Genomic DNA, 71806 nt, shown 5'->3' with positions numbered 1-71806 from the left:
ACCAAGTCTATTTCATACATCCTAGTTACCAAGTCAGTGTCAGGCTATTCGTTTTTTTTACAAGTATATGTTATAAACATATATTCTTCTTCTTTTTCAGTCATCGTAGCAATTCTTACTAGTTTAGTTTGGGATTAGGGGGCCTTTGTAGTTGTATTATCTGTTTGCTTAACTAGTCTCTTGAGTAGTTCCAAGTCTATCAACTATATTTTGGACATGTTTCTCAATAGTTTAACTTGTTTATTCTGGGTTTGCAAGTTTTCTACTGTATTTCTGACTTACTAGTTACCAAGTCTTATCAATATCCTGCATGGTTTCTAGTTTTCATGATCTTCTTCATAAACCAAGTGATTCCTAGTTAACAAGTATGTCTGGTCTGCCAGGTCAGTTCAGGTTTAACAAGTCTATACGTGAAGTATCCTCAAATATACCTGACCTCAGTCTTGACTCGAGCTGTTTGATCTTCTACTTTAACCAAGTGTTTTGCTAGTTACCAAGTCTGTTGTTAGGTTTCTGTCAAGACCAAGTCTATTTCATACATCCTAGTTACCAAGTCAGTTTCAGACCATCAGGAGTTCTATTTTTATGGACGTGTTATTCTATGTTAGACATACTAGTTTGTTCGGTCTATTTATGACTTGTTGGTTTACCAAGTTGGTCGAGTATAACCTGGACATTATACAATGATCAAAGTACTTTTTCTACTCTTATCTATTGTGGAGCAACTACCAGACGTAGTTGACAAGCTTTCTAGTGACCAGGTCTCATTGATCTCCTGCAGGGTTATTAGTTTGTCACGGTCCACATTGTTAACCAATTGATTTCTAGTTAACAATAATGACCAGCCTGACAAGTCACTTTCAGACTCGTATGTGTGACATAAACTCAAATACACGAGTCAATGATTGAACTCCAGTAGGTTAGACTAACAAGCATTAACTAGGTGGTAAGAGTCCACATGTTAGTTCCCGGTTTATCAAGTCGACGTCAGACAGTTTATCAACTCTACTTTGGACTCTCTCGTGGACCAGGTCAACATCGCACTTCTCAAGTTGATTTTGGACTCATGACTTTGGTCTCGTGCCATCAACTAAGTCCACTGATGACATCACATGGTGTCAGCGGGACCTCGGGTCACCCCTGACTTCACTCTGGTCCTCCGGGACCAAACCTTGATCAAGAGCAGGATCGTCCCTCAAAACAAGGACCATCTCACCTCCTCCTCCCTCCTGCCAGACCCCCAGGGGCCACTCTGCAGCGGTCCAGACCACCACCAACCCAACGGCGCCGTGCTCTCACACAACATTCCCAGCAGCAGAGCGAGGGGGCGGGCGGGGGGGGCAGAGCTGGCGGAGGACCAGTTCTGTTCTGGTTCGAGGCTCGACCCGGTCCAAACATCTTGTAAGCATAACAGTGATCCTGGACCTCCGCCATGTTTGTGTGTTGGTGCATTCCTGCAGAGCTGGACTCCACTCGGAGGGGGGGTCGCGGAGGGAGGGGGTCGAGGAGCGGTCCAGTGTTGGGAAGAATCTCAGTGGACTTGTTCTTCAGAACCACAATCCTCCTCTGCTCTCTTGTTTGTCTAACGTCTGCTGCCAGCACTTGAAACAATAGCAAAGTTCTGCAAATCCTCCCTGGATTTAAACAAGAACATCAATCATACACTCACACAAACACACACACATGCACACAAACACACACATGCACTCATACACACATGCACATGCACTCATACACACATGCACACAAACACACACACATGCACACAAACACACACACATGCACTCATACACACATGCACATGCACTCATACACACATGCACACAAACACACACACATGCACACAAACACACACACACATGCACACAAACACACACATGTACTCACACAAACACACAGACATGCACACAAACACACACACATGCACACAAACACACACAAGTACTCACACACAAACACACACGCACACAAACACACACATGTACTCACACAAACACACAGACATGCACACAAACACACACACATGCACACACACATGCACACATGCACACAAACACACACATCTACTCACACACAGACACACACACACAAACACACACATGTACTCACACAAACACACACGCATGCACACAAACACACACACATGCACACAAACACACACATATACACACAAACACACACACATGCACACAAACACACACACATGCACACAAACACACACACATGTACTCACACACAGACACACACACACAAAATCCCACACACATACGCTCACACAAACTTACATACCCCCCCTTACACACAGAATCACTCAAAATCACACACACGCACACATAAACACACAGATACACAAACACACACACATTCAGACGGATGACAGTAATGATTTGTCTATATTTGTGTGTATGTGTGTATGTATATCTGTGCGTGTGCGGGTCAGAGGTCAGAAAACTTGGACTCCGCCCTCCCACCTCAGCCCACCTCAACCCGTCGGTTCTGTATCAGGTCCGAGCAAACAGAGACAGGCCCGTCCCACAGAGACTCCTCCTGCTTCTCGGCAGAACCAGGACTGTGGACTCAGTGGGGGAGGTGGTCCAGATGACCCCCCCGACTACACTCCTGTAGTCCACTGGATGAACTCTGCTCAGGCAACATCTACACACACACACTTATACACACACACACACACACACACACATATACACACACATACTCACACACACACACACTCACACACACACACACATACACACACACCCACACACACACACACACACATACACCCCCACACACACGCACACACACACATATACACACACACACATAAACACACACATATACAGACACACATCTATGCACACACATATATACACACACACACATCTATGCACACACATATATACACACACATCTATACACACACACATAAACACACACATATACACACACACATCTATACACACACATCTATACACACACACACATAAACACACACATATACACACACACATATCTGCACACACATATATACACACACACACATATATGCACACACATATATACAAACACACGCCCATACAGACACACATACACGACTCATCAGTGAGTGAAAATGATAGAAGACTGTGACTGGTACACAAAGACACACACAAACATATATTCACACAATTATCCACTCCATGATGGAAGCATGATCAGAAACGTCACACAAGCAAACGCACAATGTCACATGTCCAAACAATGACTCTTTCCAACGTATACACTGTTACACACTCTGTGGACACACAAAGACAAACAACAACACACCTACAATCTCGATACCACACCAGTTCTCTACATGTGGACACACGAACACAATGTCATCTATTAAAATGTAATATATACAAATTGACGCACACAATTCAAGTCAAAATACTAACTGTGTCTGGACATACACTTAAAAACACACAATTGTGTAAATACTGAGCTACACACATGCAACAACACACACTCACAAACCTCCTCAAAAAGGCTAATGCATGCACCGCACCAACACACACAGACACACACGCTTACTCCTTGTGTGTGTCTTGACACTCGTGGAACACAAACGCACACTCGTCGTCAAGGCAACCGTTTCATCAGACTCCTCTCTTCTGATGTCATCATCGGACACAGACCCCCAGGACTCCTCGGACCGGCTCTGAACCTGCAGGTCCAGAGTGTGTCCGCGGGGGGCGCCGAGAGGATCCGGAGACACACACACCACCGTGCAGCGGCATAAACAGGAAGTGACATGACAAACACTTTGATTTCCTGTCAGGAGCACAACTCTTGACTCGTCACTTGATCAGCGTCGGGTTGGATCCGGTCTACGTTAAGGGGGTCGACTACAGTCACGAGGACTCGTTGTCGTCTGCTGAGGTGCAGAAAGAGCTGAGCCAGAAGACTGGAAGCTCAGTCATCCCGGAGAGACTCAGAGAGATCAAAGGTATCAATGAAATGGGGGGAGGCCTCGGGACAATCCTCCGAGAGAACTCTTGAAACTCACGGGGTTCCTCTAGGCTCAGGTGTAGGTCCAATTATTTTCTAGAGTTTTATGGAGACTCTGCAGAGAATCTCTTGTGAACTTTTGTTAGTACTTACTCACTACACACAGGACACACAATCATCTGAAGACGCACAAAGGTATATGTTTGATGTTACACACACATAAAACAGTGAGACACAAACAGCAATTTTGAACAAGAAAAAAAAAGTCAAGGTCATGAAACAATAACAAAACAAAATACTTGAAAACACTCTTGAAATATTCAATTAATTATCAGTTAAAGGAACTTTAAGGATGTTTGTTTCCTGTCTTTATATATATTTATTTTCCAATAAATACACACAAACAAAACACAGACACACAAAGAAATTGTGCACAAAAAATTAATTTTGTTAGTCAAGGACCTGAAATAATCAACAATTTAAACTTTATTTAAAGTCAGAAACTGTTTATGAAAAGTTACCAGTTGTCGAGAAAAAGCTTAATTGATAATAAATCAATTAAAATTAACACGATTCTTGTCGTACGAATAAAATAAAGTATTAAAATTAAGCTACATTTAGCTTTTATACTAAAAAGAATCTGCACGTTTTATAAACTATGTTTTAGATTATAAATATAGATTTGTTTGCATCTTTAAATACTCACACAAATAACAAAATTCATAAAAAACAAAAACCCTATGTTTATATTTACAGACTTTAAATTTTAAAATTGAAAAATTAAAATAAAAGTAATAGTTTCTTCGAGATCTTTGAGCTCATGAATGCATCATAAATACAGATTCATTTAGAAATTAAAAGAAATAAATATTATAGTATAGAATAAAGGATTTTAATATAAATAACCTGAACTAAATAATAATTTTGCAAACACTTGACTGAGCTGAAGATTATTATCAACTTGTAAATATATAAAAGTTTAAATATTTCTCTTCAAAGAACATTTTTTAATACGTGTTGAGTCCGTGCGAGCGCCCCCTACATGTGGAGTCAGAAACAGCAGCCGGTGTTAAAAGATGCTCTTTTATTAGAATAGTTTAGGTGTTGTTGACAAACAGCTTATTTACAGTCAGAGAAGGTTTTTAAAAACACGTCAAAAACTTGTTTCTCTGAAGCGAGAGTCCGCGCGGGAACAGAAGGCACTGACCACTGCAGAGACGAGGTGGCCCCGCCCACCGAGACCACGCCCACACTCTCAGGTAATTATGACCATCATCATCATCATCATCATCATCTTCATCATCGTCGCTGTCAGTCTAAGAAAGTGTATTTTTCATGTGTTTCCTCATCGACTCTTGTGGAGTCGCGGGTTCGACGCTGTGCACACACACACACACACACACACACACACACACACGAGCACGAGTTTAAAGTCCAGCAGCAAAGATCGCTGTGATGCGCATGCGTCCTCGGGTAGCTGCACTGATAAAGTCATGTTTGGACCTTCGACCTTTTTTTCTCTCTCTCCTCAGTCTGACCCATGTGACCCCCCAGGAGCCCGTCCAGAGGGTCGGGAGGTTCCGATGAGCCCACAAACTTTTTAAATAATTCTGGAAAATCAAATTGTGCACAAAGTTCTGGTTCTGGTTCGAGTCTCTCAGCTGGGCTTGAAGGAGCCGTCCGGCAGCTGCCTGAAGATCCCGCGCAGGGTGTCCAGCTCCCGGGTCAGGTGGTCCACCCTCCTGCGCAGCCGCTCGTTGTCCGTGGAGAGCTGGACCACCTTGTGCTGGGTCTCCATGTTCCGGAGCTTCGCCTTGTCGCGACTCTTCCGAACCGCCACGTTGTTGCGCTCGCGCCGCAGCCGGTACTCCACGCTGCTCTTGTCCACCTGCTTCTTGGACTTCCCCGCGCGCGGGTCCAGGGCTTTGAGTCCGGACTGCGCGTGCAGGTGCTGCGGGTGCACGTGGTGGTGCTGGTGGTGGTGGTGGTGCGGGCTCGGGACCGGGGTGGGCGGAGGCGTGGGGTGACCCGGCTGGAGGTGCATGGTGGTCTGCGCGCAGTGCGCGATCTGGTACTGGAGGTGCGGCTGGTGCTGGTACTGGTTCTGGTAGCTGGGCTGCGGGGTCGCGTCGTCGTCCTCGCGCGGCTCCTGCTTGATGGCCACGGGACGGATCCGGGGCGCGTGGTGGTCGTAGAGCGGGTCCACTTTGGACTCCACGTAGTTGTTGTAGATCTGCGGAACCGGGCCACAGGACTCGAACTCGCCGCCCTTCAGCTTGTCCTGGCGGGGTCCGTGGTGGAACAGGTCCGCCAGGAAGTCGTCGTTGAAGGCCGAGGGGTCGATGTAGGCGCTCAGGTCGATGGAGGTCTCGTTGTCCCCGATGTCCCCCCCGAGGTCCGGCGGGTCTCTGTAGGGCAGCTGCTGGGTCAGGACCCCCGGCGCGGACCGCGGGGGCGCCTCGTACAGGTTCGACATCTCCATGGAGAACCTAAACCCGGGCATGCATGCTGGCGACGAGCTCCGGGAATCCAGTTTGCGTGGAAGGTTCGGTTCTGGTCTGGATCGCTCGAGGGGTCTGATCCAAGTCCCGAGCCACTGAAGTCCTGGAGAGCTGCTGTCAAAGTTTTATAGAGGGAGGAGGGAGGGGCGGCGTGTGCGGGTGTGTTTGCACACACACACGCGAACACACACGCACGCACGCACGCGAGATCAGTGGATCAGAACCATCAGAACCAGATGGACTGTAAAGCACACTGGGCGCGCCCTGACAACAGGGTTCAGGTGGTCAAGAAATAAAAGTTTAAAATGTTTCATTTCAATGTTCGATTATTGTGTGGCGCGCATGCGGGGGTCGACAGCGCCCCCTGTCGGTCAGACACGAGTCCGCTCACGAGATAAGAATGTTTTCTGTGTCGTGACAGATTATTTTTTCACCTTATCTTTAATAGTATTGATAAACATCACCAAGTATTAGAGTCAGGTTTTTCTGTATAATTGTAAAATAACAAGTATTTATAAATATCTTTAAGTTATTTAACTAAACAATATTTTAATTCGTGTCACTTATAACACTTGTGTACGTGTACTAATGTTCATCGTGGTTTATAGATTTATATATATATATATATATATATATATATATAACCTGGACATATCTATAGGCGACCACAGCTGGAATGAGTCGCTCAGGTTTTTGACCGGGTTTAACTTATTTTGTCGATTATTGTGTTTTATTGTTTTTTAATAAGAAGCATACAATTATATTAATAAAATCATAGATAATACACTTTTCTATCATGTACAGCATGACATGGCAAAAGTTTAATATCATACACAACAATATCACACATGACAGCGTTGTAACACAACAATACACAACATGTGACCTCAGAGAAGTCCTGTCTCGGCCCCCCAACAAATGTAGGGGTCTCAAGAAGAACCCGTCTCATTTGTGGGTTAAAAGAAAGGTAGAAATGAGTCTAAACACAAATCTATAGTTGAATTCTTCAAGTGCACGTTTGGTTTATTCATACCTGTGTAAAACTCATCAAAAGTCACTTTAAGTGACCTGTAGGTTGTTTGTTTGTTGAAGTGATTGATACAAATGCTGTTTATTTTTAAGATAAGATAAGGGACATAGATTAAAACTTGAACTTAAAACTCAAATTTAATTTAATTTGTTATTATAAGAAACTTTGCAGTTCGAATGAGACTTCATAGGAAGAAAGAAAGATACAAGTGAAGCAAAAGTAAAAGTGTTATAACTGTAAAGTAACTGTGTCAATAGAAAGGAATTTGATGGGAGTTGTTTGTTGAAGGAGAACAAGGAGTTAATTAGGATGTGGAAAGAAATTTTCAAAATAAGACTTCCTGTTAGAGGCAGTGTGGTAAATACACACTTCGTTCTGGTTATGGCTTCCAGGAGATTTGTCCCCTGGTGTGATGGACACCTCTGGTCCAGAGAAGACACCTCTGGTCCAGAGAAGACACCTCTGGTCCAGAGAAGACACCTCTGGTCCAGAGAAGACACCTCTGGTCCAGAGAAGACACCTCTGGTCCAGAGCTGTCTTCTCTGGACATGACATGAACGTGAACAGCAAGAGTACGACATTTAACGCACAAACATCCTGAATCAACACAATTCTCAGCATCGAGGAATCAGCATTGACACTTATTTTGACAATATTTTACAGTTACTTTCTAGTGGAGACGACATAAAATCTACTTTTGTGTATATTTTGTTGGTGTTTCTGTAACTTTGTAGATGATTGTTGACATGATCTGTCGAGTGAAAGAGTCTCAACATGTGATTCTTGTTATTTTAAACAAAAAAAAACGATAGTTTCAAATTCTTCTCACTCGAAGTCGATGATACGCAGACGAGAAAAACGACTGTTTTCGTCCATAAGATTCGACTTTGAGCGTGTGCGTGTTTCAATAGCATGTTTTCTATTGTTGGTCACGCGTGGATGACGTCATCAGTGGATAACACACAATGGCTCGGCTGCAGGGGGTCAAACACAGGTGAGGTCGTGTTTCTAATCCGCCTCTTCGGAGTAAATCTGACCTTTTTATGATTCAAACATGCAGCAGTGGAGAAGAAACTTTTATTTTGTGTCTAAACCAGAAGGATGGGTCTCGCCTGCAGTTCATACTAAACTCTGCAGCCAGAATTCTGAGCCGCTCTAGTAGAAGAACTCACATTTCTCCTTCAAACTCTTCACTGGCTGCCAGTTTCTTTCAGGATCATTTTAAAATTCTGGTTCTTACTTTCAGATCTATTCATGGTCAGACCTTCCATCAGTGATCTGATCCAGACTTACACCCCAGCTCGGGCTCTGAGGTCTGTGGATCAGAATCTACTGATGGCTCCTGAACTTCAGGACCAGAGGAGAGAAATCCTTCCAGACTGTTGCTCCTAAGCTTTGGAACCATCTCTGTGTTTGATGATCTACTGACTCCTTCAAGAAACATCTGTGTTTGATGATCTACTGACTCCTTCAAGAAACATCTGTGTTTGATGATCTACTGACTCCTTCAAGAAACATCTGTGTTTGATGATCTACTGACTCCTTCAAGAAACATCTGTGTTTGATGATCTACTGACTCCTTCAAGAAACATCTGTGTTTGATGATCTACTGACTCCTTCAAGAAACATCTGTGTTTGATGATCTACTGACTCCTTCAAGAAACATCTGTGTTTGATGATCTACTGACTCCTTCAAGAAACATCTGTGTTTGATGATCTACTGACTCCTTCAAGAAACATCTGTGTTTGATGATCTACTGACTCCTTCAAGAAACATCTGTTTTTGATGATCTACTGTCTCCTTCAAGAAACATCTGTGTTTGATGATCTACTGACTCCTTCAAGAAACATGTGTGTTTGATGATCTACTGACTCCTTCAAGAAACATCCGTGTTTGATGATCTACTGTCTCCTTCAAGAAACATCCGTGTTTGATGATCTACTGACTCCTTCAAGAAACATCCGTGTTTGATGATCTACTGACTCCTTCAAGAAACATCTGTGTTTGATGATCTACTGACTCCTTCAAGAAACATCTGTGTTTGATGATCTACTGACTCCTTCAAGAAACATCTGTGTTTGATGATCTACTGACTCCTTCAAGAAACATCTGTGTTTGATGATCTACTGTCTCCTTCAAGAAACATCTGTGTTTGATGATCTACTGTCTCCTTCAAGAAACATCTGTGTTTGATGATCTACTGACTCCTTCAAGAAACATCTGTTTTTGATGATCTACTGTCTCCTTCAAGAAACATCCGTGTTTGATGATCTACTGACTCCTTCAAGAAACATCTGTTTTTGATGATCTACTGTCTCCTTCAAGAAACATCTGTGTTTGATGATCTACTGACTCCTTCAAGAAACATCTGTGTTTGATGATCTACTGACTCCTTCAAGAAACATCCGTGTTTGATGATCTACTGTCTCCTTCAAGAAACATCCGTGTTTGATGATCTACTGACTCCTTCAAGAAACATCTGTGTTTGATGATCTACTGACTCCTTCAAGAAACATGTGTGTTTGATGATCTACTGTCTCCTTCAAGAAACATCTGTGTTTGATGATCTACTGACTCCTTCAAGAAACATCTGTGTTTGATGATCTACTGACTCCTTCAAGAAACATCTGTGTTTGATGATCTACTGACTCCTTCAAGAAACATCTGTGTTTGATGATCTACTGACTCCTTCAAGAAACATCTGTGTTTGATGATCTACTGACTCCTTCAAGAAACATCTGTGTTTGATGATCTACTGACTCCTTCAAGAAACATGTGTGTTTGATGATCTACTGACTCCTTCAAGAAACATCTCTGTGTTTGATGATCTACTGACTCCTTCAAGAAACATCTGTGTTTGATGATCTACTGACTCCTTCAAGAAACATCTGTGTTTGATGATCTACTGACTCCTTCAAGAAACATCCTTAGACATTTTTATTTGAGCTTTTTCCTGATTTTTCTGAGACTCCTGTGTTAGTCTTATGTGTTTTGATATTTTAAAGTATATATTTTAACTGTGTGTTGTTTTTTATTGTTAAAGTTATTTGTGATCCTGGTCTAGAAAGATCTTTACAAATAACCTTCACTTACATACTTATGATCAGTTCTGCTGAGATGGTATTTAATTTGTGTTAATGTATTTATAAGCATAGTTTATGGTATTGTCTCTTATTTTATTTTATTTAATTGTTTTATTTTTATTTATTCAGTACACAAAACATTCCTGTGTTGTGTTCACAACACTTCAATTCTATCGTTTAATCAGAAACAAAACGTCTAACAAACCAAAAATGGCAAAAAAGTACTTTGTTAGATAAAATCGATTATCAAAAGTAAATATATATGAAGGGATGTTGATAAATTTAAGTTAAATTAATTAAAATTAAACCTTTCTCTACATTTTTCCCCAAAAAATAAGAACTTGCTTTGATTGATAATAATTTAATTTGTCAGAAAAATTGATTTGTTTTTAAGAAAATAAATATTGCAACACAAATTAATATTATCGCATAATATATATTTATATATACAATATATATATATATTTTTTACAATAAATTAGGTTAGGTTAGGTAGAACTTTATTGATCCCTCAGAAGGTCTCCTTCGGGAAATTGTTTTTTTTCCAATTAGCCACAGCAATACAGCAATTATTCATAAAAATAAAAATAAGAAGAAGAACAAAGAGAAATAAAGAGAAAGAACAAGACGATACAATCTAAGTCTAAAGATAAAGAACATAGATCAAAGACAAAGGAAACAAAGATTAACATAGAATAGAATGTCAAGATACTTTTTATTTTTATTTATTTATTATTATTTATTTTAGAACTTATTTCACAATACTGAGATTTTATTTGTGTGTAAAACGTAAATTAAGTTCGTTCTACTAGTTTGACGTGTATCGATCCAATCATAGGAAATACTGAGAAGCGAAACCGACGAGTGATATTTTCTGACGTTCCTCTGTCGTCATCTCTGCTCGGTTGTAAAACGGGTTCGGCGATGACGTCACATGTTTGGACTCGGTTTCTTCTTGTTTGTTACATAAATTAAAGCTGCTCATCGATTGGTCCGTCTTCACGTCAATCACCTGGAGTATTGCATCACTCTTCCGCGCTGTGGGTTGTGATTGGACGACGGCTGGCCACGAGGCCTCATCGTCGCTTGTCATTGGCTGGCGAGGAACATCCCCACACACGGCCGAAGAGATTTCGCAATCGTTTTCGTTCCACGTTCAAACAACAAAAGCCGAACCGAACCGAGCACTTCTTGGCCGAACCTCACCTCCCGGGTTGACACTTGAGGTAAGAACAACGATTTTAACCGGGATTTAAAGTGGTCTGACGTCCGAGGGGTTATTTTAGAGCGAGTTAGCACAGAAGCTAACTAGCCATGTAGCTACCTGAACTCACCAGTCACCTAAACGTCCAGAACTCTCGAACCCAGTTGGGTTCTACCGGTGGTTTGGTTCCGAGTGATCGTCTCGCTCTTGTGAGCCTAACGGTGAATAAAGTTTGTCTATATTCAAGGTTTTTATTTATTCGGTTCCGTTTGACAGCCGTTTCTGAGAAGAACCTTCTTGTCGGTCCGACTGGTCCGGTTCTCCGGTCGGTCGAGGTTCGGTTCTTGACCCCGCGTGGCTCCGGAGTTTCCCCAAAACACAAAAGGCGACGGTGATGATGCAAGAGCAGGCAACACCGAGCTCCCACCCGGAACCTTTTCCGCCGCCACAGCTGACGGCTGCCTGGCAACGCCTCGACCAATCAGAGCCTAGCTGCGTCGCATGAATCTCAAACAAACTGTTTACCCGCGTTTTTAGTAAACAAGTCGCAGGTGTGACGTCAGAGCAGTCCTCTGATGACGTCCATGTGACGGTGATCCCGCCGCCACGGGAACATTATCTCAGGCAAAAAAAAAGACAAACATATCTCTTAAGAGTTGTTTAACGTTCGTTAAATCTAAAATTAATTATTTTTTAAAGTTTGATATTCGCTACATACTGAAGGAACTCTCGCGTAAACACGTTAGAACTTCTATGTACACAAATAATATCGCGATATCAGAATCAGAAACTTTTTATTGCCAGAGTTTACAACACAATATAGGTTTTTTTTTCCCGTGATGGCAGTGCAGAATAAAATAATTAAATAAGATAACACACAGAATATGCAAAAGAAAAACAATATTTATAAACATCTATTTATAGATGTATATAAATAAATGTATATGTTTATTGTTCGTTTTCTTTTACAAAGTCCTTAAATTGTCAGTTTTTGGAGCATGTGTTAGGAGAACCATAGAAAGTAGAATTATTTAAAAACGTAATTAATTAAATGACCATATAGGAACTTAAGGTTCAACTAAAGATCAACTGACATGTAGTGAATGTTCTTCACGATGCAGTAACTTCTCATCATGACCATGTTTCTGGACGAACGAGAGGTTACGAGAGTCCATTATGACATAATGATGGCTTCACTCCTCCTCCATCCAGCTGTGATCACGCCCCGCGTTGTTTATACAACGAGTCCCTTGGAGTTGGAGACTTCTGGGTTTTGATGACATAATCGGAAATGTGTTTAAATCATGGCGTTATACTGTACCTACAAAACCAGTAAAAATGAGTCTAATAATACAAGAAAAATAATTGTGTATACGTAGAAAATATTCCATTAAGAAACGTATCGTTACATGAAAAGTCATGGACTAGTTTTGACGTGTAAAAGCACAGGAAACGGGATGTAGTTGAAGAACGACTGGTGGGTTTGGCTCCTGGTTTGACTTGAGACGGCTCTGTTAGACGTCCAGGAGTAGAAGGAGTACCCAGAGAAGTTCCAGGCACATTCAGTATCAATGTTAGTACAGATGTTATAATGTTTTATTGTCAATTTGGACTATATGGAAAATGAGTTTATGATAATTTCCCGTTAAAACTAATGAAAAGATGATAATAAGAAGTCAATTTCAATAAACTTTTGATAAAATAAATAATATTTTACGTTTCTCTTGTTTTTACACGGTACAATTACACTTTGATTTGTCAATTTTCATTTTTATCGTTTTGTTTCCGGGTCATATTGACCCCTAACGCCAGTATATAATGAACAATGGAAACGTAATATAAATATAAATCTACTCTCTGTCATAGATGCTCAACTGTGTTTTAATCATTTCTATAATCTTTAATATTAATATATTTATATAAATATAATGGATAATGTGGGTTTACTCCTGGCACTCTGGTTTCCTCCCACAGTCCAAAAACATACAGAGGTCGATTGAGAACTTGGGGAAATTGTCGTGTGTGTGTGTGTGTGGCGACAGAGTGGCGTCCTGTCCAGGGTTTCCCCTGCCTCTCGCCCTGTGATACTGGGACAGACTCCAGTCTCCCCGCGAGGGATAAAGCGGTAGAAAATGAGTGTTTCAAAGGACGACTGTTAGGAAGCGTTGTGTTACAGTCGAGCGGTGGTTAATGTCAATATATTTAACACGTGTGTGTGTGTGTGTGTGTCTTCAGGGCGGAACACACTCGTACAAAGGATTCTTCGTGCGAGGACACCGAGCCAACCCTCGCCGCTGCAGGCTTCCACTCCAGATGAGCGGGCCGTCGCAGGCGCACCTCACAACACACAGCCACGCGGGCGTGAGCGTCATCCAGAGCCAGGCAGGCGCGGCCACGCCCTCCTCCTCCCCGCCGCAGGCGCCCCAGCTCGTGCCCGCCCACCGCCACCACCACCCCGAGGCAGCAGGAGGCGGCGGCGAGGCCGCGCCCCCCGACACCATGAAGAAGCAGCAGGCGGACAAGGACAGCGACGAGTACCGGCAGCGGCGCGAGCGCAACAACCTGGCGGTGAAGAAGAGCCGGCAGCGCAGCAAGCAGAAGGCCATGGACACGCAGCAGCGCGTCAACGAGCTGAAGGAGGAGAACGAGCGTCTGGAGGCCAAGATCAAGCTGCTGAGCAAGGAGCTGAGCGTCCTGAAGGACCTCTTCCTGGAGCACGCCCACAACCTCGCCGACAACGTGCAGCCGCCGCCCGCCGCGCCGCCGGGATCCAGCCCCGGCGCCAACGGCGCGTCGGTCAACGGGCAGTGAGGACGCCGTGGTCCTCCTTCTCCTCCTTCATCCCTTCTTTATCTCCAGCTCACTGCCACGACCTTGTAAAGACACTCCAGGAGTGACCTCTGATGCTACTGACTGTCAAACTATCGAAGCTGCTTTCGTCGGCGCCGCCAGCGACCGGTCCTGGTCGAGATGTAAATTGTTTTTTAAGATTTTTATAAGAAATGACTCTGAAGAGATGGGCGTCGTCGAGCCTCGTGGTCTCCTGAAGTGGTCTGGACGTCGACACGAGTGTCTTCACGAGTGTCTTCACGAGTGTCTTCACGAGTGTCTTCAGCTGTCGAGGCTCAAACATCTACGTTTGGACTCGACATCCCAAGACTCGACAAACGTCAGAGAAACGTCTCCAGAAAAACGACCCGTTACAGCCGTGAAATATTTAAGAGTCATCGGTGACCCCGGCTGACCCCGGCCGACCGTACGCCTCGCGTGGTTGCATGTTTTCGAGTGCATGTGAGGAGCTTGTTGCCATGGAAACGTTTGTGTCCGGTGCTGAGCGACTGTTTCCTGGTCTGTGTTTTTCTATCGGTTGCGATTAAATTCGTGTTTGAAAAAAAAAAAAAAAGAAGTTAATCTTTGATTTCTTTACTGTAGACCATGTTATTTAACCCTTGTGTTATCTCGGGGTCAAGGTGACCCGGAGGCCCAAGAACAAATGTGTTTGAGGTATCCCTTGTGTTATCTCAGGGTCAAGGTGACCCGGAGGCCCAAGAACAAATGTGTTTGAGGTATCCCTTGTGTTATCTCAGGGTCAAGGTGACTCGGAGGCCCAAGTACAAATGTGTTTGAGGTATCCCTTGTGTTATCTCAGGGTCAAGGTGACCCGGAGGCCCAAGAACAAATTTGTTTGAGGTATCCCTTTTGTTATCACAGGGTCAAGGTGACCCAGAGGCTTGAAAACGTCTCAGGGTCAAGGTGACCCAGAGGCTTGAAAACGTCTCAGGGTCAAGGTGACCCGGAGGCCCAAAAGTAAAAATGTGTTTGAGGTATCCCTTGTGTTATCTCAGGGTCAAGGTGACCCAGAGGCTTGAAAACGTCTCAGGGTCAAGGTGACCCGGAGGCCCAAAAGTAAAAATGTGTTTGAGGTATCCCTTGTGTTATCACAGGGTCAAGGTGACCCAGAGGCTTGAAAACGGTGAACGACCTCCCTGGCTTCCAAAATTGCAAATCTAGTGGCGAAGGCAGTTCACCTTGACCCAGAGATGACTTAAGGGATACCACAAACACATTTGTTTCTGGGCCTTCGGGTCACTTTGAGATAATACGAGGGTTGAGTCCTAAAGTGGAGGAAGTATGTCGGTGTCATCAGACTCTGATGGTTGAACTTTTCAAATGTTTAAACCTGACATTGAAACTTGATAGATTCTCTGGATCGTCACACGATCGGCTGAACGTTCGATCCAGTGGCTCGGTGTTCGTTTAGTTTTGTCTGGTGTTGTTTTTGTATTGAATTTACAAGAGTCAAAATATTTAATTTAAAAATATATATTTTTAAATTATTGGGAGTAGATCCAACTCTATGTAAATGATTTAATTTAAAATAATATATACTTTCAGTTTAGTAATGATTGAAAACGAAAGGGTTCTGGTGGCTTCACCTCCTCCATGAGATCTGTGAGGAAACACGTCTTCAGGTGAACATTAAAGCGTCTTCATCACGATCCTCCTCCGAAGGTCCTCTGAACCTCCTCACCTCCTCCGGGCCTCCTTGGACGGACCTTCTCTCCGGCGTGTCTCTTTCCCACGATGCTCTCCTCGGGTCCAGATGGATCCATGTAAACTCTGGGATATTAAAGTGAGTGATGATGTCGTGGTTCCGTCCAAATCTCCTCCTATGAGAATCTGGCAGCGAGCGCTCCAGAACATCTGGGGATCATGATGAACACCATGTTCGCTCGGCGGGTCTACAGTTTGAAACAGCTGAGCGATGATGTCATCACGTCCAGGTCCAGACTCCGGGGGGGCTGACCTTTGACCCGTCGACTCCGGTTCCCCTCTTCTGGGCCTGGTCTCCGTGGCAACCGTGGCGCTCTGCCTCGCTCGGCGAGCGGACGCTAATGCGATCCGATGCAGCGAGAGAGGAAGGTGCTTTGATACCTGTCACCATGAATCCTGCTTTATACCGACATGTGGGTCTCATTTGTGAGGGGGGTTTCCACTGGGGGGGGGGGGGGGTCTGACCAATCACAGGCTCCGATACTGTGAGAGGGACGTCCAGAACGAATGGTAACGAAACCGGCGCTGTTTCCACTTTATTTTTTAGTTAAAGTTAAAGAAAAACACTTGTTTTAAGACGTTAAAATTATGTTTTTAATTTAATAATATGATATTTTAAACCTGGCGTCACATTTGATGAATAGAAATCTTTATTTCTTGTTTTTTTAATGATTGAATTCATTCATTTCTGTTGTTTAAATGTTGAAAAATAACTTTATTTAAGGTATTTTAATATATTCTATGTTTTCCACACACACATGCATAAATGACACACACACACAAACACACACTTAGAAATGACACACACATTTGTATAAATGACACACATGCACACACATTTGTATAAATGACACACACACACACCTTTATAAATGACACACACATGTATAAATGACACACATGCACACACATGTGTATAAATGACCCACACACACCCATGAATAAATGACACACACACACACTTGTAAATGACACACCCACACACACCCACAAGTGTATAAATAACACACACAAACATGCACACACATACATGTGTATAAATGACTCACACGCACAAACAAACACACATGTGTTTAAATGATACACACACAAGTGTATAAATAACACACACACACACGTGTATAATTGACATGCACACACAAGTGTATAAATGACACACACAAACACATACACACAGGTGTATAAATGATACTTTTTTAAAATGACTATCGTAGTCTTTTGAATTCAATGTAATAATGTTGGTATAATAGAGTCACCAGACTAAACCAATAGAGCACCGAGCTACTGGACCAAAGGAATTTATTTTGAAAATATTCAGTTTTTTAACTTTGTTAATTTATATTCAATTATTTGGAAAAAATAATTGAAGCTTTTCAATATAAAAATGATTGAATTCAATTGAAAAAATAATTCAATGCTTGTTCAAAAGTTCAAAATAAAAGACCTTTCGTCGTTTAATAGTTTTTTCACAATAAGAAACATCTGGTTGAATAATATGGTTTGTAATGGACCTCCAGGGCCGCATCAAATCTGCTCTGGGGGCGGGGGGCCCCTCGTGGATCATTAACCGAGTCAACAGTCGCGGCTTCTATTCTGGGCCCGAGTGTCAATATTAGACCGTGATGGCGTCGAACCGAGAGCTTCCTGCTGTATCTGCTGCACTGATAGGACCTCGATAAACCAGTGTGACCTGTAGGTCGTCAGAGCGTCGGCCAATCACGCGCAAGACTGACGCCACGTCACCTGCGCCGGAGTGAAAGTTAAGATGGAGTCGTTAGAACCGTTGTAGAGGCCCGGGGGCCAAACATGGCCCTTTGACTGCATTTATGAGGTCCAGAGAAAAGCAACACAATTTGTTTATTTATTATTGAGTATTTTTGTATTATTGCTTGAACATTTACACACACAAACATGAACATCTACACACACAAACATGAACATTTACACACACAAACGTGAACATTTACACACACAAACGTGAACATTTACACACACAAACGTGAACATTTACACACACAAACATGAACATTTACACACACAAACGTGAACATTTACACACACAAACGTGAACATTTACACACACAAACGTGAACATTTACACACACAAACGTGAACATTTACACACACAAACGTGAACATTGCAAACACAAACGTGAAGACGTTTATGGACGCAAACATGCTCGTAAACACACACCCAACCACAAACCACACAAACACCAAAACATAAACACAACACAGAGTGAAATGGACATGCACGCACTCACACATGCACACATATCAACACTCTCACACACTCGTATAAATTACACACACTTGTGTAAATGACACACACACAAACATACGTATAAATGACACACACATACACATACGTATAAATGACACACACACACACTTGTATAAATGACACACACACACACACATACGTGTAAATGACACACACACACACACTTATGTATAAATGACACACACAAACACACTTGTATAAATGACACCCACACACACATACATATAAATGACACACACACACACACTTATGTATAAATGACACACACACACTTGTATAAATGACACACACACACACATACGTATAAATGACACACACACACACTTGTATAAATGACACACACACACTTACGTATAAATGACACACACACACACTTGTATAAATGACACACACACACACATACGTATAAATGACACACACACACACATACGTATAAATGACACACACACACATACGTGTAAATGACACACACACACACTTGTATAAATGACACACACACACACATACGTATAAATGACACACACACACTTGTATAAATGACACACAAACACACTTGTATAAATGACACACGTGCAGACACATGTATATTAATTACACACACACACACACACAGACATATAAATGACACACGCACACACAGATATCTATAAATGACACACACACACACGTATAAATGACAAACACACACGTATAAATGACACACACACAGATATATATAAATGACACACACACATATAAATGACACACACACACACTTGTATAAATGACAAACACACACACTTATAAATGACACACACAGACGTTTAAATGACACACATGCACACACATGTGTATAAATGACACAAACACACTTGTATAAATGACAAACATACACACTTATAAATGACACACACCCACTTGTATAAATGACAAACACACACACTTATAAATGACACACACACACAGATGTATAAATGACACACATGCACACACATGTGTATAAATGACACACACACAAATGTATAAATGACACACACACAAATGTATAAATGACACACACACAAATGTATAAATGACACACATGCACACACAAATGTATAAATGACACACACACAAATGTATAAATGACACACACACACACACACACACGTATATAAATGACAAACTCAGGGACTCTCAATGATTTGGGTGAAAAGTCACAGACAAACTGTCAGGTGACCTTTGACCTTCTTGTCAGGCTGTTTATAGATTATTGATCAGGTGAGAGTTCGTTTCATTCATTTGTTCAGATGTTATATCTTTATATCATTTATTGTATTGTGTTTCTATGTGTGTCAATGTTTCAAACATCATTTCATTTAATTTGTGTATTTTCTCTGCGCTATTATCTCTGGCTTTCTTCACCTGCAGGTGCGCGTGCGTGTGCGAGCGTGCGTGTACTTCATCAACTTCACAAGAGAAGCCGCTAAAAGGTGCGTTCACGGTCCAGCAGCGTTTACGAATGCAACACAACAGATGCTGTCAATCAAAATAACGCACACACACACTTCATCTTCAGGTGTGTGTGTGTAGATCACAGCTACACACACTTCATCTTCAGGTGTGTGTGTGTAGATCACAGCTACACGCACACACACACTTCATCTTCAGGTGTGTGTGTGTAGATCACAGCTACACGCACACACACACTTCATCTTCAGGTGTGTGTGTGTAGATCACAGCTACACGCACACAAACCACACACACTTCATCTTCAGGTGTGTGTGTGTGTGTAGATCACAGCTACACACACGTGCGTCACTGAAGAACGCGGAAAGTCGCATCTTTGAGCACGCGTGCGTGTCTCGATGTCAATCAAATGTTCATAGTGTTCATGTAAAGTTCATGACAGTCCATCCTCACCGTGTGTGTGTGTGTGCGTGCGTGCGTGCGTGTGTTTCACATTGTTGCGTCACTCTTTGACTCGTCTTACGCAATCCAGCTGCAAACTGATGACACATGATGGAGCAGCAGCGCCATCTGCTGGTGGAACAACACATTACACGATATGAAAAAGTGTAATAGACGTCTGTGCGCGTGTGTGTGTTATTGCGTGTGTTTGTGTCTTGATTTGTTTGTAAGTGCTTGTTTCCATTAAATTAAATTTACTTTATTTGGATTAATTATTATGTGTATTTTATTTAAACGAAGTATTTTAGTAAATTCATCTATTTGTCGTATTATTTCATTTTTATAAAGTTCAAATTAAAAAAATACCAGAATTAATTCCTGTCTTGCGTTTACAACGCTGGCAAAACAAGTGTTTTTTTTCTGTGTGTGTGTTTTATGCGTGGATGTGTGTGTGTCTCCGTGTGTATTTGCGTCTCGGCGTACGTGTGCGCGTGTGTTTGTGCGTATGTTTCTGTGTGTTCATGTGTTTGTGTGTTCATGTGTCTGTGTGTTCATGTGTTTGTGTGTATGTGTCTGTGTGTATGTGTCTGTGTGTTCATGTGTTTGTGTGTTCATGTGTCTGTGTGTTCATGTGTTTGTGTGTATGTGTCTGTGTGTATGCGTCTGTGTGTTCATGTGTTTGTGTGTATGTGTCTGTGTGTTCATGTGTTTGTGTGTATGTGTCTGTGTGTTCATGTGTCTGTGTGTATGTGTCTGTGTGTTCATGTGTTTGTGTGTATGTGTCTGTGTGTTCATGTGTTTGTGTGTATGTGTCTGTGTGTTCATGTGTTTGTGTGTTCATGTGTCTGTGTGTTCATGTGTTTGTGTGTATGCGTCTGTGTGTTCATGTGTTTGTGTGTATGTGTCTGTGTGTTCATGTGTTTGTGTGTATGTGTCTGTGTGTTCATGTGTTTGTGTGTTCATGTGTCTGTGTGTTCATGTGTTTGTGTGTATGCGTCTGTGTGTTCATGTGTTTGTGTGTTCATGTGTCTGTGTGTTCATGTGTTTGTGTGTATGCGTCTGTGTGTTCATGTGTTTGTGTGTATGTGTCTGTGTGTTCGTGTGTTTGTGTGTATGTGTCTGTGTGTTCATGTGTTTGTGTGTATGTGTCTGTGTGTTCATGTGTTTGTGTGTTCATGTGTCTGTGTGTTCATGTGTTTGTGTGTATGCGTCTGTGTGTTCATGTGTTTGTGTGTTCATGTGTCTGTGTGTTCATGTGTTTGTGTGTATGCGTCTCTGTGTTCATGTGTTTGTGTGTATGTGTCTGTGTGTTCATGTGTTTGTGTGTATGTGTCTGTGTGTTCATGTGTTTGTGTGTATGTGTCTGTGTGTTCATGTGTTTGTGTGTATGCGTCTGTGTGTTCATGTGTTTGTGTGTATGCGTCTGTGTGTTCATGTGTTTGTGTGTATGCGTCTGTGTGTTCATGTGTTTGTGTGTATGTGTCTGTGTGTTCATGTGTTTGTGTGTATGCGTCTGTGTGTTCATGTGTTTGTGTGTATGCGTCTGTGTGTTCATGTGTTTGTGTGTATGCGTCTGTGTGTTCATGTGTTTGTGTGTATGCGTCTGTGTGTTCATGTGTTTGTGTGTATGCGTCTGTGTGTTCATGTGTTTGTGTGTATGCGTCTGTGTGTTCATGTGTTTGTGTGTATGTGTCTGTGTGTTCATGTGTTTGTGTGTATGTGTCTGTGTGTTCATGTGTTTGTGTGTATGCGTCTGTGTGTTCATGTGTTTGTGTGTATGCGTCTGTGTGTTCATGTGTTTGTGTGTATGTGTCTGTGTGTTCATGTGTTTGTGTGTATGCGTCTGTGTGTTCATGTGTTTGTGTGTATGCGTCTGTGTGTTCATGTGTTTGTGTGTATGTGTCTGTGTGTTTATGTGTTTGTGTGTATGTTTCTCCGTGTGCGTGTGTGCACGTGTGTTTTTGCGTGTGTGTCTCGTGTAAGTGTGTTCATGTTGCGTGTGTTTGTTTCTCCGTGTATGTGTGTGCATGTGTTTGTGCGTGTGTTTGTGCGTGTGTATGTGCAGGTGCCTGCATATGTGTGCGTGTGAATACACTGTAAAGTGTCTTGAGATACTGTAACATTGTTATGACACTTTCAATACAATTGAATTGAATACAATGCGTTGGGCATATAAGGTAAGGTAAGGTAAGGTAAGGTAAGGTAAGGTAGAACTTTATTGATGAAATTGTTTGAATTGTTTTTTCCAATAGCCACAGAAAATACAGAAATTTTTCATACAAATAAATCAAAATAAAATAAAAACAAGAACATTTAAAAACAACACAGAAAAAATGATGTGTGTATGCGTGTGTGTGTGGGTCAGTGCGTGTGGATTTGTGTGTGTGTGTGTGCGCGTTTGCGTGTCAGTGCGTGTGGATTTGTGTGTGTGTGTGTCAGTGCGTGTGGATTTGTGTGTGTGCACGTGTGTGGGTCAGTGTGTGTGGATTTGTGTGTGCCTGTGTTTGCGTTTGTGCGTCAGTGTGTGTGTGGGGGGGGTGTTTGTGTGTGTGTGTGTGTGTGTGGGGGGGTGTGTTTGTGTGTGAGTCCCTGCAGGTAAAAAAAACACCTTTCATTCTGGTCACTGAAGTTATACTGAAAGATGTGTGTGTATAAATATGAGTGTGTGTATGAATATGAGTGTGTGCATGAATATGAGTGTGTGTATAAATATGAGTGTGTGTATGAATATGAGTGTGTGCATGAATATGAGTGTGTGTATAAATATGAGTGTGTGTATGAATATGAGTGTGTGCATGAATATGAGTGTGTGTATAAATATGAGTGTGTGTATGAATATGAGTGTGTGTATGAATATGAGTGTGTGCATGAATATGAGTGTGTGTATAAATATGAGTGTGTGTATGAATATGAGTGTGTGTATGAATATGAGTGTGTGTATAAATATGAGTGTGTGCATGAATATGAGTGTGTGTATAAATATGAGTGTGTGCATGAATATGAGTGTGTGTATGAATATGAGTGTGTGCATGAATATGAGTGTGTGCATGAATATGAGTGTGTGTATAAATATGAGTGTGTGTATGAATATGAGTGTGTGCATGAATATGAGTGTGTGTATAAATATGAGTGTGTGTATGAATATGAGTGTGTGTATGAATATGAGTGTGTGCATGAATATGAGTGTGTGTATAAATATGAGTGTGTGTATGAATATGAGTGTGTGCATGAATATGAGTGTGTGTATAAATATGAGTGTGTGTATGAATATGAGTGTGTGCATGAATATGAGTGTGTGTATAAATATGAGTGTGTGTATGAATATGAGTGTGTGTATGAATATGAGTGTGTGCATGAATATGAGTGTGTGTATAAATATGAGTGTGTGTATGAATATGAGTGTGTGTATGAATATGAGTGTGTGTATAAATATGAGTGTGTGCATGAATATGAGTGTGTGTATAAATATGAGTGTGTGCATGAATATGAGTGTGTGTATGAATATGAGTGTGTGCATGAATATGAGTGTGTGCATGAATATGAGTGTGTGTATAAATATGAGTGTGTGTATGAATATGAGTGTGTGCATGAATATGAGTGTGTGTATAAATATGAGTGTGTGTATGAATATGAGTGTGTGCATGAATATGAGTGTGTGTATAAATATGAGTGTGTGTATGAATATGAGTGTGTGCATGAATATGAGTGTGTGTATGAATATGAGTGTGTGCATGAATATGAGTGTGTGTATGAATATGAGTGTGTGCATGAATATGAGTGTGTGTATAAATATGAGTGTGTGTATGAATATGAGTGTGTGCATGAATATGAGTGTGTGCATGAATATGAGTGTGTGTATGAATATGAGTGTGTGTATGAATATGAGTGTGTGCATGAATATGAGTGTGTGTATAAATATGAGTGTGTGTATGAATATGAGTGTGTGTATGAATATGAGTGTGTGCATGAATATGAGTGTTTGTATGAATATGAGTGTGTGTATGAATATGAGTGTGTGCATGAATATGAGTGTGTGTATGAATATGAGTGTGTGCATGAATATGAGTGTTTGTATGAATATGAGTGTGTGTATGAATATGAGTGTGTGCATGAATATGAGTGTGTGTATGAATATGAGTGTGTGCATGAATATGAGTGTGTGCATGAATATGAGTGTGTGTATGAATATGAGTGTGTGTATGAATATGAGTGTGTGTATAAACGGATAAGTGGATGTGTGTGATGTGTGTGCATGAATATGAGTGTGTGTATAAATATGAGTGTGTGTATGAATATGAGTGTGTGTATAAACGGATAAGTGGATGTGTGTGATGTGTGTGTATGAATATGAGTGTGTGTATGAATATGAGTGTGTGCATGAATATGAGTGTGTGTATGAATATGAGTGTGTGTATGAATATGAGTGTGTGTATGAATATGAGTGTGTGTATGAATATGAGTGTGTGTATAAACGGATAAGTGTGTGTGTGTGATGTGTGTGCAGGAGTCAATGGAAAGATGATTCAAAATAACCTTTTGTTGATGGAAAAGCAATAAAAAACAGTTCACGGTCAAGACGCAAACACACGCGCACACACAATCACACGCGCGCACTCACACACGCGCGCACTCACACACGCACACACCCACACTTACAATCAAACACCCGCGCGCAAACACCCGCACGCACGCACACACCCCACACACAAACACCCCCCCCCCACACACACACACACGCACACTCACACACACACACACGCACGCACACACCCCACACACAAACACCCCCCCCCCCACACACACACACGCACACTCACACACACACACACGCACACTCACACACACACACGCACGCACACACACACACAGACACAGACACACACACACACACACTCACACACTTTCTTAACTATTAATTAACTGAGTCATTATCGAGAGAATCTTATTTTCCAGAATTTTCCAGAACAAACTGATGACACAACACTAGCGGACAATCCGAGCGGCCACTGGAGGGCGCTGCAGCATCACAATAGTCGTCAGCGCGCTGGTTTAAGATAACAACAAATAAATTTAAGTTTAAAACCTTATTTAGTAACGATGATACACATGACTACAACAGTCACGTGTAAAAAAAATGTTACTGAATTATATCGAAACGCTTTCTCAGTGACGTCAGACTCCGCCCGTCTCATAGCTGGCATTACATGACGTCAGCAAAGGTGCGTTCCTTCCACAGGTTCAGTTCAGGTAAATTAGCGGTGAAGCCGAATGAAAGACAGAAGCGAGTCAGTGACACAGGATAGACCGAGGATTTCAAAATAAAGGTTAGTGACAACATCTTAAAAACGAATGATATTAATTATAATAAAGTAATAATGGTTATTAAACGTGATACTAGGAAAGCAGCGTATTTTTTTCTTTAATTATGAACAGAGGCAAATATGTTTGATACAATATATTTAATAGTAAGTAAAGTAAAGTAAAAAAAAATTACGAAATCGTTAAACAATAACGGACATTAACACACTGATATTTTAACTTGAGAGAAATTATAATACAAAATCAATTTATTGAATGATAATTCTCTCAAAAAATATATATTTTGTTTTATATCGTTGTATTTAAAGAGTTTTGATAACTTTTAAGTTCATTGAAATACAATAAAGTCTTTTATTTTGTAAACCTCGGGCGGAACTTGACCTCAGTATCTTGAGGAAACTTCACGGGTTCGGTCCAGTCTGTGTGAGAGCGTCCAGTTTAAAACACCTCCGGTACCGACACCGGGACTCTCCGCCGCTCCAGAGCCGCAGTCCGGCGGCTGTCACTCAGCCATGACCACCGTCGCCGTCCGGGTCCAGTTCCTGGAGGACTCGGACCCGTTCATCTGTACCAACTTCCCGGAACCGCGCAGACCTCCGACCGTGGACCTGGACGAGAACCTGCCGCTGAACGAGCAGCTCCCCGGGATCCACCAGCTGCTGGACGCGCCTTTGAAGGTGAGTCAGGTCCAGACACTTTCCCTCCAGAAATATTCCAGAAAGTTCTTGTCACTCAAGTCATCCGACGGGACGAACCGGGTCGGTCAGAACTCCCTTCAGAATCGAGCTGCTTTAAGGAGTCCGCGCTCCTCACGCCTGCTGGATCTTCCCCAAAACCACCCAGACTTGTTCTCCTTCTGCCCTGAACCGAGGCAGAGACGTGACCCAGTTTACACCGAACCCACCGCAGGCTCCATCTCTGGTTCCGAGCGCCTCGTTCTTGTCTTTCCAGTGACGTGGAAGGATTTTCTTCCCACTCGAGTGTTTTCTCCAGGCGAGTCTGGCGCCTGCGGTTCTTCTTTTTTTCCATTGGCGACTCGTGGAAAACTTTCTCGAGCGAAGCCGCTGAAGACAAACTTGTCATTAAATGTTTTGTCCGCAGACAAGATGGCCTCCTGCTAACATAACTCTATTGTGTCATCAGTATTTTTAGAATGTCATTCTTGCACTGATGGACGATGACGTCACTCGTCTCCATGTGTCCTTTGGCAGTCTTGAAAATATTTATTTTTGACCAATCAGGCGGACGCACAGTTGCTGGGATTTAATCTCAGGGGTCAAAGGTCACCTGGACAGATAACGACAACCTGACCCTCGAGCAACTGTAAACACCTTCACTGTTGACGGTCTTCAGGGGCCAGTCATGGATCCTCTAGTTAGAATTATACTTTCATTTTCTAATTACTTCTTCTTATTTCTTTTCTTTTTCGTTATTTATTATTTTATTTAATACATGATTAAATATTGTCATGTTTATGTTAACTTAGTAAAACCATATATTTCATCTAAAATGTACAGGGAGTATTTAATAATAATAATTTAAATGTTGTTTTTTTTCCCTTTGTAATTGTATTTCTATATCTTTATTTCGTCTCATTTCTTTTCTATGTTATTATTATTTTTACATTTTTTTAATACATGATTGTCATGTTTTATGCTCAATTATTAAAACCACGAGTTATATATTTAATCTAAATGTACTGGTAGTATTTAATAATAACGAAAATAATTTAAATGTTTTTTTTTTGTTTTTTTTTCTTTGTAATTTTATTTCTATATCTTTATTTCGTCTCATTTCTTTTCTATGTTATTATTATTATTTTTTAAATTTTTTTTAATGCATGATTGTCATGTTTTATGCTCAATTATTAAAACCACATGTATAACATTTAATATTAAATGTACTGGTAGTATTTAATAATACATTAAATGTTGTTTTTCCTTTGGAATTTTATTCATAATTTTATTTCGTTATTTAATGTTATTATTTTCATTATTATTATGTTAAAAAATATTTTATATAATTATTTAATTTGTATTTATTTAAAAGGCACCAGTTTAAAAATATATATATATATATTTTTTAATGAATTTTTGTTTTATATACAGTATAGAATAATTATAGAATCATATACTGTAATATATAATTATGATACATTTTCCTTCATTAAAAAATATACATTTTCTTCACTTCTCATGAAGTTTTCTCCCTGCAAATAATACTATTAAATTGTAATACTATTGTGAGTCAGTTCTTTGACCTAAAGGTTCTGAATACATTTGAATGTTTTTTTATTTTCCCGTTCATGTGAAAAAATGACAAACACTAACGTAGATGTGTCGACACTTGTTTAGTTAGAGTTGTGTAAGAGCAAGTTGTGACTCGTACATTTGAATCTCATCTTAAAAAACACTTTTTCATTTTTGTCATCAAATCTTCTGTTGTCATGGTTACACGTGAGCCCGCAGGTAACAATGAAAACCACACACATTTTAAAAAGGGACAAACGATGACGATGATTGGCTCCTGACGTCCAATGAGACGTAAGAGACGATAAAGAGCCTGTTAAAGTTTTACGTGTAAAGTTTTTACTTGTAAAGGTTTTACTTGTAAAGGTTTTAATGGACGTTAACTGAGTCTCTTGTGTCAGCTGGACGACTGTGGGCTGCAGGTAACACCTGGTGGGAACTACCTGGACCTGGACTCGTCTCTGTTGGAGCAGAAGGATGACCTTGAGGTTTTCTACCAGGACATCAAGTAAGATGGTGACCAGAGCTCGTCTGCAGCAGCTCACGACAACGTCTTCATGTGTGCGTTTGTGTTTGTTTGTGCAGTCGGGGCAGGAAGCCGATCTTGATCCTGAGGACGCAGCTGTCAGTGAGGGTTCACTCCATCCTGGGTAACATTCCTTCCTTTCTATGATGTCCACTGTTGTGTGTTTTATGTGTGTGCTTTTTGTTGTGTCTGGTTTGTTTGTATTGTGTTTTTTTGTTTGTATTGTCAGTTTTGATTGTGTGTGTTTTTGATTTGTGTTGTGTCTAGTTTGTTTGTGTTTTTTTGTTTGTATTGTGTCTGTTTTGATTCTGTGTGGTTTTTGTTTGTGTTGTGTCTGTTTTGATTGTGTGTGGTTTTTGTTGTGTCTGGTTTGTTTGTGTTGTGTCTGTTTTGTTTGTGTGTTTTTTGTTTGTGTTGTGTCTGTTTTTTAGGTGTGTGGTTTTTGTTTGTGTTGTCTGGTTTGTGTTCTGTTATTTTATTTTGTATTGTGTCTGTTTTGTTTGTGTGGTTTTTGTTTATGTTATGTCTGTTTTGTTTGTTTTTTGTTTTTTAATTTTATGTTTGTCTTTTTTGGATGTTAGTGTTTGTTGGTGTGTTTTTATTTGTCTGTATTTTGTTTGTTTGTTTTAGTGTTTGTTTGCATTTTGTTCGTCTGTTTTGGATGTTTGCACCTGTTTTTTGTTTGTGTGTGTGTGTTTTCTTTTTTTGCACAGTGTGGGTATTTTTTTTATTACTTGTTTGTTTTTGTTTATTTTTTTGCTTGTGTTGCTATTGTTGTTTGTATACGTTTATGTGTCTTCTTTGATGTTTGTGTTTTTTATTTGTGTGCATGCACTTAAAGAGCTTAAATCAAATCTACTACATCATTGGTTCTGTCCAGTGTGTCCCACACCTTGGGTGGCCCAGTTATTTATTGTGGTCAATGTTTCAAATAAACATTTAAAATCATGAACATCATCTTAAGCCGTCAATAATTCAGTTGGAAACCTCCAGAAATGGATGCGTTTGTAGGACTCATCTGGGTCTGTGGGACTCGAGTATTAAAAAAGTATGTTCTCAGAGCATCAGCTTGTTAGCTCGTTAGCTCGGTAGCATCTTTTTTATTAGACTTTCGTTCATCGCGGTCACATCAGGCTCCACATGACTGCAAACACACAACCCTGCAGCAACAACACAATCCACGAGTCATTTATTAAATCAACAAGTCGTTGTTTAGTCTCCGGGCTCGTCTCAAGATCAGAAGGTTGTTGTGTAGTTAGAGTTGAAACTGGGACACAGTGTTGTGTAGAAGGTGTTAGATTGTGATCGGAGCAGGTCCATGGTCCTGGTGTGTGTTCCTGTGTGCGCTTTTGTATGATTTGTGTTACGTTTATTTATTAAAACTCTGATGTGTGTTTGATTGTTATACTATGTGTGAATGACCATTTGTGTTAAATGTATGTGTTTAGATCATGTTTGTTTACTTTTTTAACCGTTTTTGTTTGTCAGTTAATGCTAAATTTTGAGTGTGTGTTTGTTCACTTGCATTTGTGTGTATTTGTGTCGAATTCCATTCCATTTTATTTCGTTTATTTACTTCCATCACAATTTGTGCGGGTTAATTTTTCTCTAACTTTTTTGTGTTCACATGAACATGGTGTGTGCGTTCATTCGTGTGAATAATCATCAGATTTGTGTGTGTTCTTGTTGGCATGTGTGTTCATTTAAGCCAATGTGTGTTGGTTTGCACGTCTGATTGTTGTATTTGTGCGTTTACATCAGGAGACAAAAACACACTCTGGCTAAGGAACATCCATAAATGTTTATGGAAATACAAGAGTTTCTGAGACGCTTGACTTGTCACATGATGCAGATGTTCCTCAAATATGAGTCACTCGTGTTGCAACTGATCCAACACACACACAGACACAGACACAACACACGCACACGCACACGCACACGCACAAGCACACAGACTCAAACACAAAACACACACAGACACAAACACACACAGACTCAAACATAAACACACACACAGACTCAAACACAAAAGGACACACACACACACGTAGACACAAACACACACACACACACACGTAGACACAAACACACACACACGCAAACACACACACACAGACTCAAACATAAACACACACACAGACACACATGCAGACACAAACCCAAAAATACATACAGATCCAAACACACACAGGCAGACATGAACACAAAAACACACATTAACACAAAAAACACATGCAGACACGAACACAAAAAAACAGACACAATCACACACGCAGACACAAACACACATGCAGACACGAACACAAAAACACACACGCACACGATGACACACATGCACATACAGTAACAAAAACAAAAACACAAACAAATGCACACACAAACGCACACAGATTAACATGCACACACACACACACACACACACACACACACACACACACACACACACACTTGTATAGTCATGACATAAATTTTAGTTAACAGTTGTCATCTAATCATTAAACTCCGCCCACTTTCACAAGGCCACGCCCCCAGATAAGACCATGATCCCAGAAACTTGAACCCAAACATCATTGAATGAATCGTTCCTTTGTTGTTCAGTCATCCCTCCAGTTGTCATGGTAACGTGCCGAGTGACACGTGGATCGTGTGACAGGAAGTGAAGCCAAGAAAGACGAAACAAACGTTCTAGGAGGAAAAAAAGAAGTGTAACACCGACCCCCCCCCCTCATGCCCGACCCACCCTTCCTGCTCCAAAGGGGTTTTTCCCATCATGCCTTCTGTCTGTTCTGGTCGTGACTTGTTGGGATCAGAACCTCCTGCTCAACTGTTTTCTTTGGAAGTTTGTGAATCATGACTTATTTATCACTAACAGGAAATGGCTTGTTATTCCGCTCACTTCCTGTGTGTGTGTGTGTGTGTGTGTGTGTGTGTGTTTACACTTGAGTGGCAGAGTTCTTGATGGTCCATCAGTGGCGCCCCCTGCTGGCTGCTGTGCACGTGCAAGATTCTGGGTTGACATGTGAAATATCTTGTGTTTCTATTTGGGTCGGGTCACGTGACCTTGCGGTCCTGAAACTGTTGATATCAAAGTACTGTTAGTGTTATGGTCACATGTAGCTAATTATAGTTTGTGTTTTTAAACTTCAGCTGTTCAATTATAAATATAACGTGTTTAATGTCTTGATACAGCTTCAGCCAATCATGCGACGCACAGATGATCACATGACGATGTAGAAGCACATCATTGGACGTTTATGAAACTGTTTTATTTACTTTGAAAAGTATTCATTTAAAACATTTTTTAATCATGAAGAGTATATTTGACACACGTACACAAAACAAACGCACACGCAAACATCACCAAAGACCCACAGGAGAAAAACACCCCAAAACAAACAAAAACCTACATGCAAAAATAACCAAAAACACATACAAACAAACGAGTTAAAAGCTAAAAAACACTACACAATCAAAGAAAACTCACAAACAGACAAAAACAACACATGTAACTAAACAAAGATAACGCACACAAATAAACACACAAAAACAAAAAACACACAAACATACAAAAAGGCATATAGAACAAAATATACAAATGCATGCAAAACAAACACACATGCAAACATCCAAAAAGACACACAGAAAAAAAACACACACCTAAAACAAACAAAAAACCCACATGCAAAATAACCAAAATGACAGAAAAGCAGAAAAAAAACCTACACATTCAAAGAAGACCCACAAAGAAACAAAAACAACTTATGTAAATAAACAAAAACAACACATACACAAACAACCAAAAAGTCACAAACAAACAACAAAACACTGACAAAAACACACATACAAACATAAAAAAAACTCACTTACAAAAAAACAACACAGAAAAAAAGTGAATGCATACAAACAAACAAAAACACACAGAAAAACGTGTTCAATGCTTAAAACAACAACATTTCAATAAAACAAACACAAGTTCCAACATGTTAAATGTTAAATTGAATATTACGATGATAAACTTCCATAGAGGTTTAGTTACACTTGTTAGTGTCTTTACTTGTTATTGTGTCGTCTTAGTTTTCTCTTAACAATTGTGTTTTCTTCACCCTGAGCTGCCATCTGAGTGTTTTTGTGTGTCTTTTGTGCGACAGAACGCTTGTACAACTCCAAAGGTCCGGAGCTGCGACGCTCGCTCTTCTCCCTCAAGCAGCTCTTCGAGGTATTTGTCAGAAGATGGTTGAGATTCCTGTCCTGACGCTCTGATCTGCCTCAGGACGACAAGGACCTGGTCCCGGAGTTTGTGGCCTCGGGAGGTTTGACGTGTTTCATTCAGGTCGGGGCCGAGGCGGATCACAACTACCAGAACTACATCCTGAGAGGTGCGACTCTGACGCCGCCGGACGATGATGATGATGATGATGATGATGATGATCGATTGCTCATGTCTGTCTCAGCTCTCAGTCAGATCATGCTGTTCGTGGACGGCATGCACGGAGTCATCGGTCACCCCGAGACGCTGCAGTGGCTCTACGTGCTGACAGGAAGTCTGGTACACAACGATCGCTGATAGAATCACACAAATATGTTGTGTGTTTATGGTAAACATTGTGTTTCAGTCTCGTCTGGTGGTGAAAACATCTCTGAAGCTTCTGATCGTTTTCGTGGAATATTCCGAGTTGAACGGACCTTTACTGATCCATGCTGTCAATCAAGTGGACACAAACAGAGGTACACACAAGTACACATGATAATATTCCTTTTGTTCACAATACTGCATATTAAGATATATTGTGTGAAGCTGCAGGAACATCAAAACTGTTTGTTCACTCTTTTACAAATGTGATTTATTTGACCACCTTACTAATGGTGACATAAAACATTGAACTCCCATGATGCCTTTCTACACACTGCTGTGGTTTTTGTTTGTGTGTGGTTTTTGTTTGTGTGTAGTTTTTGTTTGGGTTGTCTGTTTTGTTTGTTTGTAGTTTTTGTTTGGGTTGTCTGTTTTGTTTGTGTGTAGTTTTTGTTTGGGTTGTCTGTTTTGTTTGTGTGTAGTTTTTGTTTGGGTTGTCTGTTTTGTTTGTGTGTGTTTTTTGTTTGTGTTTGTTGTTTGTGTCATTTTATGTTTGTCTTTTTTTGGATGTTAGTGTATATTTTTTATGAATGTTTTTTCTTTGCTGGTGTGTTTTTTTTTTCTCACGTGATTTTGGTTGTTTTTGTGTGTGTTTTTTGCAAGTGCACATTTGTATTGTGTATTTTTCATGCTTTTGCACTTTTTGTTATGCCTTTAGAATATGTGTTAAAAAAATAACCAAAAAAACACACACAAAATACACACAAGCAAACGAGTACAAAGCAAAAAAAAACACTACACAATCAAAGAAAACCCACAAACAACAAAACAAAAACAACACATTTAACTAAACAAATATAACACACACGCAAAAAACAACACTTACACAAACATCCTAAAAGACACAAACAAACAAAACACTGACACAAACACAAAAATCTCACACAAACATACAAAAACTCGCTTACAAAAGACAACACATACACAAATAGACACACAGAAAAAAATACAATACAAAAATATGATAGACTGATTGTAATGTGTTTTTCTATCTAATAAAATTATAAAATTAATTAAAAAATAAGAAAAGTAAAAAAATTAAATGGTCTCTACTTCGTGGATTTTGTTTATTGCGGTAGGTTTTCATACACAACCAGTAATAAACGAGGGACGCCTTTGAAGGTCAACAGTAACCACACAAAGTACACACTTGTACACACACTGTGGTGTCTTCCAGGAATGGGTCCTTGGAGTCACGTGATGGAGATCCTGGAGGAGAAGAACGGTTCGGACTCCGAGCTGCTGATGTTCACCATGACCTTGATCAACAAGGTGACCTTGAACCGCCGCTCGGTCACGCCCGCCTCCGAGTGTTTGTCCACAACAAGTGTGTGTGTGTGTGTGTGTGTGTGTGTGTGTGTGTCAGATTCTGGCTGCGCTCCCGGACCAGGACACCTTCTACGACGTGACGGACAGTCTGGAGCAGCTGGGGATGGAGGAGATCGTCCACAAGCACCTGAAGAGCGAGGGAACCTCGGTGGACCTGAGGGCCCAGTTCCTCAGCTACGAGGTAACCATGGCAACAACAACAACATCATCCTCATCCTCACTGTGGTCCACGACCGTCTCCGTGTCCAGAACTCTCTGAGGCAGGAGGACGGCGACCTGGACGACTCGACGCTCGTGAGGAAGGAGCGCAGAAAAGCGGCGACGGGCGAAAAGGAAAACCGAAGGAGTCGCCGCCCGTCCTCCGCTAACTCCTCCCCCTGCCCTTCGCCGACTCCGCCCAGCCTTCTCTCCCCGGCCAGTCTGAGGGTGTCCCCCAGTCCACGGGTGACGCCCCCGTTGGCGTCCGATCCCAGCAGCCCCTCCGACAGTCCGTCCAGGTCCCAGACCAGTTCTCCTCTCACCTTGTTTACTAATGGATCCGGGTCCGACCCGGGGACCCCAGAGCCCGAGTCAAAGACACACACCATCCCGTGAGTTTGTCCTGATGACGTCACAGCTCTTTTCTTTTCTAAAGTCTTCTGGTGTCTTCCTTCTTCTGGGTCCTGGTGTCTCTCTTGTCGTCTCTGGGTGCTGCGCTTCATCTTGGCCACTAGGGGTCTCTCTTTCCTCACTCACCACATGTCTGGCCTCAGTCTGAGCAGAAAGTCCAGAACTTTCTCCAAAACCCGCTCAGTGGGTGAGGACCAGGAGCCGGTCTGCAGGTCTGACTTGTTACTGTCGCCCAAGACTTCTGTCGCCCGAGACTGACGTGTCTGTGTGTCTGCAGGTCTTCACCTGTGGAGGAACTTCCTGTGAGCGAGAGTCAGATCAGCGAGTCGAGTAACGACTGCAAGTAGGTCCAGTTTCAACGACACATGAGATGTGATACGGATACAGTGTTACAAAAGATATATAGTGATAGTGTAGTAACAAGTATATATGTGTAGTATTGTCCAGTACTTGACTCTGGTGTTGTGATAGTGTAGTAACAAGTATATATGTGTAGTATTGTCCAGTACTTGACTCTGGTGTTGTGATAGTGTAGTAACGAGTAGATATATGTGTAGTATTGTCCAGTACTTGACTCTGGTGTTGTGATAGTGTAGTAACAAGTATATATGTGTAGTATTGTCCAGTACTTGACTCTGGTGTTGTGATAGTGTAGTAACGAGTAGATATATGTGTAGTATTGTCCAGTACTTGACTCTGGTGTTGTGATAGTGTAGTAACAAGTAGATATATGTGTAGTATTGTCCAGTACTTGACTCTGGTGTTGTGATAGTGTAGTAACAAGTATATATGTGTAGTATTGTCCAGTACTTGACTCTGGTGTTGTGATAGTGTAGTAACAAGTATATGTGTGTAGTATTGTCCAGTACTTGACTCTGGTGTTGTAGTATTTACAGACCACATGACTCTTGACAAAGTCGTAACTGCTTTCATTTGTTATGTCCAAACCTCAGTGCTGGAGTCATTGTATCCGCTCGTCCTCAGTAATCATCCTTCGTTTAGCAGTGGAGGACATAATGACTGTTGCCATCTAGAGGCCAGAAGTTTAATCACAACACAAAAATGAACAAATGCTGTGAATATTTACATGTTTATTGTAAATAATAAAACTTGTTTATTCATTGAATTCATTTGAGTATAAAGAAATATATATATATATATATAGTACTGTGGAAAAACATATTACGATATTTAACTTCACCAATATTCTCTGACGTCCATAGTCACACAAGCGTCTCACACTTGACATGTCGATGTTAAGATACCATGTTTTAATAAGCGTGTGTTTGTGTTTGTACTCCAGAACGACCGACCCGGATAGTTCGGATCAGGTCAACGGGGTCCAGCGAAACAAAACCAGGAACAGTTTCAAGTAAGCAGAACCTCTCAACACACTTTAAGTACACATGTGACCGAGACAAGCATCCAACAACAACATCAACAACAACATCAACAACAACATCAACAACAACATCAACAACAACATCAACAACAACATCAACAACAATACCGCACAAACATCGACTTTGATTAGACGACAATGGACTCCATGGATGGATCCACTTGCAAGTGAACTGATGACTGTGATGGTATCGTTTCAATCTCGTACGGACTCATCAAAGGTCAATGATAAGTGAGAATCAAAGGAAAACGTACCTTCACTTCGATACTGGTACCTGAACAATACCTTTTTCTAGAAGGACTTCACAAGATCTACTTCAACTGAATTAAATAATAATTGCATATAGTATATAGTACATGATACTACGGAGCCTTATGTTGTGGCTTCATAGCTTAACAAAGTCGTACTAACAACACAGATTATTGAGCCTTGTGTACCGCGTGAAATCGGTTCAAGGTCAGTGAGTAATACCAGGATGTAGACATAAGACAGTGGGTTTGGTTTTTGAGAAAATTAAAAGTTTTAAAATAAGGTTTTTTCGGTCCGGTAGAAACAGTATACAGTAAATGGCTAACCCTAACCTAGTGGCCAAACTAAGAACTACACTTGTGATGTGGTCAGTCACCAGCAGCATTACCAAGTCTTGATCACATGACTTACTTCAAGACGAAGCGTGTATTGAAACTTCTACTGCCAAAGCATTTTGGTCGACGCCACAAAAGAACCGGAGTCCATGGACGACCATAGAAGGTTAGATGGTCGATGATGTATTGACACCGATCAAAACTGCAACGATGGACTTATTATTGATGGACACCGATAGTACCCGAGCTAGTTAGCAATGATGGACACGATCATTCTTGATGATGGAATTCTTCTAGAATAAGGTCATGGATTGAACGACATCATCCACTGGTTCACAGTCAATGACGCACGACACAAACCATTTGGATAATTGACATTTTATTCATTTTTTTTACTAATATTTCAATTATTTTGGTCGTATTATAGAAGGAATTGTATAGTTTCACCAACATGAGATTTTATGGAGTTGACAGATAAAACTGTAGACATGCTAATGCAAAGTTCACGCTAATGTAGCGATGTTTCTTCGTCATCATCTTCGTCCTAGAAAAGACTCTTAAAAACATCGAAATACCTCCGTACTGCTCGTCTGTGACGTCCATTTTAGATTGAATTCTCCACGTGAGAAGAATTGTTACAGAAAAACTTAAACTAGTCTTTGTTTTAAGTTTGTCTGCAGGGGAAGCTAATAGGCTAACATGCCAGACAGACAGGAAGCACTCTGGGTAAATACGGTGAGTGCTCCCAGTGTATAATTTTAAGTGGACGAAGTTTTTGGACGACCTGAGCTCCAGTCGCTCCATTAAAATAAACAAACATTTTTGTCTATAATTCTAAAAAGAACAGATTACTCTGAAAGTATAAACACTAGTCGACATGAGGGCGAGTAGAACATGAAAAAAGTATCCGTAAGTAACTGTAAATATAAAAACCTTAACTGCAGCATCACCTGCAGCAGACGATATTACAAAAGATTATAAATATCATTCAAATTAAAGTGAAGAATCTGAATAAAGATGGAGACACCAATGAAATATGTAAACATATTTTGAACACAAGCAAAAAAAAAGGGTAAAAACTTAAAAAACTTTGCCTCTGTCCATGTTTGTTTCTGCTGCCACCTAGTGTAGAGTCAACGTAAAGTATCTTAGATTTATAAACTGCTTCCTTTTTAAAAACAATGTGGATTTGAATATAAAAAATGGTTCAATTCAATCATTTATTGAGTGTTTTAAGAGAGTTTAAGCAACAATAACTGGATGGTTTAAGGCGATGGTCGTCAACCAATGGAAGACGACCATGAATACGGTCCAACAGGACTCTGGACTGACACGATAGTTCACCAAAGGTAGATCTGAGGTGTCTTCGCTCAGCGCTGTAGCTTCTTCTAGCAGGTGGAAGGTCACGAATGTTTGAATCTACTCTGTGGTTCTGTCGAGTGTACCTCGAGTCTGACGGTTTCACTGCCGCCGTGTGTCTACAGTTCAGATGAATCTAATGTAAACAAGCCGGTTCTGAAGAGGTTTCAGTAAGTATTTGGCCCCATTGCATGCTGGGAGCTGGAGAGTGTCTGTGTGGTGGAGGCGGGACCGAGAGGAGCGGCTAATGATCGTCTCTAATTCCAGGTGTGATTATTGTTCTGATCAATTAACCTGGACTAATGACACAATGAGTTCCTCACCAACCACGTGTGTGTTGATCCATGACGTGATTGCAGTGAGTTGTGTGTTCAGGGAATGTTTAAAGTTGTGTATTATTGAGTCGGTGGTCCCCCCCCCCCTTCACCCCCCGACCCCCCATTACAGGGACACGTTCCTGCGAAGCCTCGTCGCCACCGAGCAGCAGAAGAGGCGCAGTCAACACCTCAGCCAATCACGGCTCTCCTCCTCTGACGCACCGAGCGAAAGCCCGACCCCTAGTGGTGAGCGCGTTTATTGCAACCTTGATTCCTAACCGATAACGGATTTTATTTAAAGGCGCATTTTTTAATGTTTATGCAAATACATGACATATGTTGCGAAAGTATATCCGTGTCATCAGAATATTGATTGTTTGAATTTGATTCTCTTATTTATTTTTAGCATTGCATTCTTTTTTATTCAATAGTTTCTATATAAACATGTTGAATTTGTTTTATTTAATAAATGAATTTAGTCATTTATATAATAAAAGGTTGATATTTATTATTATTATATAAAAAGTTCGTTATTATAATTCCAATAATTAGAAAATAACATTTCTTGATTCAAAATTTTCTAGTTCGTAGCCATTTAAATTCAACACAAAAGTTGGTGTACCATGTGATCGTCTGCGCGTCGCGTGATTGGCTGAAAGCTTGACTGACTGGTCGGGTGTAGATGAGACTTTGTTACTGTTTTTGTAATTCAGTGTAAAAGTCTGTCTCTCAGGTGACGAGCAGTCTCGCTGGAGCCGCTTGTCCGAGCGTCTGTCCAACTTCCGGGCCCACTCGGTGGAGTCGGCCGGCGCCAGCGAAAGCACCGCCACGCGCAAGGCGGAGCTGGAGGGTCTGGAAGGTTCTGCCCAGGCGGCTCTGGCCCGACTGGCCGAGGAGCAGCAGGTCAGGAAACGGATCCGAAACGTCTTTTGATTTATTATTTACGTCTGGTTAAGATCTGAGGCCCGCTTCTGCTCCAACAGAACCGGTACCAGCGCCAGCAGAGCAGCAAGGACGCCGAGGGCCCCCTGCGGAGGCTGGACTCCATCCCCATGGCCGGGCTGGGCGACGTCTGGGACCAGCCGCCGCCCGCCGCCGCCAACCTGAGGATCAAAGACCTGGACTTCTCGGACCTGCTGGACGAGGAGGACGTGGACGTGCTGGACATGGACACCTTTGACTCCGCCTCCTCCTTCTGCTCCGCCCCTCGCCCAGGTGTGCCAGGTGTGCCCCCCTCACCTCCTCTTCCTCCGGGCAGGGGTCCGCCGCCTCCTCCGCCGCTACCTCCGGGCTTGGCTCCTCCCCCGCCTCCCCCGCCGCCCCCGCCGCCCCCCCCTCCTCTCCCAGGTGGGGTCCCTCCGCCCCCCCCACTGCCTTCATCCTTGAGCTCGCTCCCCCCGCCCCCCCCGCTGGCCCCGCCCACGCAGAAGAAGAAGACCGCCAAGTTGTTCTGGAAGGAACTGAGGAGCTCCGACGGTCTGAAGAAGAGGCACTTTGGGGAGACGGTGTGGGCGGGGCTTGAGAAGGTGGACGTGGACTGCTCCTGGCTGGAGCACCTGTTCGAGGTCAAGACCAAAGAGCTTCCTGCCGCCAAGGTACGTGACGTCACGAGACTCGTTCACTGTGAGCCGGTGATGGGTTGATGTGTAGTAGGTGTGAAAGGCCACTAGATGGCGCCCTCTGCTTTATAGACTTAGAATGTGATTGACTACAATGAAACCTGTAAGCGAATCAGTCCCTCATTTCTATATTGAAAGGTTGTATTTGTGTTTAAAAAAAATTGTATTTTTTAAAAAAATAATTACATTAAAAAATGTATATATTTTCTAAAATTATTATTTATTATTTACACATAAAGTTTGATATTTTCATCTAATAATTCTAAATAAAAAAGGGTTTAATTCATCGTCTTTAAAGTTATATATAAACATTTTTGTATAATAGAGACACAATTTTATGTTGGATTTAAAAGACCGATAAAAATGAGTTAGAATATAGAAAATGTATTTTTGAAATATGATATATCAAACTCTGTGTGGGGAAAAAAAACAATAAATGTTCAATTAATTTTTAAAATATTCGATTTTTAAAAATTGAATTAATAAAAAAAAAAAAATCAATTTAACATTAAATGAAGTCAAGTATAAATTAAATGCTTAAAAAAACTTTTTTTTTTTTTATAGTTATATTCAATATTGTTTGGAAAAAGTTGAATTTGTTTTTTTAATAATTTAATGAAAACTTTATAAAATGTTCAAAATAAACAATACTTTTATTTTCAACCCACCAGAAGTCGGTGGAGACCAAGAAGACGGAGCTGCTGGTCCTGGACTCCAAGAGGAGCAACGCCATCAACATCGGCATGACGGTGCTGCCGCCGGTGCACGTCATCAAGACCGCCATCCTCAGCTTCGACGAGTTCGCCATCAGCAAGGAGGAGATCGAGGTGCGTGGGTTCAAACCATCATTTAATGTTGAGGTCACGGGTTCGAGTCTCACGGAGGGTTAAACATCCCTTGAAGGTTAACCTTCACTTGACCTTCACCAACAGTCAAAAGTCCAAACTTCTCTGGTTAAAGATCCAACTCGCTGACGTGCGTGAACATGACGAGAGTTAATGTCAAACCACTGACGTCCGACTTCAACTCTGTGACTTTGGTGAACGAAGACAAGTTAGAAAATGTTTAGAAGAAACGTTTGTGCAGCTTTTTCAGGCACGATGAGTCGAACACAGAGCTGGGAGGTCGGATCGAAACCCGACTGTTGTCTTCTTAGAATTGACTGGTTTCTCTGAGGGCGACCATATATGGACGTGTATCCGTGACAACAGAATATTTTATTTAACATTTCGAAGGTTGATTTTTTTTAACTTTTTTTTTAAACATTCATTAAAATTTATATTTTTAAAAAATTTTACACAAAGTTTGTTATTCTTATTCCAATAAATCTAAAATATCTTCTATAAAATTAATATTTTAAAAATTCCTAATCTTTGAAAAGATTTGTGATAATATTGTCATCAGACCAAAGCAAACGAGTACCGAGTTTATTGTAGGCTCTGGTGTGATTTTATTCTAAGCTCTGGCGTGATCGTCTAAGGCTCGCGTGATTGGCTGAGTGTTCGATCAAGTAGCTCTGTGCTCGTTTGGTTAGGTCTGGTGATGCTATACCAACATTTTTTATATTGAATTTAAAAGACTACAGTTGAAAAAATAGTATTTGAAACATAATTGAATTGTGAATATATATATATATATATATATATATATAAATAAAAATGTAGGTATAAGTTTTTTTTTTCTATTATTAAAAACTTTAACAACAACATTGAAATAAAAAACTTAAAATTTCAACCTTTAAAATGTAAAATTCCTTCAATATTGTGATGACATCGATCTATAGTCGTCCAGCAGAGACGTGGAGTAGAACCACGGCTCTGTAGATCCAGAGGTCATAGAAGAGCTCAAGGTTTTTAGATTCTGATGATTCTATAAACTCCATCGTGCACGTTAACCTCGTGGCTGCACCGCCCCCTGCTGGTCAGTGCGTGTCTGTGATCGTACCCTTGTGTCCTGGAGCAGAAGGTTCTGACCATGACTCCGACCGAGGAGGAGAAGCAGAAGATCCACGAGGCCCAGCTGGCCAATCCAGAACTGCCCCTGGGCCCGGCCGAGCAGTTCCTGTTCACCTTGTCCTCCATCGGCGCCTTGACCCCCCGGCTGCAGCTCTGGTCCTTCAAGCTGAACTACGAGGCTCTGGAGAAGGTGACGCCGTCGTCACGGAGGTGTTTGTGGTGCACCATCAAGACGTGTGCGTGTGCGCCCCCTGCAGGAGATCGCAGAGCCGCTCTTCGACCTCAAGCTAGGCATGGACCAGCTGGCAGCCAATCAGACGTTCCAGAGGGTTCTGGCCACGCTGCTCGCCATCGGGAACTTCCTCAACAGCTCCAACGTGAGGCGGCGTGTGTGTGTTGTTGTGTTGTTGGTGCTGACGTGTGTGTTGTTGTGTTGTTGGTGCTGACGTGTGTGTTGTTGGTGCTGACGTGTGTGTTGTTGTGTTGTTGGTGCTGACATGTGTTGTTGTGTTGTTGGTGCTGACGTGTGTGTTGTTGTGTTGTTGGTGCTGACGTGTGTGTTGTTGGTGCTGACGTGTGTGTTGTTGTGTTGTTGGTGCTGACATGTGTTGTTGTGTTGTTGGTGCTGACGTTTGTTGTTGTGTTGTTGGTGCTGACGTGTGTTGTTGTGTTGTTGGTGCTGACGTTTGTTGTTGTGTTGTTGGTGCTGACGTGTGTTGTTGTGTTGTTGGTGCTGACGTGTGTGTTGTTGTGTTGTTTGTGCTGACGTGTGTTGTTGTGTTGTTGGTGCTGACGTGTGTGTTGTTGTGTTGTCGGTGCTGACGTGTGTGTTGTTGTGTTGTTGGTGCTGACGTGTGTTGTTGTGTTGTTGGTGCTGACGTGTTTTGTTGTGTTGTTGGTGCTGACGTGTGTGTTGTTGTGTTGTTGGTGCTGACGTGTGTTGTTGTGTTGTTGGTGCTGACGTGTGTTGTTGTGTTGTTGGTGCTGACGTGTGTGTTGTTGTGTTGTTGGTGCTGACGTGTGTGTTGTTGTGTTGTTGGTGCTGACGTGTGTGTTGTTGTGTTGTCGGTGCTGACGTGTGTGTTGTTGTGTTGTTGGTGCTGACGTGTGTGTTGTTGTGTTGTTGGTGCTGACGTGTGTTGTTGTGTTGTTGGTGCTGACGTGTGTTGTTGTGTTGTTGGTGCTGACGTGTGTGTTGTTGTGTTGTTGGTGCTGACGTGTGTGTTGTTGTGTTGTTGGTGCTGACGTGTGTTGTTGTGTTGTTGGTGTTGACGTGTGTTGTTGTTGTGTTGTTGGTGCTGACGTGTGTTGTTGTGTTGTTGGTGCTGATATGTGTTGTTGTGTTGTTGGTGCTGACGTTTGTTGTTGTGTTGTTGGTGCTGACGTGTGTTGTTGTGTTGTTGGTGCTGACGTTTGTTGTTGTGTTGTTGGTGCTGACGTGTGTTGTTGTGTTGTTGGTGCTGACGTGTGTGTTGTTGTGTTGTTTGTGCTGACGTGTGTTGTTGTGTTGTTGGTGCTGACGTGTGTGTTGTTGTGTTGTCGGTGCTGACGTGTGTGTTGTTGTGTTGTTGGTGCTGACGTGTGTGTTGTTGTGTTGTTGGTGCTGACGTGTGTTGTTGTGTTGTTGGTGCTGACGTGTGTTGTTGTGTTGTTGGTGCTGACGTGTGTTGTTTTTGTGTTGTTGGTGCTGACGTGTGTTGTTGTGTTGTTGGTGCTGACGTGTGTTGTTGTGTTGTTGGTGCTGACGTGTGTTGTTGTGTTGTTGGTGCTGACGTGTGTTGTTGTGTTGTTGGTGCTGATGTGTGTTGTTGTGTTGTTGGTGCTGACGTGTGTGTTGTTGTGTTGTCGGTGCTGACGTGTGTGTTGTTGTGTTGTTGGTGCTGACGTGTGTGTTGTTGTGTTGTTGGTGCTGACGTGTGTTGTTGTGTTGTTGGTGCTGACGTGTGTTGTTGTGTTGTTGGTGCTGACGTGTGTGTTGTTGTGTTGTTGGTGCTGACGTGTGTGTTGTTGTGTTGTTGGTGCTGACGTGTGTTGTTGTGTTGTTGGTGTTGACGTGTGTTGTTGTTGTGTTGTTGGTGCTGACGTGTGTTGTTGTGTTGTTGGTGCTGATATGTGTTGTTGTGTTGTTGGTGCTGACGTTTGTTGTTGTGTTGTTGGTGCTGACGTGTGTTGTTGTGTTGTTGGTGCTGACGTTTGTTGTTGTGTTGTTGGTGCTGACGTGTGTTGTTGTGTTGTTGGTGCTGACGTGTGTGTTGTTGTGTTGTTTGTGCTGACGTGTGTTGTTGTGTTGTTGGTGCTGACGTGTGTGTTGTTGTGTTGTCGGTGCTGACGTGTGTGTTGTTGTGTTGTTGGTGCTGACGTGTGTGTTGTTGTGTTGTTGGTGCTGACGTGTGTTGTTGTGTTGTTGGTGCTGACGTGTGTTGTTGTGTTGTTGGTGCTGACGTGTGTTGTTTTTGTGTTGTTGGTGCTGACGTGTGTTGTTGTGTTGTTGGTGCTGACGTGTGTTGTTGTGTTGTTGGTGCTGACGTGTGTTGTTGTGTTGTTGGTGCTGACGTGTGTTGTTGTGTTGTTGGTGCTGATGTGTGTTGTTGTGTTGTTGGTGCTGACGTGTGTTGTTGTTGTGTTGTTGGTGCTGAAGTTTGTTGTTGTGTTGTTGGTGCTGACGTGTGTTGTTGTGTTGTTGGTGCTGACGTGTGTTGTGTGTGCTGACGTGTGTGTTGTTGTGTTGTGTGTGCTGACGTGTGTGTTGTTGTGTTGTGTGTGCTGACGTGTGGTGTTGTGTTGTGTGTGCTGACGTGTGTGGTGTTGTGTGTGCTGACGTGTGTGTTGTTGTGTTGTTGTAGCAGACGTGTGTGTTGTTGTGTTGTCTGTGCTGTCTGTGCTGACGTGTGTGTTGTTGTGTTGTCGGTGCTGACGTGTGTTGTTGTGTTGTCGGTGCTGACGTTTGTGTTGTTGTGTTGTCTGTGCTGACGTTTGTGTTGTTGTGTTGTCTGTGCGGACGTGTGTGTTGTTGTGTGTGCTGACGTGTGTGTTGTTTGTGTTGTCGGTGCTAACGCGTGTGTTGTTGTGTTGTCGGTGCTGATGTTTGTGTTGTTGTGTTGTTGGTGCTGACGTGTGTTGTTGTGTGTGCTGACGTGTGTGTTGTTGTGTTGTTGTAGCAGACGTGTGTGTTTTTGTGTGTGCTGATGTGTGTTGTGTTGTCTGTGCTGACATGTGTGTTTTTGTCGTTGCTGACGTGTGTGTTGTTGTGTTGACGTGTGTGTTGCAGGCGCGAGGCTTCGAGCTGTCGTACCTGCAGAAGGTCGGCGAGGTCAAGGACACCATCCAGCGTCAGTCTCTGCTCCATCACACCTGCAACCTGGTGACGGAAGATTTCCCAGAATCCTCGGACATTTACTCCGAGATCCCGGCGTTCACTCGCTCAGCCAAGGTCTGGATCCTCACTTACTCACACACACACACACACACACACACACACACACACACACACACACACACACACACACACACACACACACACACACACACACACACACACACACACACACACACACACACACACACACACACACACACACACACACACACACACACACACACACACACACACACACACACACACACACACACACACACACACACACACACACACACACACACACACACACACACACACACACACACACACACACACACACACACACACACACACACACACACACACACACACACACACACACACACACACACACACACACACACACACACACACACACACACACACACACACACACACACACACACACACACACACACACACACACACACACACACACACACACACACACACACACACACACACACACACACACACACACACACACACACACACACACACACACACACACACACACACACACACACACACACACACACACACACACACACACACACACACACACACACACACACACACACACACACACACACACACACACACACACACACACACACACACACACACACACACACACACACACACACACACACACACACACACACACACACACACACACACACACACACACACACACACACACACACACACACACACACACACACACACACACACACACACACACACACACACACACACACACACACACACACACACACACACACACACACACACACACACACACACACACACACACACACACACACACACACACACACACACACACACACACACACACACACACACACAGAGACAGACAGGCTGTGTGTAAGATCCAACCTAATTGTTTGTTTGTATGTGTGTGTCTCCCTGTGTGTGTCTGTGTCTCTCCGTGTGCGTTTCTGTCTGTGTGTGTCTCTGTGTGTGTGTGTGTGCGCGTGTGTGTGTGTGCGCGTGTGTGTCTCCGTTTGTGTGTGTGTGTGTGTGTGTGCAGGTGGACTTTGAGCTTCTGGCCGAGAACCTGGTCCAGCTGGAGCGTCGCTGCAAAGCATCATGGGACAACCTGAAGGTGGTGGTGGGTCACGAGAGCAGGAGTGTCTTGAAGAACAAGATGCTGGAGTTCCTGAAGGAAACCAGTCAGAAGATCCAAGTGCTGAAGGTCGTGCACCGGCGCGTCATCAACAGGTGCTGAAGGAACTTTTATTTGTTATTGAAGGGATTTTATCAGAGAATTTAACTAGTTTTATTGAATAATTCACTAAATGTAAAAACATCAATGCTTCAAAAAGACATAAAAGATAGTTTGTTTGAAATAATAAATCCATCGACGCCTCCTTCACCTCCAGGTTCCACTGCTTCCTGCTGTTCCTGGGTCAGCCGTCGTCGTCGGTGAGGGACGTCAACGTCACCACCTTCTGTCGCATCATCAGCGAGTTCTCTCTGGACTACCGGACCACGAGGGACCGGGTCCTGACCCTGCGGCGCAAACGTGCCGCCAAACGAGAGCGAACCAAGACCCGCGGCATGATGATCACAGAGGTGTTGAAATATATAGATTTTATTCTCACTTTTATTCTTGAATTATTTTTTTTTTGTTATTTCTCATTTATCGCTAATTTCTCATTATTATTCTTGTTTTTGTTTCTAATTATTATTCTTTTTTTTTCTTCTAATTATTATTCTTCTATTTATGTTAATTTATATAATAACTATTTTATTTCTAATTATTATTCTTGTATTTATATTAATTTATATATTCACTCTTTTATTTCTAATTATTATTATTCTATTTATTTTTAATTATTATTCTTGTATTTATATTAATTTATATATTTACTTTTTTATTTCTAATTATTATTATTCTATTTATTTATAATTATTATTATTTTATTTATATATAGAATCTTTTATTTTTTGTTATTATTCTTGTATTTATAAAAATGTATATATTCACTCTTTTATTTCTAATTATTATTTTATTTATATATTCACTCTTATTTCTAATTATTATTATTTTATTTATATATTCACTCTTTTATTTCTATTTTTTTTTCTTTTTTTCTAATTATTATTATTCTATTTATAATTTATATAATCACTATTTTATTTCTAATATTGTTTTTATATTAATTTATATATTTACTCTTTTATTTCTAATTATTATTTTTCTATTTATTTCTAATTATTATTCTTGTATTTATATTAATTTATATATTTACTTTTTTATGTCTAATTATTATTATTCTATTTATTTATAATTATTCTTATTTTATTTATATATAGAATCTTTTATTTTTTATTATTATTCTTGTATTTATAAAAATGTATATATTCACTCTTTTATTTCTAATTATTATTTTATTTATATATTCACTCTTATTTCTAATTATTATTATTTTATTTATATATTCACTCTTTTATTTCTAATTTTTTTTTTTTTTTTTCTAATTATTATTATTCTATTTATAATTTATATAATCACTATTTTATTTCTAATATTGTTTTTATATTAATTTATATATTTACTCTTTTATTTCTAATTATTATTTTTCTATTTATTTCTAATTATTTTTGAAAAAAGGTCTTGATTGAAAAAGTCTTTATTTTTGTTCTGACCATAGAATTCTATAGTTTTGGTTAAAAAAACAGTTAATTGTTAAATCTTTTAGATCTAGTTATTAATAAAAAAATATTGTAAGTTGATGATTTGAGTAAAAAAAGGAAAAACTGTAGAAATGTGTGTTAATCAAATTATCAAATAAACTAAAGTATTTGAGAATAGAAAGGAAGAAAAAAAAAATGTGCAGGAAAAGAAAGAAACCACTCGTAGGAAATAAAGAGGTCAAGGGTCAAATGTATGAAGGAAACGTTAACCATAAAAGGTTCTGATTGGTCGGTGAAGTCGTCACTTCCTGGTCCTAACATGGTTTGTCTGTCAGACGGAGAAGTTCTGCGGCGCCGTTCCTCACCTGGACTCACCTGAGCCTCTGACGGCGGAGGAGGAGCAGGTCCAGGAGGAGCACGAGAACATGAGGAACATGTTGACGGCGACCAGTCCTCGAGTCCCGCGGAGATCCAGAGCCGTTCGCAGTGAGTCCAGCGTTTACCAGCATTTGAGCATTTATACAAGTTTCTATTGTTAGATACTTTTTAAAGGATTTAAATCTGACACATAGTTTGATTTTCTAGCTTCAATCATTCAAAAATGAATGTTCTAAGTTTAATTTATTTTAATTCAGAGTCTTTTTAATTCAATATAAAAATGTTGGTATAATAGAGTCTCCAGACAGAACTAATCGAGCGCCGAGATACTCGATCCAACTTTCAGCCAATCATGTGACACGCTGATGATCACATGACTGTTGATGAAGTAGTTTGTTCCTCATTTGAGTTTTTGATTCGATTGTTTTAATGAAGTTACTCTTGAAACGATTACATTTAATATTGAATTTAAAAGACTATGAATTGATTAATATTGAACTTAAAACATTCACGTTATATTTATATTTACAATCATTCAAAAATCAAAGTCTTATTTGTAAAAACTACAAATGGATCAGAACTAAAATGTAATTTCCATGTCATTATTTCGATAAAACACTAAAATGCTTAAAACCCAAACGTTCTGACGACGCTGTGGCTCCGGCAGGTCTGGGTCGGGTCAGTCCGTCCCCGGCGTCGCCCGCCAGAGAAGACGCCGGCTCGCCTCAGGACGACGCCACCGACGAGATCATGGACCGGCTGGTGAAGTCCGTGACCCAGAACGCGTCGGGTCGACCGTCCAGTCCCAGGAGCAGACGGAGGTCTCGCCTGAACAGGAAGTCCTGTGAGTCCAGATGTTTATCTGAAGGTTGTGTGTGTGTGAAGGTCGTGTGTGAAGGTCGTGTGTCCACAACACCGGACGTGTGTCCAAAACACCTGCAGCCTCTTATCGCTGTTGGTGCCGTTCGTAATCCTGCGACCCGTTTTAAATCCTGCGACCCGTTTGTAATCCTGCGTCTCTTTGGTTCTGAACTCCATGTCTGTGTGTTGCAGTGAGGCGGACTCTGAAGTCGGGTCTGACTCTGGACGTGGTCCAGGCTCTCGGGCTTCAGAACAAAACCCAAGAAGAAAACTTTTAAATTATTTCAACGAATGTTTCTCTTTTAAATAAAGTTATTGATGATGTTTTAAAAAATAAAAATATAGATCCGAGTGTGTGACTGTATTTTTATTTAAAGCTCTTTTATTTTGAAAAATTAAAAAACTGTTTGAATGACTTGTTCAGGTTTATTTCGCCGTTTAACGTTGAGATAATAATATGAATACATTAAAAACAGGGAAAAAAGATCGGTAACTTTTAAACGGGTTAACTAAACAATTGAATTGAAGGATTTTCTTATTTTTCTGTCAAAATATATATATTTTTTTATTCACGTCTATATTTCTCATCGTATATATTTTTTCATCCTAAATCATTTCTTGGTGTTTATTTGCAAGAACCAGGAAGTTCTAATTCTAAAAATACACTGATTCAAAATAATTTCAAATTGAAAAAACATAAAATAACAAGAATTACTACTGTTTTACTCGAACGTATGGAATCTCATGAGGGACATAATTTGGTAATGATTGGAAAAAGACATGAAAAAACATGTTTAAATGGATAAAATACACTCATTTTTATGGCTACGGTGAAATAAACACACAGAAATATTACTTTATTATTATACATTTGTTTTTCTGCATTTACAAGTTTATTCCCAACAACTCTTTTTTTTTTCTTCTCATTGTATTTTTCATCCTTTTCTCATTTTTCTTCACATATTCTTCACAAAGTAAGACTTAAAGTGTATTTATATGGCCCTTATGAGGTCAAAGGTCATGTAGAAATTCACAATTTTATTTTGTGTTTATTTATTCTTTTCATTTATAGACTCTAAATATGTAATCACACCCCGCTTTGTTTATACAATGAGTCCCTTGGAGGTGGAAACTCATCTCCTTTCCCTTGTGCCTCATGTCCTTTCCTTGCCTCCTCCCCTCCCTTCCTTGTCTCCTCATCTCCTTTCCCTTGTGCCTCATGTCCTTTCCTTGCCTCCTCCCCTCCCTTCCTTGTCTCCTCATCTCCTTTCCCTTGTTCCTCATGTCCTTTCCTTGCCTCCTCCCCTCCCTTCCTTGTCTCCTCATCTCCTTCCCCTTGTTCCTCATGTCCTTTCCTTGCCTCCTCCCCTCCCTTCCTTGTCTCCTCATCTCCTTTCCCTTGTGCCTCATGTCCTTTCCTTGCCTCCTCCCCTCCCTTCCTTGTCTCCTCATCTCCTTCCCCTTGTTCCTCATGTCCTTTCCTTGCCTCCTCCCCTCCCTTCCTTGTCTCCTCATCTCCTTTCCCTTGTGCCTCATGTCCTTTCCTTGCCCCCTCCCCTCCCTTCCTTGTCTCCTCATCTCCTTTCCCTTGTGCCTCCTGTCCTTTCCTTGCCTCCTCCACTCCCTTCCTTGTCTCCTCATCTTCTTCCCTTGTGCCTCATGTCCTTTCCTTGCCTCCTCCCCTCCCTTCCTTGTCTCCTCATCTTCTTCCCTTGTGCCTCATGTCCTTTCCTTGCCTCCTCCCCTCCCTTCCTTGTCTCCTCATCTCCTTTCCCTTGTGCCTCATGTCCTTTCCTTGCCTCCTCCCCTCCCTTCCTTGTCTCCTCATCTCCTTTCCCTTGTGCCTCATGTCCTTTCCTTGCCTCCTCCCCTCCCTTCCTTGTCTCCTCATCTCCTTTCCCTTGTGCCTCCTGTCCTTTCCTTGCCTCCTCCACTCCCTTCCTTGTCTCCTCATCTTCTTCCCTTGTGCCTCATGTCCTTTCCTTGCCTCCTCCCCTCCCTTCCTTGTCTCCTCATCTTCTTCCCTTGTGCCTCATGTCCTTTCCTTGCCTCCTCCCCTCACTTCCTTGTCTCCTCATCTCCTTTCCCTTGTGCATCATGTCCTTTCCTTGCCTCCTCCCCTCACTTCCTTGTCTCCTCATCTCCTTTCCCTTGTGCATCATGTCCTTTCCTTGCCTCCTCCCCTCCCTTCCTTGTCTCCTCATCTCCTTTCCCTTGTGCATCATGTCCTTTCCTTGCCTCCTCCCCTCACTTCCTTGCCTCCTCATCTTCATTCCTTGCCTCCTCATCTTCATTCCTTGCCTCCTCATCTCCTCGTCTCTAAACATGACTATAAGGTTTTGTTGTTTTTAATATTTATTGCCCTTTGAAAATATAAATTAAGAAAATTTGCTTTTTATATGAGATTAAAAAAAACAATATCATAAATTTAACTTTATTCGTTTTTATTTCTATATTTTATACCTTTTTCTCCTTTTTTTCCCTTGAATATTTCTAAAAAGGTGTTTTATATGATAATTAAAAAATAAACTGTGTAACCTTTATTTGTTCTTGAAAAAAAAGTTTTTTGTAAAATACGATAAAATAAGAATTTTACAATATTTGGCTTTGATTTTTTACCTGTTGTTTTACCTTCTTTATTTTTGCTTGAAATATATTTGCAAAGAGATTTTATAAATATTATAAAATATGATATATTATATTTTATAATATATATTTAATGCTTTAATATAAAATTGAATAAATTAAAGCTACATAAATAGAAAAATAGAATAAAAAAGTGTTAAGCATGTTAAGCTTGATGTTATTACTCTATTTTATACTCTATTTTATACTTTATTTTATATTTATTGACCCCTCACAACAGCCGCTGTTTAATGTCACGTGATAATGACCTTGAAAGTTGTCATCGGTTTGTATTGTTGTTTAAAAATTGAATAAAAAAAATCAATCGTTTAAGATGAAATATATCCTTTTTTCTTTTCTTGACGTGACTCAACGTCGCAGTTTGGTTAAAAGGTGTAAAAGATTCTGGTGACGTCACGCGAGTCCAACCATGTCTTCTCTGATAAGATCCGAACACGAGGAACTTTCCGCGGCAGCTGCGACCGTCTCTTTAAAGTGGGCGGTCACGTGTGCGGTCCCTCCTCCGAGTGTCCCCGGAGCCTCGAGGCTGGTCCAGCAGCTCCGCGTCTGGCGCCTATAAGAGCTCCGGCAGCAGGACCACTGGACCTCTGGACCACTGACTGGACCACTGACTGGACCTCTGGACCAGCACAAGATGCTGCTGCTGCTGCTCGGGCTGTCGTGGCTGCTGAGCGGGGCGGGCGCGGACCGGCTCGGGTCACCTCCCGGTCCCGGTCCTGGTCCCTCCTCACCTTCAGCGGGGGTCGCGCTGGCTCGGTCCGCCGCGGAGCCTCCGGTCGGGGACGCAGGGCAGGACGCCCGGGGAGAGTCGCAGCATCACCGGGGAGGAGGTATCAAGGTCGTGCAGTGGGAGTGGAGCTACGTCCAGACCCCCTACATCATCGCAGTCTGGCTGCTGGTGGCCAGTCTGGCCAAGATCTGTGAGTGACACACACACACGAATGGACACACATGGACACACACACAATGACACACTAACACACACACACACACACACACACACAGACGTGATGACTCATGTGCAACAGGAGAACAACATGTTACTGATTATTTAATATGAGGAGACACAGCAGGTCCACATGTAGAACACATTAGTGTGTGTGTGTGTGTGTGTGTGTGTGTGTGTGTGTGTGTGTGTGTTTGTGTGTGTGTGTGTGTGTTTGTGTGTGTGTCACCGTCACACTGTCTTCTCCATCAACACATCTTATCTATTTCTTTTCTTAATCTTTTCTCACCTTCATCTTCTCAACCTGTGAAGGTCATTCACTGTTCACTTGTCTCCTTCACTACTCACTTGTCTCCTTCTCTACTCACTTGTCTCCTTCTCTACTCACTTGCCTCCTTCTCTGCTCACTTGCCTCCTTCTCTACTCACTTGCCTCCTTCTCTACTCATTGTCTCCTTCTCTATTCACTTGTCTCCTTCTCTACTCACTTGTGTCCTTCTCTACTTACTTGCCTCCTTCTCTACTCACTTGCCTCCTTCTCTGCTCACTTGTGTCCTTCTCTACTCACTTGTCTCCTTCTCTGCTCACTTGCCTCCTTCTCTACTCACTTGTCTCCTTCTCTGCTCACTTGTGTCCTTCTCTACTCACTTGTCTCCTTCTCTGCTCACTTGCCTCCTTCTCTACTCACTTGTCTCCTTCTCTACTCACTTGTCTCCTTCTCTACTCACTTGTCTCCTTCTCTACTCACTTGCCTCCTTCTCTACTTACTTGCCTCCTTCTCTACTCACTTGCCTCCTTCTCTGCTCACTTGTGTCCTTCTCCACTCACTTGTCTCCTTCTCTGCTCACTTGCCTCCTTCTCTACTCACTTGTCTCCTTCTCTGCTCACTTGTGTCCTTCTCTACTCACTTGTCTCCTTCTCTGCTCACTTGCCTCCTTCTCTACTCACTTGTCTCCTTCTCTGCTCACTTGTGTCCTTCTCTACTCACTTGTCTCCTTCTCTGCTCACTTGCCTCCTTCTCTACTCACTTGTCTCCTTCTCTACTCACTTGTCTCCTTCTCTACTCACTTGCCTCCTTCTCTACTCACTTGTCTCCTTCTCTACTCACTTGTCTCCTTCTCTACTTACTTGTCTCCTTCTCTACTCACTTGTGTCCTTCTCTACTCACTTGTCTCCTTCTCTACTCACTTGCCTCCTTCTCTACTCACTTGTCTCCTTCTCTACTCACTTGTCTCCTTCTCTACTTACTTGTCTCCTTCTCTACTCACGTGTCTCCTTCTCTACTCACTTGTCTCCTTCACTGCTCACTTGCCTCCTTCTCTACTCACTTGTGTCCTTCTCTACACACTTGTCTCCTTCTCTACTCACTTGCCTCCTTCTCTACTCACTTGTCTCCTTCTCTACTCACTTGCCTCCTTCTCTGTTCACTTGTGTCCTTCTCTTCTCACTTGTCTCCTTCTCTGCTCACTTGTCTCATTCTCTCCTCACTTGCCTCCTTCTCTGTTCACTTGTCTCCTTCTCTACTCACTTACCTCCTTCTCTGCTCACTTGCCTCCTTCTCTACTCACTTGCCTCCTTCACTACTCACTTGTCTCCTTCTCTACTCACTTGTCTCCTTCTCTACTCACTTGCCTCCTTCTCTACTCACTTGCCTCCTTCTCTACTCACTTGTCTCATTCTCTCCTCACTTGCCTCCTTCTCTGTTCACTTGTCTCCTTCTCTACTCACTTGCCTCCTTCTCTGCTCACTTGCCTCCTTCTCTACTCACTTGCCTCCTTCACTACTCACTTGTCTCCTTCTCTACTCACTTGTCTCCTTCTCTACTCACTTGTCTCCTTCTCTACTCACTTGCCTCCTTCTCTACTCACTTGTGTCCTTCTCTACTCACTTGTCTCTTTCTCTACCCACTTGCCTCCTTCTTTACTCACTTGCCTCCTTCTCTACTCACTTGTCTCCTTCTCTACTCACTTGTGTCCTTCTCTACTCACTTGCCTCCTTCTCTACTTACTTGCCTCCTTCTCTACTCACTTGTGTCCTTCTCTACTCACTTGCCTCCTTCTCTACTCACTTGCCTCCTTCTCTGCTCACTTGCCTCCTTCTCTGCTCACTTGCCTCCTTCTCTACTCACTTGTCTCCTTCTCTGCTCACTTGTGTCCTTCTCTACTCACTTGTCTCCTTCTCTGCTCACTTGCCTCCTTCTCTACTCACTTGTCTCCTTCTCTACTCACTTGTCTCCTTCTCTACTCACTTGCCTCCTTCTCTACTCACTTGTCTCCTTCTCTACTCACTTGTCTCCTTCTCTACTTACTTGTCTCCTTCTCTACTCACTTGTCTCCTTCTCTACTCACTTGCCTCCTTCTCTACTCACTTGTCTCCTTCTCTACTCACTTGTCTCCTTCTCTACTTACTTGTCTCCTTCTCTACTCACTTGTCTCCTTCTCTACTCACTTGTCTCCTTCACTGCTCACTTGCCTCCTTCTCTACTCACTTGTGTCCTTCTCTACACACTTGTCTCCTTCTCTACTCACTTGCCTCCTTCTCTACTCACTTGTCTCCTTCTCTACTCACTTGCCTCCTTCTCTGTTCACTTGTGTCCTTCTCTTCTCACTTGTCTCCTTCTCTGCTCACTTGTCTCATTCTCTCCTCACTTGCCTCCTTCTCTGTTCACTTGTCTCCTTCTCTACTCACTTACCTCCTTCTCTGCTCACTTGCCTCCTTCTCTACTCACTTGCCTCCTTCACTACTCACTTGTCTCCTTCTCTACTCACTTGTCTCCTTCTCTACTCACTTGCCTCCTTCTCTACTCACTTGCCTCCTTCTCTACTCACTTGTCTCATTCTCTCCTCACTTGCCCCCTTCTCTGTTCACTTGTCTCCTTCTCTACTCACTTGCCTCCTTCTCTGCTCACTTGCCTCCTTCTCTACTCACTTGCCTCCTTCACTACTCACTTGTCTCCTTCTCTACTCACTTGTCTCCTTCTCTACTCACTTGTCTCCTTCTCTACTCACTTGCCTCCTTCTCTACTCACTTGTGTCCTTCTCTACTCACTTGTCTCTTTCTCTACCCACTTGCCTCCTTCTTTACTCACTTGCCTCCTTCTCTACTCACTTGTCTCCTTCTCTACTCACTTGTGTCCTTCTCTACTCACTTGCCTCCTTCTCTACTCACTTGTCTCCTTCTCTACTCACTTGTGTCCTTCTCTACTCACTTGTGTCCTTCTCTACTCACTTGCCTCCTTCTCTGCTCACTTGCCTCCTTCTCTACTCACTTGCCTCCTTCTCTGCTCACTTGCCTCCTTCTCTACTCACTTACCTCCTTCTCTACACACTTGTCTCCTTCTCTACTCACTTGCCTCCTTCTCTGCTCACTTGTCTCCTTCTCTACTCACTTGTCTCTTTCTCTACCCACTTGCCTCCTTCTCTACTCACTTGCCTCCTTCTCTGCTCACTTGCCTCCTTCTCTACTCACTTGCCTCCTTCTCTGCTCACTTGTCTCCTTCTCTACTCACTTGTGTCCTTCTCTACTCACTTGTGTCCTTCTCTACTCACTTGTCTCCTTCTCTACTCACTTGCCTCCTTCTCTACTCACTTGTCTCCTTCTCTACTCACTTGTGTCCTTCTCTACTCACTTGCCTCCTTCTCTACTCACTTGTCTCCTTCTCTACTCACTTGTCTCCTTCTCTACTCACTTGCCTCCTTCTCTACTCACTTGTGTCCTTCTCTACTCACTTGTCTCCTTCTCTACTCACTTGCCTCCTTCTCTACTCACTTGTCTCCTTCTCTACTCACTTGTGTCCTTCTCTACTCACTTGTCTCCTTCTCTACTCACTTGTCTCCTTCTCTACTCACTTGCCTCCTTCTCTACTCACTTGTCTCCTTCTCTACTCACTTGTCTCCTTCTCTACTCACTTGCCTCCTTCTCTACTCACTTGCCTCCTTCTCTACTCACTTGTCTCCTTCTCTACTCACTTGTGTCCTTCTCTACTCACTTGTCTCCTTCTCTACTCACTTGTCTCCTTCTCTACTCACTTGCCTCCTTCTCTACTCACTTGCCTCCTTCTCTACTCACTTGCCTCCTTCTCTACTCACTTGCCTCCTTCTCTACTCACTTGTCTCCTTCTCTACTCACTTGTGTCCTTCTCTACTCACTTGTGTCCTTCTCTACTCACTTGCCTCCTTCTCTACTCACTTGTCTCCTTCTCTACTCACTTGCCTCCTTCTCTGTTCACTTGTGTCCTTCTCTACTCACTTGTCTCCTTCTCTACTCACTTGCCTCCTTCTCTGTTCACTTGTGTCCTTCTCTACTCACTTGTGTCCTTCCCTGCTCACTTGCCTCCTTCTCTCTTGAGCGACCTCTCCTCCCCTCATGATGTCATCCTTTCATCTTCCCCTCCGTTACTCGACCTTTACATCAAAGGACTCTCTGAATGTCATCTGTTTACACACAAACATTACGAACGTCAGTGTTTTCAAATAATATTAAATCAAAGTTGTCAAAACATTTCTGTGAAACTTTTAAGAACTTACTTTCTCGCTGCACTGTTGAGGTCAAAGGTCATGGTCGACTGGTGTCATGTAGTGAATGTTCTTCAAGACGCAGTAACTTCTCATCATGACCATGTTTTACACTTTATTACTTTATAAAGTTGCTCTGAAATCTGGACGAACGAGAGGTTACGAGAGTCCATGATGACGTAATGATGGCTTCACTCCTCCAGCCAGCTGTTATCATGCCCTGCTTTGTTTATACAACGAGTTTCTTGGAGGTGGAGACTTCCTGGATTGATGACGCGCGGTGACAAATGCCACCATAGAGGACCCGCCAACGCTTCGCTCTCTCCTCGTCTCCTTTAATGCCTCCTTGCTATTGATGTTCTCTTTCAACCTCAACTTCCTTATTTATTTTGAATCCCCCTATTTTATTCACTGCCTTCTATGTCTCCTTCACTGCCTCCTTATCTCCTTCCATGTCTCCTTCACTGCCTTTTTATCTCCTTCTATGTCTCCTTCACTGCCTTTATATCTCCTTCTATGTCTCCTTCACTGACTTTTTATCTCCTTTTATGTCTCCTTCACTGCCTCCTTGTGTCCTTCACTGCCTTTTTATCTCCTTTTATGTCTCCTTCACTGCCTCCTTGTCTCCTTCACTGCCTTTTTATCTCCTTTTATGTCTCCTTCACTGCCTCCTTGTCTCCTTCACTACCTTCTTATCTCCTTCTATGTCTCCTTCACTGCCTCCTTATCTCCTTCTATGTCTCCTTCACTGCCTTCTTATCTCCTTCTATGTGTCCTTCAATGCCTCCTTATCTCCTTATATGTGTCCTCCACTGCCTTCTTATCTCCTTCTATGTGTCCTTCACTGCCTTCTTATCTCCTTCTATGTCTCCTTCACTGCCTCCTTATCTCCTTCTATGTCTCCTTCACTGCCTCCTTATCTCCTTCTATGTCTCCTTCACTGCCTTCTTATCTCCTTCTATGTCTCATTCACTGCCTCCTTATCTCCTTCTATGACTCCTTCACTGCCTTCTTATCTCCTTCTATGTCTCCTTCACTGCCATCTTATATCCTTCTATGTCTCCTTGAAAATGTCTAATACTAACTGATCTCTAATGATTTGTTTTACTGTGGCCTCATCCTTTTTCCATGGACCATCGTCTCCTTTCCTACCTCCTTATCTTAAGTCCTGGTTCCTTGTCTGCTTTTCTAACTTATTCTCTCCTGTTCTGCTTCCTTGTTTCCTTTCCTACCTCCTTATCTCCTGTCCTGCTCCCTAGTCTCCTTTCCTACCTCCTGTCCTGCTCCCTTGTCTTCTTTCCTACCTCCTTATCTCCTGCTCCCTAGTCTCCTTTCCTACCTCCTGTCCTGCTCCCTTGTCTTCTTTCCTACCTCCTTATCTCCTGTCCTGCTCCATTGTCTCCTTTCCTACCTCCTTATCTTCTGTCCTGTTTCCTTGTCTCCTTTTCTGCCTCCTTAACATGACTCTTTGTTTTCGGTCGTCCTCATGTCACTTATTTCCTGCCTCCTCGCCTCCTTTCCTTCCCTCCTCATTTCCTTTTTCTTCCTCCTCATTTTGTTATCTTCGTTGTCTCATTATCTCCAGCCCCTTCTGTTATCATGCCCTGCTTTGTTTATACAACGAGTTTCTTGGAGGTGGAGACTTCCTGGATTGATGACGCGCGGTGACAAATGCCACCATAGAGGACCCGCCAACGCTTCGCTCTCTCCTCGTCTCCTTTAATGCCTCCTTGCTATTGATGTTCTCTTTCAACCTCAACTTCCTTATTTATTTTGAATCCCCCTATTTTATTCAATGCCTTCTATGTCTCCTTCACTGCCTCCTTATCTCCTTCCATGTCTCCTTCACTGCCTTTTTATCTCCTTCTATGTCTCCTTCACTGCCTTTATATCTACTTCTATGTCTCCTTCACTGACTTTTTATCTCCTTTTATGTCTCCTTCACTGCCTCCTTGTGTCCTTCACTGCCTTTTTATCTCCTTTTATGTCTCCTTCACTGCCTCCTTGTCTCCTTCACTGCCTTTTTATCTCCTTTTATGTCTCCTTCACTGCCTCCTTGTCTCCTTCACTTCCTCGCCTCCTCCCCTCACTTCCTCGCCTCCTCCCCTCACTTCCTCACCTCCTCCACTCACTTCCTCGCCTCCTCCCCTCACTTCCTCACCTCCTCCGCTCACTTCCTCACCTCCTCCGCTCACTTCCTCGCCTCCTCTCCTCACTTCCTCGCCTCCTCCGCTCACTTCCTCGCCTCCTCCCCTCACTTCCTTGCCTCCTCCCCTCACTTCCTTGTCTCCTCATCTTCTTCCCTTCCCGCCTCATATCCTTTCCTTGCCTCCTTCCCCTCCTGCCTCCTCCCCTCACTTCCTCGCCTCCTCCGCTCACTTCCTCACCTCCTCTCCTCACTTCCTCACCTCCTCTCCTCACTTCCTCACCTCCTCCGCTCACTTCCTCACCTCCTCCGCTCACTTCCTCGCCTCCTCTCCTCACTTCCTCACCTCCTCTCCTCACTTCCTCACCTCCTCCCCTCACTTCCTCGCCTCCTCCGCTCACTTCCTCACCTCCTCTCCTCACTTCCTCACCTCCTCTCCTCACTTCCTCACCTCCTCCGCTCACTTCCTCACCTCCTCCGCTCACTTCCTCACCTCCTCTCCTCACTTCCTCACCTCCTCTCCTCACTTCCTCACCTCCTCCGCTCACTTCCTCACCTCCTCCGCTCACTTCCTCACCTCCTCTCCTCACTTCCTCACCTCCTCTCCTCACTTCCTCACCTCCTCCACTCACTTCCTCACCTCCTCTCCTCACTTCCTCGCCTCCTCCCCTCACTTCCTCGCCTCCTCCCCTCACTTCCTCGCCTCCTCCCCTCACTTCCTCACCTCCTCCACTCACTTCCTCACCTCCTCCCCTCACTTCCTCACCTCCTCCGCTCACTTCCTCACCTCCTCCGCTCACTTCCTCGCCTCCTCTCCTCACTTCCTCGACTCCTCCGCTCACTTCCTCGCCTCCTCCCCTCACTTCCTTGCCTCCTCCCCTCACTTCCTTGTCTGCTCATCTTCATTCCTTGTCTCCTCATCTTCTTCCCTTCCTGCCTCATATCCTTTCCTTGCCTCCTTCCCCTCCTGCCTCCTCCCCTCACTTCCTCGCCTCCTCCGCTCACTTCCTCACCTCCTCTCCTCACTTCCTCACCTCCTCCCCTCACTTCCTCGCCTCCTCCCCTCACTTCCTCGCCTCCTCCGCTCACTTCCTCGCCTCCTCTCCTCACTTCCTCACCTCCTCCGCTCACTTCCTCAACTCCTCCGCTCACTTCCTCACCTCCTCCGCTCACTTCCTCGCCTCCTCCGCTCACTTCCTCGCCTCCTCCCCTCACTTCCTCACCTCCTCCGCTCACTGCCTCGCCTCCTCCGCTCACTTCCTCGCCTCCTCCCCTCACTTCCTCACCTCCTCCGCTCACTTCCTCGCCTCCTCCCCTCACTTCCTCACCTCCTCCGCTCACTTCCTCACCTCCTCCGCTCACTTCCTCGCCTACTCCCCTCACTTCCTCGCCTCCTCCGCTCACTTCCTCACCTCCTCTCCTCACTTCCTCACCTCCTCCGCTCACTTCCTCACCTCCTCCGCTCACTTCCTCGCCTCCTCCCCTCACTTCCTCACCTCCTCCGCTCACTTCCTCGCCTCCTCCCCTCACTTCCTCGCCTACTCTCCTCACTTCCTCGCCTCCTCCGCTCACTTCCTCGCCTCCTCTCCTCACTTCCTCACCTCCTCCGCTCACTTCCTCAACTCCTCCGCTCACTTCCTCGCCTCCTCCCCTCACTTCCTCACCTCCTCCGCTCACTTCCTCGCCTCCTCCCCTCACTTCCTCACCTCCTCCGCTCACTTCCTCACCTCCTCCGCTCACTTCCTCGCCTACTCCCCTCACTTCCTCGCCTCCTCCGCTCACTTCCTCACCTCCTCTCCTCACTTCCTCACCTCCTCCGCTCACTTCCTCACCTCCTCCGCTCACTTCCTCGCCTCCTCCCCTCACTTCCTCACCTCCTCCCCTCACTTCCTCACCTCCTCCGCTCACTTCCTCACCTCCTCCGCTCACTTCCTCGCCTCCTCCGCTCACTTCCTCGCCTCCTCCCCTCACTTCCTCGCCTCCTCCCCTCACTTCCTCACCTCCTCCCCTCACTTCCTCACCTCCTCCGCTCACTTCCTCGCCTCCTCCGCTCACTTCCTCACCTCCTCCGCTCACTTCCTCGCCTCCTCCGCTCACTTCCTCGACTCCTCTCCTCACTTCCTCACCTCCTCCGCTCACTTCCTCACCTCCTCCGCTCACTTCCTCGCCTCCTCTCCTCACTTCCTCACCTCCTCCCTCTGTGTGTCCCGGGCAGTGTTCCACTTCTCTCAGCGCTTCACGACGGTGGTCCCTGAGAGCTGCATGCTGATCCTTCTGGGTCTGGTTCTGGGCGGGGTGGTGCTGCTGGCCAATGAGAAGCAGGTGTACCAGCTGGAGCCCGCCCTCTTCTTCCTGTTCCTGCTGCCCACCATCGTGGGCGACGCCGGCTACTTCATGCCCTCGCGCCTCTTCTTCGACAACCTGGGCGCCATCTTGCTGTACGCGGTGGCGGGCACGCTGTGGAACGCCTTCTGCACCGGACTGTGCCTGTACGCCGCCAAGCTGCTGGGGGTCATAGGTCAGTGAGCGCCCGGCCGAGGTCACGGCAACAACAGCGTGTGTGTGTCCCGCAGACGAGCGCGTGGAGGCGGGGCTTATGGACTTCCTGCTGTTCGGAGCCTTGATCTCCGCCGTCGACCCGGTGGCGGTTCTGGCCGTGTTTGAAGAAGTTCACGTCAACGAGATGCTTTTTATCATCGTGTTCGGAGAGTCGCTGCTCAACGACGCCGTTACCGTGGTGACTAGACACACCTGAGAGTGACACACACGCAAACATATTGATGGACACACACCAAATACATACACACGAAATACACACACGCAAATATATTGATGGACACACACCAAATACATACACACGAAATACACACACGCAAACATATTGATGGACACACACCAAATACATACACACGAAATACACCACGCAAATATATTGATGGACACACACCAAATACATACACACGAAATACACACACGCAAATATATTGATGGACACACACCAAATACATACACACGAAATACATACACACGAAATACACACACGCAAACATATTGATGGACACACACCAAATACATACAGACGAAATACACACACACAAATATATTGATGGACACACACCAAATACATACACATGAAATACATACACACGAAATACATAAACATAAAATACACACACGCAAATATATTGATGGACACACACGAAATACATAAACACAAAATAAATACACACACGCAAATATATTGATGGACAAACACAAAATACATAAACACAAAATACATACACACAAAATACACACACGCAAATATATTGATGGACACACAAGAAATACATACACACAAAATACATACACACAAAATACACACACACATTTGTAGATACACGCACACAAATACATACACAAATATATAGATACACACAGACAAAATACATACACATGCAAATAAACACATATATAGATACACACACACAAATACATACACAAATATATAGATACACACAGACAAAATACATACACATGCAAATAAACACATATATAGATACACACACACAAATACAAACACAAATATATAGATACACACACACAAATACAAACACAAATATAGATACACGCACACAAAATACATACACATGCAAATAAACACACACAAAAAATAGATACAAATACGTACACACGCAAATATATAGATTCACACACACAAACACAAACACATACTGTATATATAGATACACAAATATATAGATACACACACACAAACACAAACACATACTGTATATATAGATACACAAATATATAGATACACACACAAATGCATACACAATTATATAGATTAACACACACAATTACAGAAGCACACAAACTAACACACATAAACACACTCACATGCACACACTCTCACACACACATGCACACAACTACACACATACATGAAAATATTTTCACACACGTGGATACACACACCCCCACACACTCTCACACACATACACACACAAATGCACACACATGAATACACTTACACTCACACACACAAAACACACGGACACACTAACACACACATACACACTCTTACATGTACAAGTGCACACACTGACACAGGGACACACACACAACCATACACACACACGCACACTCAACAATTTATTATCTAAGAAAAGTAAAAGTTTTCCTGGAAGGATTTCTGGCAGAAAGACTGTAGGCGTGAACAGTTGGAGGCTGTTGCAAGAAAGGAGACACCCACACAAACACACAAACACACAAACACACAAACACTTCTCTGATAAGTTGCCAAAGCACAAACTTCACAAAAGACACATTATTGTGCCAAATTTTGACTTCTTTCTGGAGGTGTGAGCAGCTGGTTCAGCGACGACACACACACACACACACGCACGCACACACACACACGCACACACAACTACACAAACGACTTGCTAACGTTTGTGTCGCAGGTTCTGTACAAAGTCTACATCTCGTTCGTGGAGGTGGGCGTGGAGAACGTCCAGACCGTGGACTACTTCAAGGGCGTCGGTGAGTCCTTGTTGTTCAGGCTCCGCCCCCTCCTCCTAACTCCTCCCCCTTCCTCAGCGTCCTTCCTCATCGTGAGCGTGGGCGGGACCCTGGTGGGTCTGGTGTTCGCCGTCATCCTCGGCGTCGTCACGCGCTTCACCAAGAAGGTCCGGATCATCGAGCCGCTCTTCGTCTTCCTGCTGGTCTACCTGGCGTACCTGACCGCCGAGCTCTTCTCGCTGTCGGCCATCTTGTCGTAAGATTCCCCACCCGGGGGCGGGTAGAAGGCGCCATTGTTTGACCTTTGACCTTGTCTCAGAATGACCTTCTGTGGAATCGGGGCCAACAAGTACGTGGAAGCCAACATCTCCCAGAAGTCCCGGACCACGGTCAAGTACACGATGAAGACGCTCGCCAGCATCGCCGAGACCATCATCTTCATCTTCCTCGGCATCTCCGCCGTGGACAAGTCCAAGTGGGCCTGGGACACGGGCCTGGTGTCCTGCACGCTGGTCTTCATCCTGGTCTTCAGAGCCATGGGTCAGCAGAAGGATTTTCTTAAAGTTGCATCGCTAATCTGAAGATGTGACGATAATCTAAACAATAATCTGATATAATATATTCCCTAATCTTCTCAATTATCTCCAAAAATCATCAATAATCTGAATGTGTTACATGTAATCTGAAGATTTGACGATAATCTAAACAATAATCTAATCTAATATATTCCTTAATCTTCTCAATTATCTCCAAAAATCATCAATAATCTGAATGTGTTACATGTAATCTGAAGATTTGACGATAATCTAAACAATAATCTAATCTAATATATTCCTTAATCTTCTCAATTATCTCCAAAAATCATCAATAATCTGTAGATGTCACAATAATTTAAGGAAAATCATCAATAACCCAAAACTGTCGAACATATTTTGGAAATGTCAGATTTCCGTTACGTTGGTAATCTGGATCTGTTACATATAATCTGTAGATGTGACGACAATCTAAAGTTATCAACAATAATCTGCACAAAAATAATGTGTTCCTTAATCTTCACAATAATATAAAGAATTGACCAATAATCTGTCAGATTCTCTTAAATTGCCTTCAATAATCTGCACCACATCATCACATAAAATCTGTAGATGTCACGATAATATAAATAATCTGCACTGATCTTACTTAGTCTTCATGATAATCTCGACAAATCATCAATAGTCTTTCAGATTATCTTGAAATTTAATCAAAAATCTGCATATGTTACTTATGATCTAACAGTGTTATGATAATCTCACAACAATAATGTGTAACCATCTAATATATTCCTTTGTCTTCACAATAATCTACAAAAGTCATCGCTAACTTGATTGTGTTACATATAATCTGTAGATGTGACGATAATCTGACGGTATCAACAATAATCTACACTCATCAAATATATTTCTTAATCCTCTAAATAATCCAAATAAGTAATCAATAATCTACATTTACATTTGTAACATATAATCTGTAGATGTGACGATAATCTGAAGGTGTCAACAACATATGAACGGTAATCTGAAGAAATCCTAATCCATCTATGTCGGTGCGTCTGTTCCAGGGGTCGTAGGTCAGACTTGGGTCCTGAACCGCTTCCGCCTGGTGCCGCTGGACCGGATCGACCAGGTGGTGATGTCGTACGGTGGCCTGAGGGGGGCGGTGGCGTTCGCCCTGGTGGTGCTGCTGGACGGCGAGCGGGTCAAAGCCAAGGACTACTTTGTGGCCACGACCATCGTGGTGGTCTTCTTCACCGTCATGTTCCAGGTACTGACCACTGCGGCCATGACAAGTTCATTAACCATGGTCAGACCACAGAGCTGATCTAGTGACGGACGGATTATTGACGAGACCTTTAGATTATCCTGATATATACAGATTATTATACAGATTATATGTGACTAATGCAAATTATTAATGAAACTTTAAGAAAATATGACAGATTATGAATGACTTCATATTATCGTGAACACTAGGGAATATGTTAGATTAGTGCAGATTATTGTTAACACCTTCAGATTATCTTGACATCTACAGATTATTATTAATGGCTTCATATTATCGTGAACACCAGGGAATATGTTAGATTAGTGCAGATTATTGTTAACACCTTCAGATTATCTTGACATCTACAGATTATTATTAATGGCTTCATATTATCGTGAACACCAGGGAATATGTTAGATTAGTGCAGATTATTGTTAACACCTTCAGATTATCTTGACATCTACAGATTATTATTAATGGCTTCATATTATCGTGAACACCAGGGAATATGTTAGATTAGTGCAGATTATTGTTAACACCTTCAGATTATCTTGACATCTACATATTATTATTAATGGCTTCATATTATCGTGAACACTAGGGAATATGTTAGATTAGTGCAGATTATTGTTAACACCTTCAGATTATCTTGACATCTACAGATTATTATTAATGGCTTCATATTATCGTGAACACAGGGAATATGTTAGATTAGTGCAGATTATTGTTAACACCTTCAGATTATCTTGACATCTACAGATTATTATTAATGGCTTCATATTATCGTGAACACAGGGAATATGTTAGATTAGTGCAGATTATTGTTAACACCTTCAGATTATCTTGACATCTACAGATTATCAATGACTTCATATTATCGTGAACACTAGGGAATATGTTATATTAGTGCAGATTATTGTTAACACCTTCAGATTATCTTGACATCTACAGATTATTATTAATGGCTTCATATTATCGTGAACACAGGGAATATGTTAGATTAGTGCAGATTATTGTTAACACCTTCAGATTATCTTGACATCTACAGATTATCAATGACTTCATATTATCGTGAACACTAGGGAATATGTTAGATTAGTGCAGATTATTGTTAACACCTTCAGATTATCTTGACATCTACAGATTATTATTAATGGCTTCATATTATCGTGAACACCAGGGAATATGTTAGATTAGTGCAGATTATTGTTAACACCTTCAGATTATCTTGACATCTACAGATTATTATTAATGGCTTCATATTATCGTGAACACCAGGGAATATGTTAGATTAGTGCAGATTATTGTTAACACCTTCAGATTATCTTGACATCTACAGATTATTATTAATGGCTTCATATTATCGTGAACACTAGGGAATATGTTAGATTAGTGCAGATTATTGTTAACACCTTCAGATTATCTTGACATCTACAGATTATTATTAATGGCTTCATATTATCGTGAACACCAGGGAATATGTTAGATTAGTGCAGATTATTGTTAACACCTTCAGATTATCTTGACATCTACAGATTATTATTAATGGCTTCATATTATCGTGAACACTAGGGAATATGTTAGATTAGTGCAGATTATTGTTCAGATTATCTTGACATCTACAGATTATCAATGACTTCATATTATCGTGAACACCAGGGAATATGTTAGATTAGTGCAGATTATTGTTAACACCTTCAGATTATCTTGACATCTACAGATTATTATTAATGGCTTCATATTATCGTGAACACAGGGAATATGTTAGATTAGTGCAGATTATTGTTAACACCTTCAGATTATCTTGACATCTACAGATTATTATTAATGGCTTCATATTATTGTGAACACAGGGAATATGTTAGATTAGTGCAGATTATTGTTAACACCTTCAGATTATCTTGACATCTACAGATTATTATTAATGGCTTCATATTATTGTGAACACTAGGGAATATGTTAGATTAGTGCAGATTATTGTTAACACCTTCAGATTATTTTGACATCTACAGATTATTGATGGACCTTTAAAATAATATGACAGATTATTGGTGATATATGTAGATTATCATCAAGACTAAGGAATAAATATTTGATGGTAACTGTGTAGTCTTGTTTAGAATATCATAATGAAAATCTTTGATGGGTTTTTAAAAATATATATATATTATAGAGACATTTACAGAATATAACAATATTCATATTTATAATTATATTATTAATAATAATTATAATGGTAATACAACCACTGCTACTACTACTACGACACCATTATTAACACCAATACTACTACTACTACTACCACCACTACTACTACTATTACTACTACAACTACTACTATTACTACTATTACTATTACTATTACTATTACTATTACTTTTACTACTACTACTACTACTACTATTACTACTACTACTACCACTACTACTACTAATACCACTACTACTTCTATTACTACTACTACTACGACTATAACTATTAACACCAATACTACTACTACAACTACCACAACTACTACTGCTATTACTATTACTACTATTACTACTACTATTATTACTATTACTAATACTACTATTATTACCATTACTAATACTACTACTACTTCTATTACTACTACTACTACGACTACCACTACTAACACCAATACTACTACTACTACTACCACCAGTACTACTACTATTACTATTACTTCTGCTACTACTACTAATAATAGTAATAACACATTTCACTGAGATTATTGATGTTAAAAAATGGTCAGATTACTTCTACAGATTATAGTGAAGACTCAGGAATAAAATTGGTTTCATGCAGATTATTGTTGAGATTATTGTCACATCTACAAATTATATGTAACAAATAGTTTGATGGTTACAGCTGATAAATAAAGTTGGATTTTTGTGACGTCCAGTGAAGTCTGGTCTGCGTCAGATTATGGTGAAGACTGTGGGAAAGAACTAGAGTTGATGAGTTAGTGAGTGTTTGTGTCTGAGCTGGAGTTCGTCCAGAGTTCACGCTCGTCTGCTGCAGCGCCGCTGTGACCCGTGACGCTCGTGTGTTCAGGGTCTGACCCGTGACGCTCGCGTGTTCAGGGTCTGACACGTGACTCGTGTGTTCAGGGTCTGACACGTGACTCGTGTGTTCAGGGTCTGACACGTGACTCGTGTGTTCAGGGTCTGACCCGTGACGCTCGCGTGTTCAGGGTCTGACCCGTGACGCTTGTGTGTTCAGGGTCTGACCCGTGACGCTCGCGTGTTCAGGGTCTGACCCGTGACGCTCGTGTGTTCAGGGTCTGACCCGTGACGCTCGCGTGTTCAGGGTCTGACCCGTGACGCTCGCGTGTTCAGGGTCTGACCCGTGACGCTCGCGTGTTCAGGGTCTGACCCGTGACGCTTGTGTGTTCAGGGTCTGACCCGTGACGCTCGCGTGTTCAGGGTCTGACCCGTGACGCTCGTGTGTTCAGGGTCTGACCCGTGACGCTCGTGTGTTCAGGGTCTGACCCGTGACGCTCGTGTGTTCAGGGTCTGACCCGTGATACTCGTGTGTTCAGGGTCTGACCCGTGACGCTCGTGTGTTCAGGGTCTGACCCGTGACGCTCGTGTGTTCAGGGTCTGACCCGTGACGCTCGCGTGTTCAGGGTCTGACACGTGACGCTCGTGTGTTCAGGGTCTGACCCGTGAGGCTCGTGTGTTCAGGGTGTTCAGGGTCTGACCCGTGACGCTCGTGTGTTCAGGGTCTGACCCGTGACGCTCGTGTGTTCAGGGTCTGACCCGTGACGCTCGCGTGTTCAGGGTCTGACCCGTGACGCTCGTGTGTTCAGGGTCTGACCCGTGACGCTCGTGTGTTCAGGGTCTGACCCGTGACGCTCGCGTGTTCAGGGTCTGACCCGTGACGCTCGCGTGTTCAGGGTCTGACCCGTGACTCATGTGTTCAGGGTCTGACCCGTGATGCTCGCGTGTTCAGGGTCTGACCCGTGACTCGTGTGTTCAGGGTCTGACCCGTGACTCATGTGTTCATGGTCTGACCCGTGACGCTCGCGTGTTCAGGGTCTGACCCGTGACGCTCGCGTGTTCAGGGTCTGACCCGTGACGCTCGTGTGTTCAGGGTCTGACCCGTGACGCTCGTGTGTTCAGGGTCTGACCCGTGACGCTCGTGTGTTCAGGGTCTGACCCGTGACTCATGTGTTCAGGGTCTGACCCGTGACGCTCGCGTGTTCAGGGTCTGACCCGTGACTCGTGTGTTCAGGGTCTGACCCGTGACTCATGTGTTCAGGGTCTGACCCGTGACGCTCGCGTGTTCAGGGTCTGACCCGTGACGCTCGCGTGTTCAGGGTCTGACCCGTGACGCTCGTGTGTTCAGGGTCTGACCCGTGACTCATGTGTTCAGGGTCTGACCCGTGACGCTCGTGTGTTCAGGGTCTGACCCGTGACGCTCGTGTGTTCAGGGTCTGACCCGTGACTCGTGTGTTCAGGGTCTGACCCGTGACTCATGTGTTCAGGGTCTGACCCGTGACTCGTGTGTTCAGGGTCTGACCCGTGACTCATGTGTTCAGGGTCTGACCCGTGATGCTCGTGTGTTCAGGGTCTGACCCGTGACGCTCATGTGTTCAGGGTCTGACCCGTGACTCATGTGTTCAGGGTCTGACCCGTGATGCTCGTGTGTTCAGGGTCTGACCCGTGACTCGTGTGTTCAGGGTCTGACCCGTGACTCATGTGTTCAGGGTCTGACCCGTGACTCGTGTGTTCAGGGTCTGACCCGTGACTCATGTGTTCAGGGTCTGACCCGTGATGCTCGTGTGTTCAGGGTCTGACCCGTGACGCTCATGTGTTCAGGGTCTGACCCGTGACTCATGTGTTCAGGGTCTGACCCGTGATGCTCGTGTGTTCAGGGTCTGACCCGTGACTCGTGTGTTCAGGGTCTGACCCGTGACTCGTGTGTTCAGGGTCTGACCCGTGACTCGTGTGTTCAGGGTCTGACCCGTGACGCTCGCGTGTTCAGGGTCTGACCCGTGACTCATGTGTTCAGGGTCTGACCCGTGACTCATGTGTTCAGGGTCTGACCCGTGACTCGTGTGTTCAGGGTCTGACCCGTGACTCATGTGTTCAGGGTCTGACCCGTGACTCATGTGTTCAGGGTCTGACCCGTGACTCATGTGTTCAGGGTCTGACCATCAAGCCGTTAGTCAAGTGGCTGAAGGTTCCTCGCGCCACCAACAGGAAGCCCACCATCAACGAGGAGATCCATGAGAGGGTGAGGACCTCACATTCCTACATCCATGCTCTGCTAATGTGTGTGCGTGTGCGTGTGTGTGTGCGTGTGTGTGTGCGTGTGCGTGTGCGTGTGCGTGTGCGTGTGCGTGTGCATGTGCGTGTGCGTGTGCGTGTGTTTGTGTGTATGTGTGTGCGTGTGCGTGTGCGTGTGCGTGTGCGTGTGCGTGTGCGTGTGCGTGTGCGTGTGCGTGTGCGTGTGCGTGTGCGTGTGCGTGTGTTTGTGTGTATGTGTGTGCGTGTGTGTGTGTGTGTGAGAGCAGGCCTTTGATCACATCCTGACAGC

At 42.8% G+C, this 71806-nt stretch overlaps 4 protein-coding genes across 9 annotated transcripts in view; 3 read left to right on the top strand and 1 right to left on the bottom strand.

Moving 5' to 3' along the window:
* Positions 1 to 5041: 5041 nt before the first annotated feature.
* Positions 5042 to 6588, bottom strand: cebpa (CCAAT enhancer binding protein alpha). The gene has a single exon (XM_087793092.1). The coding sequence runs from the start codon at positions 6473 to 6475 to the stop codon at positions 5630 to 5632; it is 846 nt and encodes a 281-aa protein (XP_087649218.1). The 5' UTR covers positions 6476 to 6588; the 3' UTR covers positions 5042 to 5629.
* Positions 6589 to 11374: 4786 nt separating this feature from the next.
* On the top strand, positions 11375 to 15188 carry cebpg (CCAAT enhancer binding protein gamma). Its single transcript, XM_087793895.1, has 2 exons — positions 11375 to 11813; positions 14027 to 15188. The coding sequence occupies exon 2, from the start codon at positions 14105 to 14107 to the stop codon at positions 14600 to 14602; it is 498 nt and encodes a 165-aa protein (XP_087650021.1). The 5' UTR covers positions 11375 to 11813; positions 14027 to 14104; the 3' UTR covers positions 14603 to 15188.
* Positions 15189 to 26199: 11011 nt separating this feature from the next.
* fhod1 (formin homology 2 domain containing 1) lies at positions 26200 to 50047 on the top strand. 6 transcript variants are annotated; one of them, XM_087793041.1, is made up of 26 exons: positions 26200 to 26494; positions 28468 to 28574; positions 28652 to 28716; positions 32741 to 32808; positions 32863 to 32968; positions 33044 to 33138; positions 33206 to 33317; positions 34400 to 34494; positions 34589 to 34732; positions 34801 to 35141; positions 35304 to 35372; positions 35438 to 35503; positions 36464 to 36532; positions 38631 to 38675; positions 38953 to 39068; positions 39544 to 39725; positions 39806 to 40417; positions 41113 to 41268; positions 42404 to 42586; positions 42654 to 42773; positions 45665 to 45826; positions 46848 to 47038; positions 47200 to 47392; positions 48793 to 48943; positions 49503 to 49679; positions 49889 to 50047. In XM_087793041.1, exons 1-26 carry the CDS (start codon positions 26330 to 26332, stop codon positions 49972 to 49974), a joined length of 3876 nt encoding a protein of 1291 aa, XP_087649167.1. In that variant the 5' UTR covers positions 26200 to 26329; the 3' UTR covers positions 49975 to 50047. The 6 variants fall into 6 exon arrangements, with proteins under 6 accessions (XP_087649167.1, XP_087649166.1, XP_087649165.1 ...); XM_087793040.1 differs by having other exon boundaries at positions 35265 to 35372; positions 39556 to 39725; XM_087793039.1 differs by having other exon boundaries at positions 35265 to 35372.
* Positions 50048 to 52935: 2888 nt separating this feature from the next.
* Positions 52936 to 71806, top strand: part of slc9a5 (solute carrier family 9 member A5) — a 23417-nt gene continuing 4546 nt past the window's right edge. Inside the window, exons 1-9 of the mRNA XM_087793052.1 lie at positions 52936 to 53262; positions 62163 to 62465; positions 62521 to 62684; positions 64396 to 64474; positions 64532 to 64709; positions 64773 to 64993; positions 66054 to 66256; positions 71414 to 71503; positions 71784 to 71806. The exon at positions 71784 to 71806 is cut by the window's right edge and continues 48 nt beyond it. Of these exons, the coding sequence (XP_087649178.1) occupies positions 52977 to 53262; positions 62163 to 62465; positions 62521 to 62684; positions 64396 to 64474; positions 64532 to 64709; positions 64773 to 64993; positions 66054 to 66256; positions 71414 to 71503; positions 71784 to 71806 (1547 nt within the window). The 5' untranslated portion in view covers positions 52936 to 52976. The remainder of the gene's footprint in view (positions 53263 to 62162; positions 62466 to 62520; positions 62685 to 64395; positions 64475 to 64531; positions 64710 to 64772; positions 64994 to 66053; positions 66257 to 71413; positions 71504 to 71783) is intronic.

Source organism: Callionymus lyra, chromosome 6, assembly GCF_982586985.1.
Source record: "Callionymus lyra chromosome 6, fCalLyr1.hap1.1, whole genome shotgun sequence".
Lineage (NCBI taxonomy): Eukaryota > Metazoa > Chordata > Actinopteri > Syngnathiformes > Callionymidae > Callionymus > Callionymus lyra.
The sequence above is the reverse complement of the archived record's forward strand: the minus strand, read 5'-3'. Positions and strand labels throughout refer to the sequence as shown.

Excerpts from the sequence above, each read along its gene's own strand:
- cebpa (XM_087793092.1), bottom strand. The coding sequence starts at position 6,475 with ATGCCCGGGTTTAGGTTCTCCATGGAGATGTCGAACCTGTACGAGGCG.
- cebpg (XM_087793895.1), top strand. The coding sequence starts at position 14,105 with ATGAGCGGGCCGTCGCAGGCGCACCTCACAACACACAGCCACGCGGGC.
- fhod1 (XM_087793039.1), top strand. The coding sequence starts at position 26,330 with ATGACCACCGTCGCCGTCCGGGTCCAGTTCCTGGAGGACTCGGACCCG. Across the intron at positions 34,733-34,800 it reads CCCAGTTCCTCAGCTACGAG|AACTCTCTGAGGCAGGAGGA; the intron begins GTAACCATGGCA and ends CTCCGTGTCCAG. Across the intron at positions 45,827-46,847 it reads CGTTCACTCGCTCAGCCAAG|GTGGACTTTGAGCTTCTGGC; the intron begins GTCTGGATCCTC and ends GTGTGTGTGCAG.